Genomic DNA, 53,804 nt, shown 5'->3' on the forward strand with positions numbered 1-53,804 from the left:
AACTCCTGACCTCAAGTGATCCACCTGCATCAGCCTCCCAAAGTGCTGGGATTGATTACTGTATACTATTTGGTACTTTTTGAATTTTGAGCTCTAGGCATATATATATGTATCCACACATATTCCACTTAAAAAAGAAATTAAATTATTAAAAACGAAACAGAAACAATAATTAGGATAGGGAGAAATGCATTTCAAGCCTCCCGAGAGCCAAAATTTCCTCTGGATCAGAGCAGCTCAGCAGTATTTGGACTATTGGTCTGTTTAGGTACAGTTCTGAATTGTGCTTTGTGCTGTGTTGAGTCCATACTGAGGCCTCTGTACTAGACCCAGTTCTGTGCAACTGGTTGTCCTGTCTACTCAAAGATGTTGTTGAGGCCATTATTCATGATCTCACAGCAATGTCTCCTTTGTGAAGTCCCCAGGAGGCATTCTCATCTGTCATAACCCCAAGAACAGTTGGTTTGCGTTTTCTCTCAGGACAATTATGTAAATGAGTGGCTGCCAGAGGCTCGAGGCTGGTAGCAAGTTCACAGGGAGATCAAACGGCAACGTAATTCCTCACTCTTCCACTCCCCACTGTTGTTTCTCTTTCTTCTGCTTCTACATTTGATTCATGATTTCTCACTGTGTCCTATATATTCTTGCAAGCCTCCCTTAAAGAGTTTTCTTGAGGCCGGGCGCGGTGGCTCAAGCCTGTAATCCCAGCACTTTGGGAGGCCGAGGTGGGTGGATCACGAGGTCAAGAGATCAAGACCATCCTGGTCGACATGGTGAAACCCCGTCTCTACTAAAAATACAAAACATTAGCTGGGCGTGGTGGCGCGTGCCTGTAATCCCAGCTACTCAGGAGGCTGAGGCAGGAGAATTGCCTGAACCCAGGAGGCGGAGGTTGTGGTGAGCCGAGATCATGCCATTGCACTCCAGCCTGGGTAACAAGAGTGAAACTCTGTCTCAAAAAAAAAAAAAAAAGAGTTTTCTTTTCTGTCTTCTTTTTTTTTTAAGACGGGGTTTCACCATGTTGGTCAGGCTTGTCTTGAACTCCACCCGCCCTGGCCTCCAAAGTGCTTGGATTACAGGCGTGAGCCAGCACACCCAGCCTTTACTTCTTCTTCTTCTTCTTCTTTTTTTTTTTTGCCTCCCTTAAACTGTTTCAGGAAAAGGAAGGAGTATAAATAAATAAACTTCTACTGATAATAGAAATTTTAAAACCTCTGGCTGGGTGTAATGGTTCACACCTGTAATCCCAGCCAAGGAGGCTAAGGAGGGAGGATCACTTGAGATTAGAAGTTGAAGAGCAGCCTGGGTAACATAGTGAGATTCTGTCAGGAAGGAAGGAAGGAAGGGAGGGAGGGAGGGAGGGAAGAGAGGGAGGGAAGGAAGGAAGGACAGACGAAAGGAAGGAAGCAAGGAGAAGAGAAGGAAGGAGGAAGAAAGGAAAACAGAAAAGCAAGGAAGAAACGAAGAAGGAAAGAAAAGAAAGGAAGAAAGAAAAAAGAAAGAGAAAGGAAAGAAAGGAAGGGAAAGAGAAAGGAAGAAAGAAAGGAAAGAGAAAGAGAGAGGAAGGAAGGCAAGGGGAGGGAGGGAGGAGGGAGGGAGGGAAAGAAAGAAAAAAGAGAGAAAGAAAGAAAGCAAGAAAGAGAGAAAGGAAAGGAAGAAAGGAAGGTAGAAAAGGAAGGAAGAAAGAAATAGAAAGAAAAAAAGAAACAGAGAAAGAAAGAAGGCAGGCAGGCGTGGTGGCTCATTCCTGTAATCTCGGCACTTTGGGAGGCCGAGGTGGACAAATCACAAGGTCGGGAGTTCAAGACCACCCTGACCAACATGGCAAAACCCCGTTTCTACTAAAAATACAAAAAATTAGCTGTGCATGGTGGCACGTGCCTGTAATTCCAGGAAGCTGAGGCAGGAGAAGTGCTTGAAACTGGGAGGCAGAAGTTGCAGCGAGCTGAGATTGCGCCATTGCACTCCAGCCTAGGAGACAGAGCAAGAATCTGTCTCAAAAGAAAGAGAGACAGAGAGAAAGGGACTGAGGGAGGGAGTGAGGAAGGGAAGAAGGAAGGAAGGAAGGAAGGAAGGAAGGAAAGAAGGCAGCTTCCTGAAACTATTCATAAAATATCCACTTTGGTAGGACTTTCCTTTTTTCTGGACAATCAGAACAAGTAGAAAAACAAATTTTCACTTGATTGTATTTCACTGGGTTCTGGGCATTTGTAAGTCTAAATCTAAATCAATGGTTAGATTTCAGCTGAAGGGGAGGGGAGTGAGGACGGAAGGGTTTGTCTCTCAGGAGGCATTTGGCAATGTCTGGAGACATTTTTGGTTATAATGACTGGGCTAGTGTGTTGATTTTTGGCATCTAGAGGAGAGGGATGCTATTAAACATCCTGCAATGCACAGGACAGCCCCCACGACAAATAATTACCTGCGATGTCAATAGTGCCGATGTTGAGAAACTCTGGTCTAAGTTTAGCTCATGTGATCTTCTGTAAAACCTTAGCATATAAACCTTTTCCAAATTAATAAGGGCACTTTCAGCCTGGGAAGAGCACTGTAAATACTACTAACTGCACCTAGAATGCCTTTAGTTTTTATATTTTATTTACTTATTTATTTATTTGAGATGGAGTCTTGCTCTGTCACCAGGCTGGAGTGCAGTGGCATGATCTCGGCTCACTGCAACGCCTCCTGGGTTCAGGTGGTTCTCCTGTCTCGGCCTCCGGAGTAGCTGGGACTAAAGGCACCATGCCCAGCTAATTTTTGTATTTTTTAGTAGAGACAGGTTTCATCATGTTGGCCAAGACAATCTCCATCTCTTGACCTTATAATCCACCCACCACGGCCTCCCAAAGTTCTGGGATTTCAGGCGTGAGCCACTGTACCTGGCTTTTTTTCTTTTCTTTTCTTTTTTGAGATGGAGTCTTGCTCTGTTGCCCAGGCTGGAGTGCAGTGGCACCATCTCGGCTCACTGCAACCTCTGCCTCCTGGGTTCAAGTGATTCTTCCACCTCAGCCTCCCAAGTAGTTGGCATTACAGGCGCCCACCACCACACTCAGCTAATTTTTGTATTTTTTGGTAGAGATGGGGTTTCACTGTGTTGTCCAGGTTGGTGAACTCCTGACCTCAAGTGATCCGCCCATCTTGGCCTCCCAAAGTGCTGGGATTACAGGCGTGAGCAATCGTGCTGGAGACAGGAGAGAGCTATGTGGTTTTGCTTCAGGTTTCATTGATTTTTCTCCATTCTTTATTCATTTTTAATTTCATTGTTTTCTGCTCTGCTTTTTAGTATCTCCCCCTGTCTATTTATTTTAGATTTAATTAACTGTTGGCCAGGAGTGGTGGCTCATGCCTGTAATCCAAGCATTTTGGAGGCCAAGGTGGGCGGATCACCTGAGGTCAGGAGTTCAAGACCAGCCTGACCAATGTGGTGAAACCCCATGTTAAAAAAAAAAAAAAAAAAAAAAAAAAAAGATTTAATTCACTGTTTCAGCTTCTTTTTTCTTTTTATTTTTTAAATTATTTTTATTTAAAAAAATTTTTTTAAGAGGGGGTTTCACCATGTTGGTCAGGCTGGTCTTGAACTCTCTACCTCAGGTGATCCACCCGCCTTGACCTCCCAAGTGCTTGGATTACAGGCATGAGCCACCACAGCTGGCCCACTGTTTCAGCGTCTTAAGGTAAAGTTTAAATTTTAGTTTTTTTTTTTTTGAGACGGAGTTTTGCTCTTGTTACCCAGGCTGTAGTGCCATGGCGTGATCTCAGCTCACTGCAACCTCCGCCTCCTGGGTTCAGGCAATTCTCCGGCCTCAGCCTCCTGAGTAGCTGGGATTACAGGCACGCACCACCATGCCCAGCTAATGTTTTGTATTTTTAGTAGAGACGGGGTTTCACCATGTTGACCAGGATGGTCTCGATCTCTTGACTACATGATCCACCTGCCTTGGCCTCCCAAAGTGCTGGGATTACAGGCTTGAGCCACCGCGCCCGGCCAAAGTTTAAATTTTAAACATTTATTTTCTAGTATAAATACTTAAAGCTATAAATTTTTCTCTAAGTACTGCTTTAGCTGCCTCCCTCAATTTCTAATATATTGGTGTGTTTTTTTTTTTTTTAACTATCATTCAGTTCAAATTCTTTCAAATTTTCCTTATGATTTCTTTTGACTCACAGCGTATTTAGATGTATATTGCTTATTTATAAGTGTTTGGGAGATTTTCCAGGTATCTTTTTGTTATTGATCTATTTGTAAGTTCACTGAACCTTTCCTTTGCTGTCCAAACTGCTGTTAAACCATCCAGTGAATTTTCTATTGGACATATTGTACTTTTCAGTTTTGAAATTTCCATTCGCTTATTTTTACTTTTTCCATTCGTGAGATCCATTAACTCATGATGATCACTTTTTCCTTTCAGTCCTTGACTATATTTATATGACTGTTTCAAGTTTTTAATGCTGGTGCCAACCTTTGGGTCATCTCAGGTTTTGTTTCTATTGACTGCTTTTTCTTTTAGATATACATCACATTTTCTTGTGGGTTCTTTTTTTCTTTCACATGCCTGTTAATTTGTCATTGTATATTATTAGACATTCTAGATAGTAAACTTTAGAGACTGGGTTATTGTCCATTGAGAAGTGTTGATTTTTGTTACAATAGGCAGTTAACTTACCAGTTGATAACTTTGCTGAGGCTTGGTTTTATCCTTTGCTAGTATGAGTCAGCTTTGGTTTTGCCCTTAGTCTCAGAACAAATATTTAGTCCTGGGATATAGATTTTAGCTCTATGGTGTGGCCTTTTAGGAATTTTTTTTTTCTTTTTTTTTGAGACAGCGTCTCACTCTATCGCTAGGCTGGAGTGCAGTGGCGCGATCCTGGCTCACTGCAACTTCCGTTTTCTGGTTTCAAGCAATTCTTCTGCCTCGGCCTCCCTAGTAGCTGGGACTACAGGCACGCACCACCACGCCCGGCTAATTTTTTGTACTTTTAGTAGAGATGGGATTTCACCATGTTGGCCAGAACGGTCTCGATCTCTTGACCTCATGATCCACCCGCCTCGGCCTCCCAAAGTGCTGGGATTACAGGTGTGAGCCACTGCGCCCGGCCAGCCTTTTAGGATTTTTAAGTGGAAAGCCCTATATGTTTACTCAGGCCCTCTGACCTGGGATTCAAATTCAAACTCTTTCTCTGCTACAGTGGGCAACAGTAGAAATTTGCTTAGCTGTTTCAGATCTCCAGTGGTTGCTTTTTGCTGGGCTCCCTGGAAATTCCTCCATCCACAGTTTAGCAGTCAGCCTATTATTTGAGGGGAATTTATATGCAGATTTAAAGGCTTCACCTTTTGTGGCTTCCTTCATTCCAGGAAATCCACCTTCAGCCGCTCTGGGGTCCCAAACTGTCCTCCGTCCTCTGACTCTTCAAGCCAAAAAAGGCTGGAGCTTTCTACTCAAGTTCTAGCTATCCTGTGCCATTTATACTTGAGAATACACTCGGGGGAAAAAAAAAATCAATGCAGATGGTTCTTTTCATTGAAGAGCTGAGTTCCTTTCAGTTTCTACCTACTTTGGGTATTTTAGGTGCTTTCAAAAAGTTTTTTTCTCGTTGTGCCCAGTTTATTATACATTTTTTGCCTAAGGGGGCATTCATCTAATAAACTATTCTGCCATTACTGGGCCATCCTTTCACTTTCAACTTATTTATACCTAGTGTGTCACTTTTGACTCATCAATAGGTTTATGATCTGCTGAGGTGGAGAAGATTCATTCATAAAGCCTAAAGTGTAGTACTGAGTACAAGTGCAGGTGGGGCTTAGAGCAGAGTTGGTGTCACTGGTCGGGGGCGGGCTGCAAAGAAGTCTTTGCGAGGTAGGCTGTGAAGGCTACGTGAGACTTCGATGAACAGACAGGAGGAAGACTGTGGTGACTTGCTGAGCTAAGGGCAGGGGTAGTCGTGAACATGGTGTGAGGACAGTGAGCAGACTCGCCTCCCTGGCTGGAGGCCTAAGTAGGAAAGGAACACTCTTTGAGTAGATTCAACACAAAGAAATAGAGGCAGCGTGGCTCAGGGACGCCCTAGACCTCGAGGCATTGTCAAGTTGCCTGTGTCCTATTCCATCAAGGCTGTTTACTGACCTGCTTCCAGGGCACTCCCCACTCCCAGCCCCTTCCTGCAGCCCGAGGCTGCTTCCCAGCCTCTCAGGTGGTTTAAGATGGACACCTTCCACAAACGGGCAGACGAGGTGAGGAAAACTTTACAGACACAGTTGTGCCAGAAGCCAAAATCAGAGGGGTGCCCTATCTATAGCCCCATTATAAAAGGACAGCAAAAAGGTGGAAGCATCTTCAATGAACATGGGCTAGCACCTCCCAGACCTCAGGGAGTTCACTTCTGTTCATCCCAGCACCCAACATTGCATATCCAGATTATTTGAGCCCAATCTTTTATCCTCTGAAGAACACAATCGGCTTTGGGACCACAAAAGGTTTAGGTAGTGGTTTAGGGATTTCTAATCCCAAACTTTGTCCTTAGGAGGTTTAGGATTAGTGTTCATCATTCACAGAGCCCAAGTGCTTTTAAAGGAGGGGTTTTGTGGGGTGGATCATCTATAAGAGAACTCAGAGGGGTGTGGGGTACCCATGAGCAAGATGCCAGAGGAAGAGGAGTTTTATCTGTTCAAGAACATCTCCTCGGTGGGGCCGTGGGATGGGCCTCAGTACCACATTGCCCCTGTCTGGGCCTTCCAACTCCAGGCAGCTTTCATGGGCATTGTCTTCCTTGCAGGGTTACCCCTGAATTCCATGGTGCTGGTGGCCACAGTGCGCTACAAAAAGTTGCGGCATCCCCTCAACTACGTTCTGGTCAACGTGTCCGTGGGAGGCTTCCTTCTTTGCATCTTCTCTGTCCTCCCTGTGTTCGTCAACAGCTGTAATGGATACTTTGTCTTTGGCCGCCATGTTTGTGCTCTGGAGGGCTTCCTGGGCACCGTAGCAGGTACTGCCGGGGAAAGGGATTAGGGGAAGGCAAAGGTTGCTACTCCACTAGAGGGGGTCCCTAAAGAGGAGTCTTGGCAAAATAAGTCTGGTGCTTTTTAAAATACTGGGGTACAAAGCAACCCAGACTAGAAGTTTGGCCAAAACAGGATGTTTTGAGTCTTCACTCCAATGTCAGTCCATCCCTCTGTCTCCCTGTGCTTGCTCTACCCAATCTGTATGCCACACTGCCCCCAGGCTGGGTGGGGCTCTGTCTATCCCATTATCCTCACATTTCGCCACAGGTCTGGTGACAGGCTGGTCACTGGCCTTCCTGGCCTTTGAGCGCTACATTGTCATCTGTAAGCCCTTCGGCAACTTCCGCTTCAGCTCCAAGCACGCACTGATGGTGGTCCTGACTACCTGGACCATTGGTATTGGCGTCTCCATCCCACCCTTCTTTGGCTGGAGCCGGTGAGAGTGCAGGGCAGTGGTGCTGACTTAACTAGGAGCTCAGGTTGATGTGGGTGGAAAGAGAGCTTGGGTATGACCACTTAGTCTTTGACCTCTACTTTTTAAAGAGCTGCAATACGTGAGGCGAAAGGGCAGTGGGAGACCAATGCTAGTGTTTACTCTGCAGTTGGAATTGCTGTAGCTTCTCCCAGTCAGGACAGAAAACCCCCCTGCTTGAAGCCTTTGGGCCTTCTCTGGGTTCTAAGTGGAGAACACAGTCCAGGCCTCTCCGCTCCCACTGCACTAACTCTTGTGGAGAGCCCAGTGAGCAAGTGTTTGGTCCTTTGCAGGTACATTGCTGAGGGTCTGCAGTGTTCATGTGGCCCTGACTGGTACACCGTGGGCACCAAATATCGCAGCGAGTACTATACGTGGTTCCTCTTCATCTTCTGCTTCATCGTGCCTCTCTCCCTCATCTGCTTCTCCTATGCTCAGCTGCTGAGGGCCCTGAAAGCTGTGAGTGGCGTTTGAGTCAGGGAGAAATGGGTCGGGGCTCCACATGAGAAGAGAGTGCTCTGGAACGTAAGATGACTGGAAACGTCCATAGCCAGAGAGGGTATCTAAAAGCAGCAAAGCAGTGGGAGGGAGAATGATGGAGATAGAAAGGAACTAAGCCAGGAGATGCAACAGAAAAGAGGCAATCAGAGTGGATGGCCCCTCCCCCATTCCACAGAAAATCGTCCAGAGGCTGTGGGATGCAGTGGTTCACGCCTGTAATCCCAGCACTTTAGGAGGCCGAGGCGGGCGGATCACCTGAGGTCAGTAGTTCGAGACCTACCTGGCCTATATGGTGAAACCCCGTCTCTACTAAAAATGCAAATTAGCTGGGCATGGTGGTGGACAATTGTAATCCCAGCTACTCAGAAGGCTGAGGCAGGAGAATCACTTGAACCTGGGAAGCGGAGGTCCAGTGAGCCAAGATCGCACCACTGCACTCCAGCCTGGGCAACAGAGAGAGACTGTCAAAAAAAAAAAAAAAAAAAAAAATCTAGAGATCTGGGAGTTGAGGGCCAGGAAGAGGGATGTGATGCTCTCCGTGCTCCACCCCAGGTTGCAGCTCAGCAGCAGGAGTCAGCTACAACCCAGAAGGCTGAACGGGAGGTGAGCCGCATGGTGGTTGTGATGGTAGGATCCTTCTGTGTCTGCTACGTGCCCTATGCGGCCCTGGCCATGTACATGGTCAATAACCGTAACCATGGGCTAGACTTACGGCTTGTCAGCATTCCTGCGTTCTTCTCCAAGAGTTCTTGCATCTACAATCCCATCATCTACTGCTTCATGAATAAGCAGGTAAAGCTTTCTATTCACATTCCTATGGTCCAGAAGACCTGGGTTCTTTTCTCACCATTGACTTTTAAATCGGAGCACCCTCAACCCAATTCAGGTTTCTGGGAGTAGACAAGGGAAGCCACAAAAACCTCAGGTAGGTTGGGAAGCCCCTGGTAAACACAGGGAGCAAGGCACAGTTATCAAGACCAGAAAATAGAACCCTGGGAGGAAAGAACTTGAGTCAGGAAAATGAAGTTGCTCCAGAGAACAGGATGAGTGAAAACATTTTATTGAAAAACTCGTGCAGCAAACCACCATGGCACATGTTTACCTATGTAACAAACCTGCACATGTATCCCGGAACTTAAATAAAACTAAAACTCAAATTCCTCTGAATTTCCAGTCCTTGCATTTAATGAGTTCTTCATCATTTCCCTGCCAACTTTTAGCTTGCACGAGCATGTGTGAAGCACAGAAATCACACCACATGCATTAATCTCTAAAATGTCTTATCATCTGAAGGTACAGGGGTATTTCCTATCCCCTATCTGAAATCTGAGCTAATAAACCCCAAACCCTAAATGGCAAGAACCCTACTTTCAGATGGTGGTGTTTTGGCAATTCCAGAGGGAGACGAAACTACTTTTGAAACCTCCCAGGATAGAACAGAATTGGCAGTCCTTTCCAGCTGGAAGCACCTGCTAGTAATGCAGGGGCTCTGATGACAGTGCTTTTATGAATCAGGATGGTTTGTGAAGTTTACCAAGTGAGGTCTCAGACCTGACCGGAATGTTTAGGATTATTGTAGACCCAGGAGTCGTTCTAGACCGGAATCTAGCTAGTTTTCAGGATGGGGAAAGTATATTCAAAACCACCTAAGGACATTCTGGGTACAAAGCATCCTGTAAGGCTTTGATGATACAGAGAATGAGGGTTTTTTCCCCCATACTTTGTCTGCCAAGGTTATCTCCAAATGTGCCTCTCTCTCCAGTTCCGAGCTTGCATCATGGAGATGGTGTGTGGGAAGGCCATGACAGACGAATCCGACATAAGCAGCTCCCAGAAAACAGAAGTTTCTACTGTCTCATCCAGCCAAGTTGGCCCCAACTGAGGACCCAATATCGGCCTGTTTGCAGCAACCAGAATTAAATTTTATGTTTAATTAAGTTTCTATTGTCTCCATCAGAAACCAAACTACTAAAACCACAAAAAAGGTGGTAAGGAGTGATGGCAGTTTGGGGAGTCAATTTTTCATTTTCTTACTATTCCCTTCTTGCCTACAAAGCTACTGTTTCCACTGGGACTATTTCAGACCACTGAAAGGCCGTTTCAACAATTACCAGTTTCTACTCCTACGTGGCACCATTCACAGCACTTGGGGAACTGATTTCTACATACGAGGCAACTATAAAGAATATGGCTTTAAGTTTTCAGTGTATGGATACTTTCCTTTTTAGAAACTTTTTTTTTTCCTGCTGGGGATCCATTCTGAGATGATGTATGCTGAACTAGAACAAACTTAAGAAAACACCTTGGAAATGGGAGAGACAACTTTGGGAGGCTGAGGCAGGCAGATCATGAGATCAGGAGATCAAGACCTTCCTGGCCAACATAGTGAAACCCAGTCTCTACTAAAAATACAAAAATTAACTGGGTATAGTGGCACATGCCTATAATCCCAGCTATTTGGAAGGCTGAGGCAGGAGAATCGCCTAAACCAGGGAGTCGGAGGTTTTGGTGAGCCGAGATCGCGCCATTGCACTCCAGCCTGGCGACAGAGCAAGTCTCTGTCTCAAAAAAAAGAAAAAAGAAAAAAAAAACCTTAGTGGCCCCAAATGAGTTTGAAAGAACTTCTGGGCAACTGCTACAGCTTTGGCAGGAACAGCCACGTCCACAAGCCCCTGAGCAAGCACAAATTATTCCAGAGGCTTCCTCCCCCTTGCATTTGGCTAAACCTTTATATTTGTCTTAAACTGTGTATTTACTAAATAGTTTTAATTCTCTTGGGGTTCTCAAAATGAATTTGCATATCTTAATACCATTTGTAAACAATATAAAAACATTAAACAAAACTGTTTTACCTTATGCTCTACTCTTCCTCCAGGGCCCCCAAAAAGAGCCTTTTTGAAATAAAAATCAAGGTAAACGTGTGTACATTCAGAATCGCTTGTGCTTGGTATCAAATAATTATATAATGAGCAGCTGGTCTCTCCAGTTATACAGCCTAAGGGAAGTAAAAAAGGGTTGTGGCTGTGGTGAGAAGGATGCTAGAAAATATGGAGAAAATAACCATTTAGGAGAAGGTAGTGCTTTCTCTGAGTTTGGGAGAATTTCTAGCAGAGTTCCTTTTCCGACATGTTAGAGAATCCATAATTCTAAGCTAGAATTGTATTGCTTACAAAATGAAGGTCATACATACCCCATAATGAATGTAAACAGTTTTATTTAGAAACAGATAGGTAGGTACCTGTTTGCATTGTAGAATATAAAACTTGGTTTACACTCTATAAAAAATAACCAATATCCAAATTCAAGAGAGCTGGCATTCATAGAACACACAATATGGGTGTGTAGCTACTGTTCACCAGCCTCCGGCTTGATTTAAACCGAAAAAATAATCCAAGGGGATCATTCAAGATTAGCATACAATGCTTGCTGCTGAGTCCTCAGCATGCAGAAGTTGCTATCTTAGCAGATTAAGGTTTGCTTTTCAAGTGCGTGATTTTAACATAAGGCCTGGGCTCTCTGCACCTAGTGAGGTGTAAGGCTCTCTTGCCACACAGTTCACAAAACTAAGCCAGAGTTGGTGGCATTATTAAATTATCACTGGTCTTAACAGAAAAAATGGAAAATCCAGAGGGCAGGAAATTTCCATTACCCTATATTGGGGCTAAACTTAAAAGTATATCCACTATCAAGAGCTCAGTACAAAGGCTAGGGTGAAGTTACATGATACCTGGCTTTTTACTATACCAGGGAGCCTACCTCAACATGATTGTGGAAGACCAAAGGATATACCTAGGTTCAGATTATAATAAATCACCCAGCACCACCTGAATGTATTATCCACAAAGATATAGCAAATAATAAAGGTTATATATACATATATTTATCTTGGTAACCTGAGGGCTAAAAACATGGAATATAGTAATTCTTCTCAAGAGGTCCATCTGTAAGAAAGGGACCCAAAAGGACAGTGTTTGTGTTGCATAAAATATGGGTAAGTGGAGTTGGGAACAGAGGGTGGGTTTCTTTAGCTCTTTCCACATCTCTCTCTTTGATAAGGACTGAAAATCTGTTGATCCATGATAAACTTTTCTCCTTTTTTTTTTTTTTTTTTTTTGGCAGCGGGGAGAAGGAAAGAGGAAGGAATGGGGTGTGATGGGTCAAAGGCAGGAAAGGTGAGCTATGGTCCTCAAACCAAAGAGCCCTCTCTGTAGGTCCTCTCATCTTTGAGTGTGAGCTCAAGCTCTCCAGCGGACACAGAAAGAGGCCTGGTAGTAAGTGGTTTGCATTGTGAGGTATGAGGATCCCTAGTAAATTCAGCAGCATGTGGTTTTTGGAATCAGCCCACAAGATAAGAACACTGCAACCAAACTCAACTAATACTGCTAATTTAACTATTGTCCAAAAGAGAAAGGGAAGAAGAAAAAAATCTCCACTATATTGGGAGGTTCTAGGCTTTCCTGTAAGTTATTCCAATAATCTTTTTTTAATCTTAGGGTTTAAGAGAATTCCCAGTGACCATGTCTCTCGTTAAAGGCACTTTCAATGACATGATTGGAAAGGAGTGAATTTTAATTGTAGTGAAACCAAGATTAATTCCTTGGCATATCTGGGGAAGAACAGGAACTAGATGGGGGCATTTACAGTGATTTCAACAGGCAATTAATCAAGTCATGAGCATTTCAACAGATGCACACCCAGAAAAAAATGTATGCCCTGAAAACACTTGTATTTTTCCTTTAGTTTTCCAGCTGTTTCTATCTATAGCTCTGTAAAGAGACCACATTCACTACTTGATTTTCAAGACACTGGCCGTAACTCTTCCCACCACAGCTGTGCTTGACGAAATTAGCCAACAGCCAGTCCTATAGGGGGAAAAAGAAGAAAATCAATTTGGGCCAAGCTTTCTTACATCAAAGGGATCTTTCCTTGCCCAGTTAATGGCAGGATCAGTTGCTGGACCTGTAGCAACTGAATGTAATATGTGGCCCCTACTACCTGTGACATGTTGGACTTTTTGATAGGCAAGACTAGGTGTTCTCTCTCTAAATATAAATTGCGGGGTACATATTTTTTTCCCTTTCCTCTCTCCTGAACGTTTCTTATTGATCTCAGGCTTACAAAATTGGTTAAGTGAGAATTATAAAAATTATATAAGGGGTTGAGAAAGAGTAAAGAGCTGTTTGTCTACATGTGTGAGTTGAGGATCTTGATCCTTCATATCATACTCCCAGAGAACAAATACAAAAATAAACACGCCATGTTATACATAATACAAAGTATAAATCTACAAACACAAGTGTACTAATTAGAGTTGTTCCTCAGAAGCACGGCTTCCCTCCAGTTCCTCAGAGAGGAGGAGGAATGGGGACGGGATGGTTTTCATTACGCCTTTTCACGTCTTAAAAAGTTTGTAATAACAGTCTCAGTAGCGCAAACAATTTCATGTGAAACCAGAAGCTGTAAAAATAAATTACTTTTGAGGAAATGAGGGTTCCTCTGTAGATCAGAACTCATCATGCCGTACTAAGGCCTCCCCAAAATCTGTGGCCTGGCTGCCAACAAATAAGTCATACTTGTCAACAATCTCCTCCTTGGTAAGCTTGCCGTCCTGAAATTAGAGATAGCAATGAATTGAAGCAGAAGATATTTCCCAGTAAATATTCAGAAATAGTGTTATTGAAAAATAGGGGTTAATCAGGAGTTAAGATTCTCATTCCTACTAAATTGTGAACTCAGCTCTCATTCCCCCTACATATATACAAAGAGGGAAGAAAACAGCAATTACACATTTATTTATTTATTTTGAGATGGATTTTTGCTCGTTACCCAGGCTATAGCGCAATGGCGCAATCTTGGCTCACCACAACTTCTGCCTCCCGGGTTCAAGCAACTCTGCTGCCTCAGCCTCCCGAGTAGCTGGGATTACAGGCATGTGCCACCATGCCTGGCTAATTTTTGTATTTTTAGTACAGACAGGGTTTCACCATGTTGGCCAGGCTGGTCTCAAACTCCCAACCTCAGGTGATCTGCCCACCTTGGCCTCCCAAAATACTGGGATGACAGGTGTGAGCCACCATGCCGGGCCAATTACATATTTCTTTTATCAAGAAAGTTAAAAATGGAAGGTGGAAATAATATGACCTGACAACTCAATGCTAGAAGTAAAGGATTGTTTCATGAGAAGAAAACTCTCCTTTTAGAGGAAAATATAGAACATCTCCCAGATAGGGATGACTACATGCATCTTCTTTTCTCATACATCTCAGGACACAACACCTGGCTATTAAAGTGACTTTAAGCAAGAACTCAAAGCAGATCAACACTTTAAAAACTGAATTTGAAACTGAACATTAGCTTAAAGTATACTCAGAACACTAACAATCTCCATCTTTAGGCTGGTTTTCAGCTTACTCCAAGCAGGGCATTCAAATCTCTGAAACAGATGACTGGGCTTAGGGATAACGACACCAAAATACCTAAGATAATTGATCAAGGACAATTTGAACAGCCTCCAGAGAAAAGCTGATTTATAACCTACACAAAGGACCCAATTAAAAAAAAAAGCATATTTGCTTTAAGAAGGAAACAAATAGCTTTGAGTAGGCAGAATGGGCCTGTAATAGGTAAAGGAACAAATAAAGTAACAAAAAAAAAAAAAAAAAAAAAAAAAATTCCTGGGGATCTAAAAATACCAGATGATGCATGTTGGGCACAGGCTACACACAGAGGCTCTTTTCTGATGCCAAATTTCCTACAATGCTATGAGTACTGGGCAAAGGGATTTCTAAAATGAGATCAGATAGCTAGTGCTGCCCTGAAAGGTTTTAATCTCCAAATTCAGATGCTTAGCTTAGACGGATTAATACTTTAAATGCTCTATGCACCTTAACAGAAACTGTTTAGGTGATCCCCTAGAAGCAGACTTCAATCCAGGATAGATTGTGTGGGCCTGGCCAGACTTACCTTATTTTGGTCTGATTCATAGACCAGGTGCCTGGCTTCTGCTTCTGCATGATCATAGTCTGAGGGAAGGATCCAGTCTTTGGTCTCTTCCTTGTCCATCTTCCCATCATGGTTCTTATCCCGAAACTCAACAAACTGCTCTCGCTCTGTCTTTACCCATTCTGGCTCATCAGTATTCCCATCATGGCTGTACATGTCACCTGCATACGCAGACACATAAAAGAAGGGTTTGTCTTTTCCCAAAAACTGCCTCATGCTAATCTGGCCTAACCCTTTTTCCTCATCCATCTGTTTGGAACCCAACAGCAGCTGCAAGGGTATTTTAGGCCAGAGAGACCTCAGAAAGCAAGGTATTTTCCTGAGGCTTAATTACTGATCTAGGAAAAAAAAAATATCCAACTGCTGATTTTAAGTCACATGAGAGCAAAGAATCCCATACCTCAATAAATGCAGAAATAAGAGGAGATTACCACCATCAAGAAAGAATTAGACTTGTTCCCTACATTTCATTTCACCCTAAAGTAGCTAATTAAACTGGACCACTGGTTTTAGAAAGATGCAGTTTTACATTCTCAAGGAAATCTGGGAAGTGGATAAGCGCAAGCTGTCTACCAACCAATTACTACAGAGCGCATTATACCAGTGGCCTTCAGTTGGGACAAGCATGCCCCTGGGGGTTATGAACACTGTCAAGGAGTACACTGAGAAAGGTCAGTCAAGAGAGAATCAAATTCCAGATACTCAGTTCCACATATAGTTTTCCTAAAAATTGATGTTCGTAAGAATGTACCTCTGGCCATCAAGGCTTTTTTCCATCTCCCCCCTTTCACAACCGCCCTTGTCCCACTTTATAAAAGAAAGGCATATTTTCATCCATTTTGAAACTACAGTGTAAAAAGCTCCAAGATAATAAAAAAGAGACAACTAGAAATACTAGTGTCTGGCTGGGCATGGTGGCTCACGCCCAGCACTTTGGGAGGCCAAGGCAGGCAGATCACCTGAGGTCAGGAGTTCAAGACCAGCCTGGCCAAAACAGGGAAACCTCATCTCTACTAAAAATACAAAAATTAGCTGAGCATGGTGGTGTGTGGCTGTAATCCCAGCTACTCGGGAGGCTGAGGCAGGAGAATCATTTGAACTCAGGAGGCAGAGGTTGCAATAAGCTGAGATCACGTCAATAACACTCTAGCCTGGGTGACAGAGCAAGACTCAGTCTCAAAAAAAAAAAAAAAGAAAAAAGAAATACTTGTGTCAGTTTTGAGAATGCAGATTTCTGAAAAAAAAAAAATGAATAAATTCTTTTGGATGCCAATTTAAAAGGTTTTAAATTCTTTGTTTAAAAAAAAAAAAAAAAAGTCCTAAAAAAATGGCCTAATTGAGTTTTACCTGAGGGATCATTAAACATAATTTTTGGGTGAGGCACAGTGGCTCACTTGAGATCAGGAGTTCGAGACCAGCCTGGCCAACATGGTGAAACCCCAGCTCTACTTTAAAAAACAAAAAAAAATTAGCCAGGTTTGGTGGCCTGCACCTGTAAACCCAGCTACTGAGGCAGGAGAATCGCTTGAACCCGGGAGGCAGAGGCTGGACTGAGTCAAGGTCACGCCTCTGCACTCCAAACCGGGCAACAGACCAAGACTCCACCTCACACACAAAAAAGAGGAAAAACAAATAAAACATAATTTTTGATGACAGAATACATGATTTCTGGCATATAATTCAAAAGGAGTTCCCAAGAACTAAATGACATTGCTATGACAAATCTTCCATTCCCTTCAACTTATTTACTAATGTAAACAAAGTCTGTTAGTACTTCCTCTAAAAAAACAAAAATTAAGAATTGGTGCTGAATCTCATTTCACTCTAGCAATAAGTAATTGTCATCCATGGATATGAAACCATTTGAAAAAAGTTATCAAAGAAATGCATTTAAAAATACATTAACATAAAACGTTTGCAATAAATGTTATTTTGTTCAATTTTGTATTAATAATTGTAATAGTAACTTAACCCAGAAGACTCTAAAAACACTTAAGAGCCATATCACAGAAAACAACTTTACATATTTCAATTTACATACACAATGTTCTTGCAAATAAGAATGTCAAAGTGACTTAAGGCTTTCAAGATAAAATATGTCAGAATATAACTCTGTTGAGGAAGTAAACTGAAAATAAATCTAACAAATAGAAGGCTGACTCATGAGTTTGAGACAAGCCTGGACAACATGGTAAAACCTCTACAAGAAATACAAAAATTAGGCCAGGTATGGTAGTGGCTCACATCTATAATCCCAGCACTTTGGAAGGCCAAGGTGGGCGGATCACGAGGTCAGGAGATCGAGACCATTCTGGCCAACATGGTGAAACCCCGTATGTACTAAAAATACAAAAAAATTAGTTGGGTGTGGTGGCAACACGTCTGTAGTCCCTGCTACTCCGGAGGCTGAGGCAGGAGAATTGCTCGAACTCAGGAGGCGGAGATTGCAGTGAGCTGAGATCGTACCACTGCACTACAGCCTGAGCGACAGTGCAAGACTCTGCCTCAAAACAAAACAAAACAAAACAAAACAACAAAACAAAAATTAGCCAGGCATGGCGATGCACACCTATATCTTATATACTCCAGAGGCTGAGGTGGGAGGATGGCTTGAGCCCGGGAGGTCAAGGCTGCAGTGATCCATAATCATGCAACTGTACTCCAGCCTGGGTGACAGAGTTAGGACCTTTCTCAAAAAGAAAAAGAAAAAAAGAAGGTCATGTGGCTCACATCTGTTATCCCAGCACTTTGGGTGACCAAGGCAGGTAGAGCTCTTGAGCCCAGGATTTCCAGACCAGTCTGGTCAACATAGGGAGACCCATGTCTATAAGAATAGTAAAAAAATTAGCTGCTCTTCTGCAGTCCCAGCTGAGGTGAGAGGATCACTTGATCTCCCCACCTTGAAGGTCAAGGCTGCAGTAAGCTGTGATTGTGCCACTGCACTCCAGCATGGGCTAAAGGAGGAGACTCTATCTTAAAAAAAAAAAAAAAGGAGGAAAAATAAGAAGGAAGAAGAAAGAAGAAGAAGAAGAAGAAGGAGAAGAAGAAGAAATAGGAAGAGCGTAAAATTTCCAAGTTGGTGAACAATTTATTCATTTGTTTTTTCAAGACAATACCATATGGTGACTGGTAAGTGGTATAAATATCCCCAAATCTCTAAAATTTAAACAAAAAAAGGGCAAGTAAGCGATGGTCCCATTGTTGTTAATCACACACCATGACTAAAAAATAACAGTACCAAAAAAATTTCCTTAACTATTATGAAATGCAAAAATAGCAGCTAACATTGACTGCTTACTATATTCTAAGCATCATGATATAAATATTCTACTTATAAGAAATAACTTTCAAATACATACAAAAGTAGAAAACAGTCTAAAGAACTCCTATTAGCCATCATCAAACTCAATCAAATTTTTGACATACATGCTTCAGCTCTTTTTTCCCCCCCTCAATTATTTTAAGGCAAATCTCGACATCACTTCATCCCTATATATTTCAGAATGTATCTCTAAAAATTATAGGTATTTTTGTATATACCCATAATGCCATTTTCATATTACAAAATAAATCCCTTGGTATGATCTAATATCCAGCCTGAATTTTTTTTTTTTTTTTTGAGACGGAGTTTCGCTCTCGTTACCCAGGCTGGAGTGCAATGGCGCGATCTCGGCTCACCGCAACCTCTGCCTCCTGGGCTCAGGCAATTCTCCTGCCTCAGCCTCCTGAGTAGCTGGGATTACAGGCACGTGCCACCACGCCCAGCTAGTTTTTTGTATTTTTAGTAGAGACGGGGTTTCACTATGTTGACCAAGATGGTCTCTATCTCTCGACCTCGTGATCCACCCGCTTCGGCCTCCCAAAGTGCTGGGATTACAGGCTTGAGCCACCAAGCCCGGCCTATCCAGCCTGAATTTAAATTTCCTGATTATCTTTTTAAAGTTGGTGTGTCCAAATTATTCATATGAATGATGGCAGGTAAGAAATTATTATGACATTTTGTATTTAAATTGTATAGATTTCTTTCAGAATTACTTTCAAAATGTCAATGCTTATCACCAACAGAGACTATTCTTTTTTTTTTTTTTTTGAGACGGGGGCTTGCTCTGTTGCCCACACTGACTGGAGTGCAGTGGTACAATCACAGCGCACTGCAACCTCAAACTCTCAGGCTCGAGTCATCCTACTGATTTGCTTGGATTATAGGCACATGCCACCATGCCCGGCTAATTTTGTATTTTTTGTAGACAGGGTTGTGCCATGTTGTCCAGGATGGTCTCAAACTCCTGGGCTCAAGTGATCCACCTGCGTCGGCCTCCCAAAATTCTGGTATTACAGGCATGAGCCACGGCATCCGGCCGAACAGAGATTATTCTTTACAACTGTTTAAATTTCTTAATTAAATATTTTAGATGTCAACTTGAAAACACGTAAGGGAAAGCTGTATGTCAAATTCTTTCAGGAGTTATGTGAGTGAACAAGTTTGAAAATGCTTGAGTTATAAGACATCTAAGTTAAGTGTACCTGCATTGCATATAAGGTATGGGAACACACCTAAAGAGAAGTCTAAATGGTTCCTACAGGTTCTAAGCAAAGGTAGTTATTTAGTCAGTACTGCCATTTTCCTGACCTTGAGGGTTAAGGGTAGAAGTATTCCTCTGTCTTAAACTCACAAGAGAAATTCCTCAGAGCAGCATTTGCCAATTTTTTCCCATGCTACAGCACATCCAGAAAATGCAGTATTTGTATGGTCCATTGGACCAGGGCCCTGCCCAAGGTGTCCTGAGTGCCAAGAGGACTGATTTGCAATATGCAGGTTGGAAAGTTCTGAACTAGAATATAGATACATGCTTAAAAGATGGTTTTAAGGCCAGGCGAGGTGGCTCATGCCTGTAATCCCAGCACTTTGGGAGGCCAAGGCGGGTAGATCACGAGGTCAAGAGATCAAGACCATCCTGGCCAACATGGTGAAACCCCCTCTCTACTAAAAATACAAAAATTAGCTAGGCGTGGTGCTGCACGCCTGTAGTCCCAGGTACTCGGGAGGCTGAGGCAGGAGAACTGCTTGAACCTGGGAGGAGAAGGTTGCAGTGAGCCAAGATCACGCCACTGCACTCCAGCCTGGCACCTGGTGACAGAGTGACTGTGTCTCAATAAAAAAAGATATGGTTTTAAAATAAGATAGAATATACAATACAACATAAAGTGCATTTTAAAGCTAGATGAATAAAGATGATAAACTATTTGAATTTCTATTTTTATTTATTATTTATTTTTGAAACAGAGTCTTACTCTGTTACCCAGGCTGGAGTGCAGTGGTGTGATCTGTCTCAAATAAACCAACCAACCAACCAAACAAACAAGCAAACAAAAACACACACACACCAAAAATTAGCCATGCATGGTGGTGCATGATTGTAATCCCAACTACTCAGGAGGCTGAGGCACAAGAATCGCCTGAACCTGGGAGGTAGCGGTTGCAGTGAGTGGAGATCACACCACTGAACTCCATCCTGGGTGACACAGCATCCCAGATGTAAAAGTGTTTGCATTAGTTACTGACTTGCAAAAAAAAAAAAGCACACATGCACAAGACAGTTTTGGTAGTTTCAAAACATAACTCCTCTGCCCTTGAATCTATATGATACACAGGGAGACAGAAATATCTCCTTATTTGGCCTCAATGCTTGATAAGTGATGTAGTTAACAGTTATAAAAATTCTTCTCCTTGGGAGGTTCAAATGAGCTCCTCAGTTTTAGCAATGGCAATAAAATGGCAAGAGCCAAGAATAAAAAGATAAATTATTTAAAAGTAAATTAGCCGGGCGCGGTGGCTCAAGCCTGTAATCCCAGCACTTTGGGAGGCTGAGGGGGGTGGATCACAAGGTCAGGAGATCAAGACCATCTTTGGTCAACATGGTGAAACCCCATCTCTACTAAAAATACAAAAAATTAGCTGGGCATGGTGGTGCGTGCCTGTAATCCCAGCTACTCAGGAGGCTGAGGCAGGAGAATTGTCTGAACCCAGGAGACGGAGGATGCGGTGAGCCGAGATCGCGCCATTGCACTCCAGCCTGGGTAACAAGAGCGAAACTCTGTCTCAAAAAAAAAAGTAAATTATTTAAATCCTATTAACATCAACTTGGGATCAGTAAATGCACCTAGGCATTTGTCCACTGTCCTGATAAACTTCTCAAAAAAAAAAAAAAAAAAAAAAAAGGCCGGGCGCGGTGGCTCAAGCCTGTAATCCCAGCACTTTGGGAGGCCGAGGCGGGTGGATCACAACGTCAAGAGCTCGAGACCATCCTGGTCAACATAGTGAAACCCCGTCTCTACTAAAAATACAAAAAATTAGCTGGGCATGGTGGTCTGTGCCTGTAATCCCAGCTACTCAGGAGGCTGAGGCAGGAGAATTGCCTGAACCCGGGAGGCGGAGGTTGCAGTGAGCCGAGATCATGCCATTGCACTCCAGCCTGGGTAACAAGAGCGAAACTCCGTCTCAAAAAAAAAAAAAAATCAATTTAGGAAAACATTTTTCATCCTTTTTTAAAAAGTTTAAAGTATGCCGGGAGTGGTGGCTTACGCCTGTAATCCCAGCACTTTGGGAGGCCAAGGCCAGCAGATCACCTGAAGTTGAGAGTTCGAGACCAGCCTGACCAATATGGAGAAACCCCATCGCTACTAAAAATACAAAATTAGCTGGCTGTGGTGGTGCATGTCTGTAATCCCAGCTACTCAGGAGGCTGAGGCAGGAGAATTGCTTGAACCTGAAGGCGGAGGTTGCGGTGAGCCGAGATCACACCACTGCACTCCAGCCTGGGCAACAAGAGTGAAACAATGTGTTCCCCGCCCCCCCCCCCCCCCCCCGCCAAAAAAAAAAAAGAAAAATCACTGAGCCTTAGAAGAAAAGGGAGGTAACCAGTAAAGGAGTAATTCAATTGGAATAATTCTAGCATGTAAATAACATGTATAATTAGACGACACTTAAGTAAAGGAGCGACTTGCCCCACACAGCCACACAGTTTAATGACAGGTGAGAGAAGTAAAGATTAAGTCTTCCTTTCCGACTTACAAGATCTGAACACAAACAAGCTTATATGAAACACAAAGTCACTGGTGTGCTAGAGTAAGTTATTACAAATGAAAATAAGTATGTGAAATATTAAAATATCTAATATCTTTCTAAAGATAGTAACAGTCATACTTTCCATCTTTACTCATTTTTTTAAAGAGATGGGGTCTCATTATGTTGCTCAGGCTGGAGTAGAGTTGCTATACACGGCACAATCATTCATTAACAATCAGCACAGTTTTAACCAGTTCTAATTCTGTCCTGGGCCGGTTTAGCCCTCCTTACGCAACCTGGTGACCCACTGCTCCCAGGAGGTCACCATACTGATGATAAATTTGTGACTGACTACAGCCCAGAACTCTTGGACTCAAGTGATCCTTCTGCCTCAGCCTTCCAAGTAGCTGGGTATGCCACCACACCCAGCTCCTTTACTCATTTTAATTTCCATCACAGTAATTGGGAAACAATTTGCTCAATTACTTGGTAAGAAAGATAGCTCTTATTTTTTTTTAAGCAATGGGAAAATCTTAAAATTAGTCTGAGGGTAATAAAACAGAGCTTTACTTGGGAGAAGTAAGCCTTGAAGGTGTAACATCCAAAAGAATGTTTTTTTAAAAAAATTTAGACAACTAAAAAGAGAAATGTCAAAAGGGAGAAACTTAAAAAGCAAACGGAAAGTAGTCAGGGCAGAAAATATGAACAGAACACAGTAAAAAGGAATAGCTACAAGAGAGATCAACAACTCCCGGTCATTTATTCATCCATCTCTTAATCTATTCCTGATCTCCTTTCCCGGGATTTCCCAATGTCAGTCTGGGCTCCCTGCAACTCTACATCAGTTTTATACAGCATGCAGGACACACTGTATCTGTGCTATTCAGGATGGTAGCCACAGGTGCTTACTGAGCACTTGCAATGTGGCTGGGATGTGCTATCAGTATTTAAAAAAAAAACCCTCAGTTTATATTATTAAGTGGAAATTATAGTATTTTGGAATATTAGGTTAAGTAACATGCTGTTGAAATTAATTTCATCTGTTTCTTTTTACTTTTTTTTTTTTTTTTTTTTGAGACGGAGTTTTTGCTCTTGTTACCCAGGCTGGAGTGCAATGGCACGATCTCGGCTCATTGCAACCTCTGCCTCCTGGGTTCAGGCAATTCGCCTGCCTCAGCCTCCCGAGTAGCTGGGATTACAGGCACGCGCCACCATGCCCAGCTAATTTTTTGTATTTTTAGTAGAGATGGGGTTTCACTATGTTGACCAGGATGGTCTCGATCTCTTGACCTCGTGATCCACCCGCCTTGGCCTCCCAAAGTGCTGGGATTACAGGCTTGAGCCACCGCGCCCGGCTCTTTTTACTTTTTAATGTGGCTAAAAGTTAAAATTGCATACGTGGCTCACATATTTTGATTGGGGAGTGTGGCTTCTGACACTTTATCACAACCCACTATCACACTGGTCTGGTTAATGATCTGGTGACAGTTAATGATATAGGGAGAGTTCACTCATGGGGTAAATTGTTTCTACAGGCAAATACATCGTGTGTGTGTGTGTGTGTGTGTGTGTATGTGAGACACAGTTTCCCTCTGTCACCCAAGCTGAAGTGCAATGGTGTGATCTTGGCTCACTGCAACCACTGCCTCTTAGGTTCAAGGATTCTTCTGCCTCAGCCTCCCAAGTATCTGGGATTACAGATGCCCACCACCACACCTGACTAATTTTTGTATTTTTTGTAGAGATGGGGTTTCACCATGTTGGCCAGGCTGATCTTTAACTCCTGACCTCAGGTGATTCACCTGCCTCAGCCTCTCAAAGTGCTGGGATTACAGGTGTGAGCCACCGCACCCACCAGTAAATATGTCTTTCAAAGCTTCTCAGCTTCTTTTAAGAAAAACACTAGAAGCAGAGACTTACCAATATACTCTTCTAGATCAATGAAACCATCAGCATTCTTATCTATATCTTCCATTGTTTCCTAAACAGGAAAGAATAAGAAGAGACTATTAAGTTAGTCTCTGAATGAATATGCCAGAAGAAAGTATAGTATCTAGTTTAGGCAAACATTTATTATTCACTAAACACACACATATGCATGTATGTACGTACGTATGTGTGCCTGTATGGTTAAAACCATTTCTAGCCAGGAAATGGTAAAACATGAGCAATTTTTTTTTTTTTTTTTTTTGAGACGGAGTTTCGCTCTTGTTACCCAGGCTGGAGTGCAATGGCGCGATCTCTGGCTCACCGCAACCTCCGCCTCCTGGGTTCAGGCAATTCTCCTGCCTCAGCCTCCTGAGTAGCTGGGATTACAGGCACGCGCCACCATGCCCAGCTAATTTTTTGTATTTTTAGTAGAGACGGGGTTTCACCATGTTGACCAGGATGGTCTCGATCTCTTGACCTCGTGATCCGCCCGCCTCAGCCTCCCAAAGTGCTGGGATTACAGGCTTGAGCCACCGCGCCCGGCTCATGAGCAATTTCTTAATGCTTCAATCTAAAATATCTGAGTCTTCTTGGCAGACCACTGACACTGCTTAATGACAAACTATCTCAACAAGCCCATGATGATCTACCTGGTAGCCTTAGTCATGCTAAAGTCACACTAACAGGAGATGTGACCAGTGATTGTGTATATAGCTATAGATAGTCTATGTTATCAGTAACTGCCTTCTGTGAGAGTTCTTTTGCATCACTGTTATTACTCAATGTCTGACCACTGGTCATGGGATATTTTAAATAATGGGATTTCCTGCCATTCTTACAGTATGAAGCTACCAATGAAATGGCATATATTATATGACAGAAGGTATTATCATTCTAAACAGAATGCCTAAGGCACCTGAAAAATGACTTTATCAAGGTCACAGAAAAACAGTGACAGACCTTGGATTCTGAATCTGGCCAGTACTTATATAGCAAATCCCTCTGCCAAATACATGAAAAAAAGCTAAAGGGGAAAGATGGAATAAGCCACAAAAGGAGAAACCGAGTCCCTGTTCAGAATCCTCATCTCACCCACCTGTACTACTATATCTTTCATGTAGTCATACTCCTCAGGGTGCAGGAAAGCTGTGAACTCCTCCTTTGTGGCAATGAGATCTCCATCCTTGTCTGCCATTTTAAACCTCCGTTCATCTCTAACCATCATCTGTTTATAGTTAAATCCATCATCAGGGTCTGGATCATCTAGAAAACAAAAATTTAGGTCAAAACTTAAAAGGCTTTCAGAAAACAGAAAAATGTGGGGGGGGCGAGGCAATCAATTTCCAACAAAGATAAACAAAGCAATGAAGAAATAATTGATTACACAATTGACTACACAGGTAAAATTGCGGCAGTACAAAGACATTTAGTTTTGGGCTACAGCTCCAGTAATCAGATCTCAGCATCAAGTCCAAGTTCACATGGAACTCTGGCTCTTAAACTATGCAACTCACTGTTATGTTTCATTATTGGTATTAAGGCTACTAGAAGGCTTGAATTTCCCAGTCACATGTGGAAGGCAGTGGTGGCTCTAAAGTCCCATGTGGCCTGAGTTTGAACTCTACCATTTTCTAGCTGTTTGGTCTTGGGCAGGTAACTTAACTGTGTCTTGGTCTCTTTATCTGTAAAACAGACAGTAATGCTGCTGACCTCACAGAATTGCTATGAGGTTTAAATGAGGAAATATATCTAAGTGCTTAGAACAATGCTTAGAACATAGCTGCCTTTCAATACACGTCAGTTATTGCTATTTTTATTAAACATTAGGATCTCATTAAGAAGACAGATACCAAAGGCCTTCTACCTCATATAATGGACACTTGAATTAAAGCAATAAAATGCCACCACTTTGAAGATCACATTCTGCTATTTTTTTCTTCCGTCAACGCAGATATCTATTAAGAGTTACTGGTACTGTTCATCCCCATTTATGTAAAATTCTAGAAAATGCAAACTAATTTAGAGTCACAGAAAATAGATCAGTGATTGCTTAGGGACAGGGGAATGGGGAGGATGAGAAGGATTACCAAGGGACATGAGGAAAATAATGGATATGCTCATTATCGTGATTGCAGTGGTGGTTTCACTAGTAAATACGTATGTCAAAACTCATCAATTGTGCACTTAAATACATACAGTTCATTTTATTATGTCAGTAACATTTTATGTTTTTATTACCAAAAAAAAAAAAACCCCACCTTAGATTACAACCAAATTGAATTTGAAACTACCCATCTGTTATGACATCGAGCTACACAAGCAGCAGGTATCTAGACTCTATACAATAATCTAGAAAACTGAAATTTAGTTTTTAAGCTGAAAAATGTGGCATTAATTGCAGAAAATAAAAATTTTTTTCAATATGAGTTGCTGTACAAAACAAGTAAGATAACAGACGAAGATTTTGTGAAGATATTTTAAAAAGTAAAAGACACTACATTAATGATAAGAAATTACTGTTTCGGCAACATATTGATTACATAAAAAGGATATGGTAGCAGTTTCATAAAAAAGACCCATGGGGCCCCTTTAAGAATAACATTACTGCTGACCTTTGAGACTGTTCAATCTTTCCACACTTTAAGCACAGTTTAAAGAAACAAAAACAAAAACTACTGCACTATTTTGAGAGTTGAGCATCTTGAAGCTTCATTCTTTATTGAGTGTCAAAAATTCAGTAAAATAGCTTAATGAATCATAAGTCTTTGGGGTCCTGTATAGAGTGTGTGTGTGTGTGTGTGTGTGTGTGTGTGTGTGTGTGTACACACACATCCCTAAAGCCATAATAGGTTGAATATGGAGAACATAAGGAAAACAAGCCTTTCTCATGTATTAAAGTGTCTCTTCTAAACAAAGTTTAAGTACTATATAACATAAATAAAAAACATAACAGAAGACAACTTATACTTTAAAGACTAGATTCTTACATAAGCACTCTCCTCCCCACCTTGGGATAAAACATGGTGACTGGACTCAAATAGCCTAATAGCAACATGCACATATACACATAAGGATGGAAATAGAAAGATACAAAACTTTTTTTTTTTTTTTTTTTTAAATCTTTAGAGTCGGAGTCTTGTTCTGTGGCCCAGGCTAGAATGCACAATCATAGCTTGCTGTAGTCTTGGACTCCTGGGTTCAAGCAATCCTCTTGCCTCTGCCTCCCAAGTAGCTAGGACTACTGACAAATATCCATTCATGGCTAATTTTTAATTTTTTTTTTTTTTTTTTTTTTTGAGACGGAGTTTTTTGCTCTTGTTACCCAGGCTGGAGTGCAATGGCGCGATCTCGGCTCACGGCAACCTCCGCCTCCTGGGTTCAGGCAATTCTCCTGCCTCAGCCTCCTGAGTAGCTGGGATTACAGGCACGCACCACCATGCCCAGCTAACTTTTTGTATTTTTAGTAGAGACGGGGTTTCACCATGTTGACCAGGATGGTCTTGATCTCTTGACCTCATGATCCACCCGCCTCGGCCTCCCAAAGTGCTGGGATTATAGGCTTGAGCCACCGCGCCCGGCCAATTTTTTTTTTTTTTTTTTTTTAATAAAGATTAGGTCTGGCTTTGTTGCCCTAACTGGTCTCGAATTCCTGGGCTCAAGCAACCTTTCTGCCTCGGCCTCCCAAAGTCGTAGGATTAAGGCATAAGCCACTGTAATGCCTAGCCAAAACTTTATTTTTAAAGACAAAACCTATATGCCTATAACTCTGCTTGGAATGCTGTATTTATCTTAAGCACTAGGGTTGGCCCTAGTGCGCCTGTATACAGCTTTAGGTAAGCTCTTGATCTAGTTTTGCTATAGGCAGGGTAGATCTTAGTAGTTCATATTCTACTTGTGGCAGAGAGAGTGCTAACCTTTCTCTCATGGATAGTTTATGCCTGAACTCCCAATTGAATCAAGAACACACAATAACAAAAACTCCTCCTCACTTCTGTAAGCCGACTCATGACCCCCTCAGTGCTGTCCACCCGCATGCCTCTGGGGAAAGATGCCTTATAAAGACATTGCTTCTCCAGCCGGTGCTTCAGCTTATGTAGTCTCAGGCAGTAGAAATACCCATTACGTTGAATCATCTGCCCTGTGAGGCAACAGAGCTCTCAACAGATTTTTATGCACATAATCATACACAGTGTTGAAGAATCATTCTGGGCAGCAAGTGAGAGCCTAGGTCAGAGCTGAGATTTGTTTACACACCATTTTGTTTAGATCACTAATAGCCTACTCTTTGCTTTATAATTAATTCCAAATAAATCAGGAAGGTGCTGGGTCTCAGCCACAGCAAGAAGCAGGATGCCTCTCCATCTGTGCTGACTGTTTAATACATGTGTTCTAATTGGGTGAAGGATATGTTTGGTTCTTGGCTAAGTATCAAGCATTGAGAGAGAGTGCCTCTTTAGTCTTAGGAATGAGAACAAGCCTGACACCGAAATAAAAGTCTCTTCACCAGAAATGCATGCAATCCTGTAATTAACGCAGACAGCTGTCTGTCCAGTGGGGAAACAGATCTATTATACACTCACTGTCAGTCAGTGGTGGAGAATGCTTGCTTTTACCCAGAAAGTTGCCTAATTTCCAGGACAAAAATGCAGCAAGTACCATTTATATTAATATATAATTTTGTCTTAAACTGTAACCATGTACAATAGAGGAATTTCACAAATAAAAACACCTTGGGTCATCAACTCAGTAAGATCACTGCCTAGTATTTAGCAGCAGGCAAGTGTTACAAGTAAAAGAAAATGACTAACAAGTGGTCCAAGCATACAAGCTATCAAATGAACAAAAAGCAATCAAATCAACATTTATTTGCCTTGAAGCATTTGCAAAGCAGGCTGATAAACTCGTGTGCCAGAGAAAACAAATGGGAAATTTTCATTTCTAAACTTCATAAGCAGACATACTGAAATAAATTTTATCAAGGAAATCTATTTTATTAAGAAAGAATTCTCACCAGTTATAAAGAAATCTCAATTGGTTTGAATTTTAGGTCCAACACTTTATTGGGACCATGTCAACAGACATCTCAAAGCCCCTTGCTTTGCATTGTTGGAACTATGCAGCTTTATAAAAGCCTCCCCCCACCCCTTTTTTTTTTCTTGACAGGTCTCACTCTGTCCCCAAGGCTAAAGCACAGCAGTGCAATCATGGCTCACTGCTGCCTCAACTTCCTGGGCTCAAGTGATCTTCCCATCTCAACCTCCTGAGTAGCTGGGACTACGGGTGTGCGCCATCATGCCTGGCTAATTTAAAAAAAAATTTTTTTTTTTTTTTTTTTTGGGGGGGTAGAGACAGGGTTTCACTATGTTGCCCAGATCAAACTCCTTGGCTCAGGCAATCCTCCCACCTCAGCATCCCAAAGTGTCAGGATTACAGGTGTGAGCTATCAGCACTCGGCCCAATATATCCTTTTAAATGAAATCTACTCCAAAAACTGTTTCTATGAGGGATGACATACAGAAAAAATGGTAAAATATATGTAAAATGCTAAAGATGTAGAAGATACCAGACTTCAGAAAAACATAATTAAACAAATTTAAAAATACATAATATGTAAATTTAAAATTAATAAAGGGAAATCAGCTTAGCACTGAATTGAACTACTTAAGATAAGCTTTCTTTCCTTTATTGTGTGACCCATTTGTTTCTTTGACTCAAGACCACGGTCTCTACCAGGCTGACATCTTGCCCCTTACCCAGGTAAGTGCCATAAGTCACGTTTCTGTACTCATCCCAGGAGATTAAGCCGTCTTGATTCATATCAAACTCCTGCCATTGGTTTTCAACATTGTCATATATGTACTTCTTCTGGGCGTGCTTAATCCAGGATCTCAGCTCCCCCTCCGTCACAAACCCATCTTTATCCGCGTCTATTTTATCTACAATCATTCTACAAGACAAAACAGTTACGTTTCAAGGTGCCAGCTCCACAAGGCTTTTTCCCCCAGATAGTAGGGACCTACCTAAAACGTAGCCGTAGGTGGCATTTTTATACTCCTCCCAGGAAACGAGGCCGTCCTCATTGAGGTCATGCCCCTTCCACTGTCGCTCTACATCCTCGTAAATCCAGCGCTTTTGTGCAAATTTAATCCAGTCTTTGAGCTCATCCACAGTGACAAACCCGTCCTTGTCGCCATCTATTTTACTTACAATCTTTCTGTAGAAAATGCAGAGAAATCCAGCAAAAGGTTAAAAGGACACAGAACTCTGGACTTAGCCAGGTGTGTGCCCAGGACTAATGCACAGAAATAAAAAATTGTCTCCAAAACAAAACTGCCAGGCCAGCAACTGAAAAAAATGGTCCATTACTGGTCTGTAATGAGCCACGTGAATAAGGTCAACAGTCATGGCTGGTGCACTTGGATCCAAAAGCAAGCTGTCTTTTCCCAGTTTGTGTTCAGCCTATGGAGGTAGAAATCTCTTTACAAGTAGATTTCAGCCTATGATTAGAATTTAGGAGTGAATATCCACTCCTATCAGAGTTCTCCACTCTTTACATCAAACAGCATGTAAAGATTTGTTTTTCCTTTTTTTCATTTTTATTTTCTCTAGTGAAGATGTGGCTGAACTTTTTCTTCATTGCTTACAGAAGAGAAACTCCATTTTTTGGCAAATAATCATGGTTTTCTAAAAATTCAAAATATTTACATCAGACTTTTAAAAAATTAGCTGCTTTTAGAAAAAGTAACACTTTTGATAAAAATACAAAGATATCAAAAAAGTTCTGGATCATTGTCTCAAGGCAAGATTATTTTTAAAAAACAGGTAAAAAGATAGGGAGATGCTTATCTAAAAAATGGCTAGCAGCTTTTAAATACTACACTGAATTGGATTTTTACATGAGAACAGAAAACTGAGGAAATGATGTGGTAAAAATGTATATCTGATTATGAGAATGTTAATAAGCTGAGAGGGTTAGTACGTAAATTATAAAGGAAAACAACAAAGCTAAAGAATCAGCAGCTTTATGAATCTTCCTTTACAAGCTTTTTTCTTCCAGATCTGTCACCTTAAGGATTTAAAATAATGTGCATGATATGAAAACTTCTGTTTAAAGATGCGATCACTTAACTATAGAGGCAAAGTCAACCTATGTAATGTCACCCAAGTAAGCAGCCCGGTTTGAATATGAAGTTCAAGTCAAAACTTCCAACAGAAGTGAAATCTTGGCATAATCCTATGCTCTATTATTCGCAGGACTGAAAAAGATCGCCACTTGGTAGCAAATGATGTCTTTCCCCAGTTTGTGTTCATTTCATGAATACAACATAGGATAGAGATCAGAATTGCCGAGTAATAGAGACACTATGAAAAGAGACTCATCTTGATACTGATAGGGTGTTAGACACAACTATTACTTAAATCCTGTAACTAACATTTTCCTTCAGAGAATGTGTAATCTTGCTCTAAAATGTTAACAGGAAAGGTAAAGCAGTACGAAGTTGTCTCTGGCCAGGTGTGGTGGCTCACGCCTGTAATTCCAGAACTTTGGGAGGCCAAGGTAGGCAGATCACCTGAAGTCAGGAGTTCAAGACCAGCCTGGCCAACATGGTGAAATCCCATCTCTACTAAAAATACAAAAATTAGTTAGGCATGGTGGCGCATGCCTGTAATCTCAGCTATTCAGAGGGCTGAGGCAGGAGAATCTCTTGAACCTGGGAGGCAGAGGCTGTAGTGAGCTGAGATCCCGCCATGGCACACCAGGCTGGGCAACAAAGCGAGACTCCATCTCCAAAAAAAAAAAAAGTTACCACTTAAATATCTTCTCCTATCTACACAGACAGAAGGACAGTTATTGTTGTTGTAATTTTAGTCCTATAACATTTTAACACTATTCACAGATAAGCTATACAAATATTGAAAACTTCTACATTATTTATAATGGGATACAGTTTGGGCCCAAAAGATACTGGCTACCAGTAGTGTCACTGTACAGTTCAGAAATAAAGGCCAAGGAATAAAAGGGCAATCAGAGTCCCTCCAATCCCTGAAAGGTATTTTTAAACTATTATAAATAGCATGAAGAGAAGGATTGCCCAGATAAAAAAAGACATGTGACTATTCAAGCCGGGCTTTTCTTAATGAAGTTGGCTGAAGAGCATTCTATTCAATGCAAATATCTCAAGTGGTTTAATCTAGGGATTGGAAGACTTAAGAAAAACACTTATTATTATTTTTTTACTTAAACAGAAATACAGTTGTACAAGGCAAACTTCTTTTTTAAAAAAGGGATAGTAAATATTTCTGACTTTGTGGGCCACATATGGTCTAGAGAGTACACACGTGTGTGTGTGTGTGTGTGTGTGTGTGTGTGTGTGTATTTTTAGACAAGCCTCTAAGAAATGTAAAAGCCATAGCCGGGCATGGTGGCTTACACCTGTAATCCCCCAGCACTTTGGGAGGCCAAGGCAGGCAGATCACCTGAGGTTGGGAGTTCAAGACCAGCTGACCAACATGGAGAAACCCTGTCTCTACCAAAAATACAAAAAATTAGCCAGGTGTGGTGGCGCATGCCTGTAATCCCAGCTACTCTGGAGGCTAAGCCAGGAGAATTGCTTGAACTCAGGAGGTAGAGGTTGCAGTGAGCCTAGATCGCAACATTGCATTCTAGCCTGGGTAACAAGAGCGAAACTCCGTCTCAAAAAAAAAAAAAGTAAAAGCCATTCTTATCTTGCTGATCATCAATCCTGTAGGCAGTTGTGTAAGTACACTGGAAGTGGGCACATCTCATTTTAGGCATAAAGCTTTAAACTATCATCTTTAAATGCCTGTGTAAATTTATAAAGCTAATGGTGTCATAGTCCTCTGATAGTGAAGAACGCTATAGATGCCACCAAATAAGCCTTTATTCTAGGACAGACACAATGCATTAGTGCACTCCATGTTATTTCTTTTAGGAGGTAGTACATACCTCTACATTTCAAGGAGCATAAAGCAAACCCCTCAGTTGTTTAAGAATCTGGATCAATAAATCAGCTCCAGAAGGGTGAATAATATTCCTGAAATTTTCAGTATGCAAAATTTACTTCTATAGTAAATATATCAAGGATGAGATTTTTTTCTTCTTCTTTTTTTTTTTTTGAGACGGAGTCTCGCTCTATCACCAGGCTGGAGTGCAGTGGCACAATCTCGGTTCAATGCAAAATCTGCCTCCTGGGTTGAAGTGATTCTCCTGCCTCCATCTCCAGAGTAGCTGGGACTACAGGCTTATGCCACCACACCCAGCTAATTTTTGTATTTTTAGTAGAGACAGGGTTTCACCATGTTGGCCAGGATAGTCTCAATCTCTTGACCTTGTGATCCACCCTCCTCAGCCTCCCTGCTGGGATTGTGGGCATGAGCTACCACATCTGGCCAGAGAACTTTTTAAATATTAAGAACCACTATCTCAAAACAAATCTTCATTTGAAGGACAAATATAATGGTCTATTTGTCAACATTCTTATTAAGAAAAAAACCCTGAAACTTACATATTTAATTTTTTTAAAATGCTTCCTGTGTTCTTTTAGATATTACTAAAGATTTTAAAAACAGTAGTGAATTTTTGCAACTAAAGGTATAAACAATGACTTATCTCTTAATAATTACTTGCCTTATAGACAGATGGAAAAAAGGGGACACCTGTTGTTCCCAGCTCTGGTATATCGTACCCTACCAAATCAATGTTTGGAAATGCCATAGTAAATAAATTTTTAAAAAAAGGTTTGCATGGAATTCTTGCTCCCAACAGTATGTTACTGTATAAAGTAGGGATATTTGTCACTACTGACAAAATTTTGGAGAAGCAGTCTATTCATACATTCCACAAAAAACATGATTTTAGGCCGGGTGCGGTGGCTCAAGCCTGTAATCCCAGCACTTTGGGAGGCCGAGGTGGGTGGATCATGAGGTCAAGAGATCAAGACCATCCTGGTCAACATGGTGAAACCCCGTCTCTACTAAAAATACAAAAAATCAGCTGGGCATGGTGGCGCGTGCCTGTAATCCCAGCTACTCAGGAGGCTGAGGCAGGAGAATTGTCTGAACCCAGGAGGCGGAGGTTGCGGTGAGCCGAGATTGCGTCGTTGCACTCCAGCCTGGGTAACAAGAGCGAAACTCCGTCTCAAAAAAAAAAACAAAAACAAAAAAAACATGATTTTATCGTCTTATTCTAATCAAATACAGAATCTGTGCATGTGCTAAACTTTTAACATTCACTGATCACAAAAAGGAATACTTCCTACTGAAAACTGCCAGCAGAGCTTTATTCCTACCTGCAAGGAGCCAGAACATCTTCACTGAAGTATCAACTACCCTAAATGACACCAGACCTAAGGGCCTTACATTATTTAAGAGTAATTTTGTGAAAAAATATGTGCAGACCAAAACGTGGGTTGGACACGCAGAATATTAATGGGTGTGACATGAAGACTTACAATACCCTCTGCAGTTCTATTTTCAACCTGGAATGTTAGCACAGTTATTAGATTAAAACTGAAAGTGAGGATGGTCTCTCAAAAGAAAGCAGCCTAATAGAAAATTCTGTTATGCATATCTATCTATATCTACTTTCATATGGGATAGTGCTCATTCTACATAGCAGAATATTTTTATAATTTGTCAATGTTGAAGAATAAAACATTGTACCCTTCAGGTAGCAGATAACCCAGTGAAAAAATAAATTTATTCTGCAGCATCTTCCAAAGCAAATTCTACAACGGTGTCTTATGATCAAAACGCTACCAATCAAGACAAAGTATTTTTGAAAATTGCTACGTGTGGCACAACTTCCCACACAAATCTCTTGAATGCAATTCAGAAAGTTGCACCAACAGTGCTCACCGAGAAGAATATTTTTACAAAATTGACCTGCATTTTCTTAAAAAAGAAGGCTTTGGAAGGGCCGAAGAAGACATTCTCAGATCTCCAATTAGAAATAATCAACTGGGATTCTACCAAATCCATTTTTCAGGTCAAAAGCTGCCTACCAAGAGAGCCAAAGAACCTATGGCCCCGCTGTTACTGAAACAGTAACCCAGTATGAGTTAGTGTGGTGGCATACACCTGTAGTCCCAGCTACTCTGGAGGTTGAGGTAACAAGATCATCACTTGTCACGATTTTCTAAAAGACAAAGTTGATTTGATTTTTGTTTTTTCTTTTTTTTTCTTCTTTTTTTTTTTTTTTTTTTTTGAGACGGAGTTTCGCTCTTGTTACCCAGGCTGGAGTGCAATGGCACAATCTCGGCTCACCGCAACCTCCGCCTCCTGGGTTCAGGCAATTCTCCTACCTCAGCCTCCTGAGTAGCTGGGATTACAGGCACGAGCCACCATGCCCAGCTAATTTTTTGTATTTTAGTAGAGACGGGGTTTCACCATGTTGACCGGGATGGTCTGATTTCTCGACCTCGTGATCCACCTGCCTCGGCCTCCCAAAGTGCTGGGATTACAGGCTTGAGCCACCGCGCCCAGCCGATTTTTGTTTTTTAATTAAGCAAATATCTGAGAATGAAAATAAAGAGGGTGAAGGACACCTTGGGAAATCATAAACTTTATAGGGACTCAATATGCAGTTTATTAGCCCATCAGAGACCTGGCTTGTACAATAAGTCAACAGGTCACAGATAGTTTTTAAAACTTAAAATCAGCAGAGATGAGAAGTCTTCCCATGCAGTGTTCTTCTGGGAGCAAGATACTGCAGTTCAAGTTGGGTCCCGCAGTACTTGGTACTTTTATGCAAAAATGATGCTTTGTAGAATGAGGCACAAACTGTTACTTAATTAAAAATGTATGAAAGCAGGCACTTAATTAAATCTTAGAGGTAGCAATTCCGTGGTTAGCTTTCAGAAGATGTATTAATAGTTCAATACAACTTTACTCATGACTGAGCCAGAAAAGAAGAAAAGAGTAGTCTTTGTAAAGAATGTCATTACACATACTAGTCCCTTGAGAGCTGGCACCTTACCCAAGCCTTTCCTTGCTCTCTTCTGGTGTCAGCTGATCAAAGGTCTTTGCTTCTTCGGCACCCAAGAAGGCATCATGGTCATAATCAAAATTCTGAGCATCATTGTGAACTTTGTCGCTGAGTTGAGGCTCATGATGTACACGGTCCTTCTTTTCTGTGGGCTTGCTCAAGGCAAAGGCTGTGCACAGGGACAGGCACATAAGAAACTGTCGCAGGTCCATGATAATTAGATCTTAAAGAAAATGAAAAGCAGTTAATTCAGGAGGCAGTATGCTTAATAACTAAATAAGAAATTAAAAGCTCACATCCCGGTTAATTATTAATTTGATGTACACATCTATGCAAGTCTTTTATATTATCCCAAATATTACTTAATCCATAAAATAAGTATGGTGGAATATCAGACTCTTCAATTATTATGGTGAGAAATTTTTATCAGTTTCCTTCATCTGATTGTAGGCTAAGAAATTTATAGTTGTAATGTCCACTTTGTGCTTTCTTTCAAAAGATACCAAAGTAGAACTTTCATCCTTTTGCCCAAGTCCATAACCATTAAAAGTGAAAGAACCAAGATTTAAATGCTGATTCCAAATCTTTTACTTTTTGTAACGCATCAATGGGCTGGTCTTCAAACACAGCTGGTTATTAGAATCATCAAGGAAGCTTTAAGTTTCCCCTATTGATTTAGAATCTCTGAAGCTGAATGCAGACATTTGTAGCTTTAAATGTTTTTCAGGTGATTCTGATGGTCATCAGATTAGGAACTAATGAAATACTTGGCAGTTTCCTTGGTCTATAGCACCGAGTCTCCGACATCCAGGCTTAACCTTGAGTCACCTTCAAATGCCAAATCATGCAGATGGTCTGGTCATGGGTAATAATTTCTTTATCCTTCTGCACAGTTGTTTCTCATACTTGCCTAGGCATAAAGACCACCTGGAGAACTGTTCAAAGTACAGACTTCCAGGCCCTGCTTCAAATTTTCAGAATCTCTGTAGTCATAGGTGATTCTAATGAATAAGCACAAAGCTGGAACACTTGACTGAAAAATGTGACCAAAAAACCTGCAGAGAAGATGCAGTAGAAATCTGTTTAGCACACTCTAGTGATACCCTACAGTCCTGTCCAGAGTGGTTAAGGTCTTAGACAAAAAATAGAAAAAAATAAAAAATAAAGGAGAGGGTTTTCAGGCTTTTACATTTTTTCTTTCATCACCAGAAAAGCAACTCAGTGGGGGAGGGTAGAAGGTCCTGAAATGGCGGAGGAGGACACATCAGTGGAGAGTGGAAAGTGTTCTAGAGTAAATATGACAATGCACTAAGACAAACAGAAAGGTACCTAAGGAAATTATGGGGCAGGGCGGGGGGGAGAGAGTCTGTCCCATGTGCCTCACTCTCAAAAAAGGTACTGTTACTGATGATGTGAAGGTTAAGACTTATGAAAATTCACCAGAGGAAGCACTGTGAAAGCAAGATCATGAAACCCACAGAGAAAGGGGTAGAAGGTGGTAATTTTCTTACTCTGTTCCTATCAATGTTAGAACTTGGCTATGTTTCTCAACATTGTTTCCTTCAATCCCATCAAAATACCCACATTTACAGACAAAGATACTTGTATTAAGATGTTCAATGATGCCAGTTCACAATGATTAAAAAACTGGAAAACTGCAGGGCGCGGTGGCTCAAGCCTGTAATCCCAGCACTTTGGGAGGCCGAGGCGGATGGATCACGAGGTCAAGATATCGAGACCATCCTGGTCAACAATGTGAAACCCCGTCTCTACTAAAAATACAAAAAATTAGCTGGGCATGGTGGCACGTGCCTGTAATCCCAGCTACTCAGGAGGCTGAGACAGGAGAATTGCCTGAACCCAGGAGGCGGAGGTTGCGGTGAGCCGAGATCGCGCCATTGCACTCCAGCCTGGGTAACGAGCGAAACTCCGTATCAAAAAAAAAAAAGAAAAGAAAAAAAAAAACTGGAAAACAAGGCTGGGCACGGTGGCTCACGCCTGTAATCCCAGCCCTTTGGAAGGCCAAGGCGGGCAGATCATGAGGTCAGGAGTTCAAGACCAGCCTGGCCAATACGGTGAAAACCCGTCTCTACTAAAAATATAAAAAATTAGCCGTGAGTGGAGGTGTGCACCTGTATTCCCAGCTACTTGAAAGGCTGAGGCAGAAGAATCGCTTGAACCTGGGAGGAGGAGGTTGCAGTGAGCTGAGACTGCACCACTGCACTCCAGCCTAAGCGACAGAGCAAGACTGTCTGAAGAAAGAAACAAACAACAGTGGCCATTATAACTGACTACATGAAAAAACAAAACAAAACAACAAAAAAAAAAAAAACAGGAAAACAGATGAAAACAGAGAACTGGTAAAATATATTAAATCTCTATTATGGAAAAATACACAGAGATTAAAAAGAATGACGTGAGGCCGGGCGTGGTGGCTCACACCTGTAATCTCAGCACTTTGGGAGGCTGATGCAGGTGGGTCACTTGTGTTTGGGAATTGAAGACAAACCTGGGCAACACAGTGAAACCCTATCTCTACTAAAAATACAGAAATTAGCTGGGCATGGTGACACACACCTGTGTAGTCCCAGCTACTCAGGAGGCTGAGGTGGGAGGACAGCTTGGACCTGCCAGGTGGAGGTTGCAGTGAGCTGGGATTGTGCCACTGCACTCCAGCCTGGGCAACAGACAAAGATCTTGTCTCAGGGAAAAAAAAAATAATGCCAGACCATGATGACTCATGCCTGTAATCCCAGCACTTTGGGAGGCTGAGGTAGGCAGATCACTCGAGGTCAGGAGTTTGAGACCAGCCTAGGCAACATGGTAAAACCCTATCTCTACTAAAAATACAAAACTTAGCTGGGTATGGAGGTGCACGTCTGTAGTCCCAGCTACTCAGGAGGCTGAGGCACGATAAGTGCTTGAACCCAGGAGGCGGAGGCTGCAGTGAGCCAAGATTGCACCACTGCACTCCAATCTGGGTGGCAGAGCAAGATCCTGTCTCAAAAAAAAAAAAAAGAAAAGAAAAAAGAAAAAAAGAAAAAGAAAAAGAAAAGAATGAGATGGATTTATCTTCAGTGAAATGGATAACTCACTAAAATGTCAAGTGAACAAAAAAGCAAGGTGCAAAACAATGTCAAGATCTCATTTATGTAAAAAGCAAAGCAATTTAAACAATCTCCCGAGCCTTTTATTTGTATAAAACATAACATGCACAAAAATGGTGTGGAGAGATAAACACCCATGTGTAAACAGTAGTAACCTCAAGGCTCATGGGAGAAGAGACAGGATTGGAGCGGGTTGGTACACTTGTGTGTATCATCTAATTTTTATAAACAGCACACTCTCATGTTTATTAGCTTTCTGTGTGTATTACTTGTAAAATATTGCTCTAAATGAGTAACACTCTGGCTGACCCTCCAATAATTAAACTGATCAAATTAGTTAAGAGTGAACAGAAAATTAGAGATTTAGTGGTTCCTTAAATACAACACTAAAGTGAGTTTGCCTTTACTTTAGGGCAAAATGAAACTTCTACATCAAACTATAAACAATTCTTTTTTGAGACAGGGTCTCACTCCATTGCCCAGCCTAGATGCAGTGGTGTGATGATAGCTCACTGCAGTCTGGACCTCTGGGGCTCAAACCATCCTCCCACTTCAGCCTCCCAAGTAACTGGGAATACAGATGAGTACCACCATGCCCAACTAATTAAAAAATTTTTTTTGTAGAGTCTCACTATATTGCCCAGGCTGGTCTCAAACAATCCTCCTGCCCAAGCCTCCCAAAGTCCTGGGATTACAGGCGTGAGCCACCACACTCAGCCTATAAACAAATAATTCTTTAGATAAACAAAACTTTGGAAACAAAAAACAGGATATGTTGTTGATGTTTAGTGATATATTCCAACAATATATGACATATATTCCAACAACAATGACAGAGGCCTGCAGAATCAAGTAAAATCAAGAGTCACTGCAACAAAGCATTTTCCTTATGTCTAAGGGGGCCTTATGGCAAAATTTTATAAATGATTACATTCTCAAAATATAACATAATACCCTAAAACTCTGGCCAACCCCAAATATTACAATATGAATAAATGCTTACTCACTCTAACACTATCAGGGCCTGGAAAGGACACTGTACCAAGTTTTGAGACATGTAGCACATAGAAATGTAACAGATTGGTTCACTTTGTGATTTAGAGGGAAAACTACACTTATGTTTCAGGCTTAATATCTTGATACAAGGATACAAGAATTCCAAAGAGTAAAATGCAAGTGATTTAACTTTATCACTCACCCATTTCTCCTTCCTTCCCCTCTCTCAACTAAACTTTCAGTCTCACCCTTAAACAGTCTCTTCCCTTCTGTCAATCGGTGCTTCTCAGGTCTCCACAACCCAGTCTTTCCCAGGCTGGGCTACTCCTTCAAGCTTGCTCTTCTCTTTCCCTCACCCACACAGTTGTCTACCCTGCTGCCTCTGCTTCTTCTCCATCCAATACTAGCCTGAAACCTGGCTTCCTTACTATTGATGAAACTGCCTGCAAGGGTCATCAAGGACCACCTGATGGACAAAACCAGTGGTCCATCTTTACGTCTTTGTCTTTCTGCAGGGAGGAATGAAAAATCTGCACTTTAAGTTCTACTTAAAAAAAAACACAACAAAATGCCTTTTGTGCTCACATACACCAACTTCTGGCTATTAGAAAGTTTAACAAAGGGCCTCTTGTTTTATGAATATAGACACTAAAAACAAAAAACACCACCTATACCAAAAACTGTACTAGATTTATCTAAAACCATATGGTTTTTGATACGGAGTGTATATGTTCAAGCAGAACAAAGGATATCCAAGACAAAGGATATTTTTATGTGGGAAGATGTGAAAAAGAACAGTATAAAATAACTCCACACAAAGCATTTGAAAAACTACATTAGTGCACTTTGTTTTATTTTTTGAGACTGCGTCTCTCTCTGTTGCCCAGAATGGAGGGCAGTAGCACAATCTCGGCTCACCGCAACCTCCACCCTGGTTCAAGCGATTCTTCTGCCTCAGCCTCTTGAGTAGCTGGGATTACAGGCATGTGCCAACACACCTGAATAATTTTTGTATTTTTAGTAGATACAAGGTTTCACCATGTTGTCCTGAAACTTCTGATCTAAAGTAATCATCCCATACTGGCCTCCCAAAGTGTTGGGATTATAGGCATTAGCTACCATGACCAGCCGGTGTACTTCATTTCTGAAGCATCTTTGTCTTTCAACCAAATTGAAACCAAATGATACAAAGTTAATGACCCTTCTCATTTTCCTCATCCACTTTAACACTTTATAAAAGTTTAGGCCGGCTGTGGCTCATGCCTGTATTCCAGCACTTTGGGAGGCCGAGGCAGGTGGATAGCCTGAGGTCAGGAGTTCGAGATCAGCCTGACCAATGTGGTGAAACCTCATAGTGGCGTGTGCCTGTAGTCCCAGCTGCTCAGGAGGCTGAGGCAGGAGAATAGCTTGAACCTGAGAGGCGGAGGTGGCAGTGAGCCGAGATCACGCCACTGTACTCTAGTCTGGGCGACAGAGCGACACTCTGTCTCAAAAAAAAAAAAAAAAAGCCGGGCGCGGTGGCTCAAGCCTGTAATCCCAGCACTTTGGGAGGCCGAGGTGGGTGGATCACGAGGTCGAGAGATCGAGACCAACCTGGTCAACATGGTGAAACCCTGTCTCTACTAAAAATACAAAAAATTAGCTGGGCATGGTGGTGCGTGCCTGTAATCCCAGCTACTCAGGAGGCTGAGGCAGGAGAATTGCCTGAACCCAGGAGGTGGAGGTTGTGGTGAGCCGAGATTGCACCATTGCACTCCAGCCTGGGTAACAAGAGCGAAACTCCGCCTCAAAAAAACAAAACAAAACAAAACAAAACAAAACAAAAAATTAGATTGAGCTGTGAGCAGTGGCTCACAACTGTAATCCCAGTACTTTGGGGGACTGAGGTGGGTGGATGGCTTGAGTCTAGGAGTTCAAGGAAACCCTGTCTCCACCAAAAATACAAAAAATTAGCTAGGTGTGGTAGTGCGGCTGTAGTCCCAGCTACTTGGGAAGCTGAGGTGGGAGGATCGCCTGAGCCCAGGAGACAGAGGTAGTAGGGAGCCATGATCATGCCACCACACTCCAGCCTTGGTGAGGGTACAAGGCCCTGTCTCAAGAAAAAGAAAAAGTTTAAATTGGATACCTTTTCTGTTCAAAAAGTAAAAGAAAGTTTAGAGGAATAGGTATAGATCACAGATCACTTCCATCTGGAAAGATCTTTGTATATCCATTGGGCTATATATAATGATCGCAATACTGGTCCAATGGATATACTATGGACACAATGGACGACATAATATTAGGAAAAATATGATAGACGTAAACAAAAGACTTAGCTGTATGAGCTTTAATCATATGACCTAGAAAGTAAACCAATGGTTGTGAAAATTGAATATCCTCACCTCCCGTTTCTCAAATGAGTTTCTCTTTTCTAAAATTCTGTCCCTCTACCACCAAGGGTAACATCTAGTATTTTTTTTTTTTTGGAAAAAAGAAATCTAGACCTGTACTGCCCAGTACAGTAGCCACTAGCCATATGTGACTATTAAGCACTTCAAATGTGGCTAGTGTGAATTGAGGCCAGCATAAGTGTCACATTGTACATCAAAAGAATGGTATTGTATATGTATTAGATTAAATATTACTAAAACTACTTTCACCTATTGTAGATTTTCACCTGAAAATTTAAAAGTACATATGTGGCTTGTATTATTACTTTTTTTTTTTTTTTTTTTTTTTTTTTGAGATGGAGTTTCGCTCTTGTTACCCAGGCTGGAGTGCAATGGCGCGATCTCGGCTCACCGCAACCTCCGCCTCCTGGGTTCAAGCAATTCTCCTGCCTCCGCCTCCTGAGTAGCTAGGATTACAGGCACGTGCCACCATGCCCAGCTAATTTTTTGTATTTTTAGTAGAGATGGGGTTTCACCATGTTGACCAGGATGGTCTCGATCTCTTGACCTCGTGATCCACCCGCCTCGGCCTCCCAAAGTGCTGGGATTACAGGCTTGAGCCACCGCGCCCGGTTGTATTATTACATTTTTATTGGATATCATGTTAGACACAAACCAAAAGATTAGAACGGAAAAGCTATCCAGTAGCTATCATTCTTTTGTAGTACTAGTATGTCACCAAAAATGGTCTATGAAGTTGTTTTCATGAATCATTCCAGTAATTTATAAAAAGAAAAAATTAACAGGGTTAAGTGATTTTAATAACAATGAGACTTAAGAATTGATTTCTTCGATCCAACCAAAAATGTCCTTAAAAGCTCTAAATTCTTACCACTCCTCCCTTCAGGAAAGAACTTAGAGCTTTCAAGGAAATTTTTGTGCCCATTGTGTATCCATTGGACCAGTATTGCAATCAATACATGGCCCAAGTTTTCACTTTTGGTAAAGTGCCATTGGTCACAGAATACTTAAATCATTTCAGGGAAATTGAGATGTTTAAATTCAACTTCACAAGAATGTTAACACTGAGTGATCCAACAGTTATTCTGGTTGACCAAAGACCCATTGCTCAATGTTAACAATGGGGGAAATGGGTGTGGCAGTAAAATTCCAGTTCTCTGAGCTGGATGGATATTCAGCAGAAAAGGCATTTCTCCACAGTGCAGCAAAAGCAGGATCTCATTGTTTGACTGTCTACTTCAATTGGAGATTACGGGGAATAGCCTGATAGCAATTTAACTACAGTAAGGCCTAGGTTATGAGATCTAGAAAATGAAGTTATCTTGTTATCTGACATTCTTTACTTACAAACTTTAGTACAAGTACTACCAACGGACTATCACATAAAAGTGATGGCATCCTTCATGATTTGGTAAGTCATGATACCAACACATAATTTATTTAACGTCTAGCGATGACGTTACATCGGTTCATCAACATATTCTAACTATGTGATGGAGGGAATACATTTATAAGACAGCTGAGATATAAAAGTGTAAAATGTGGCTGCAGGAAAAAAAACTCTGAGAATGTCTGAAACTATTACTCAAGCTTCATTAGTTCTATAACCAAAGCAACCCAGCACAAACTTTAAATTTTTCTGGCTACAAAATAAAAAACTTTTTTTTAAGAAAAAATTCTAGAAATTCTGAGAGAAAACAAGTTTCCTTTTGGTCAACAAGCCTTAATACATAATCAATTGTGAGAGAAATGCTACTTGAAATGTAGGAAAGGAGCCTTGGTTTCTAGTTTTAATTTTGCTGTGCATGTGTAACATGCGTGACATTGTTGAGAATTTGGTAGTTATTTTAGCTCAACCTTCCTTCAGTGCCAGATGTCTATAAATAATTTTAAGATCCTAGCAGAAAAGACCTACCTACTATAATCACTCTAGCTGGAAGTGATCTGTGATATTTTTTTCTTTTTGGACAAAAACGGTATGATCCAATCTAAACTACAAAACTCGTTTGTACCACTCAAGAACAATGACCATAGGCTACTTTAAGTTGTCTCCTTAGCTCCTCTTTAGAATCTACATTTCCGGAAGAATGACTACATATTAGTTAGTACAAATTATTATCCCTGTATTTTCCCTTATACACGGTTTTGCACTTTTTTGATACCAATACATTTTACTAGATTAATACAACTTACTGAATTAATTGGGCAGTACTTGACAGCAGTGTGGTTCCTGCCTGCCTGTGCTCTCCAACCTCCAATTCCATTTACTGGACCTGGCTATCAGCCAGCAACAGGCAAAAGTATTACTTCAGCTGTCTTAACTTGAATACATAAATTACAGCATCACCAACATCCATACTTAAGAGTTCAGAGAGACAGAATCTAGGACCTTATGGCCTAGCTGGCATTTCCAGCGGCTATCCTTGGCTACCCCTCTTGTCCTTCCCATATCCCTGGCATATCTACGTTATATAACATCTGTTAACACCAACGTACTACGGTGTGGTGTTGTATACCTCTAGTCTCAGCTACTTGGGAGGCTGAGACAGGAGGACTGCTTGAGCACAGGAGTTCAAGGATCCACTTGGGGAACACAGTGAGATCCTCAACTCTAAATTTAAAAAAATAACACCAACATATAGATCACAATACTGCTCTAATGGATATAAAGCGCTATCAGTAAGTATCTCTTGATACATCACTGGATGAATGAAATCGATGAGTAGATTGAAAGGGACAATGAGTTGGTTTCAAAGCTATATTTAGTATTATTCACTCAGGCACACTCAATACATTTTTGTGAGCTTATGGCTCTCCTACTTGTGATTCTCAAAACAATCTTGTTGGAAACCCCGAATCACTGTAAAACCTCAGATTAGGCCTTGACAAACTTACTTTCTTGACAAATAACAATTCAGAGGTTATATCTGGTCCCTCATTTGGATACTATAGAAATTCTTTGGTGATGACTGTCGTTTGGTATTTGGTTAATTAAATCTGAGTGAGGTCAAACTTGCATTTGTCTTGTGTCAAGTTCCATTCTATGGCAAAGCCTAATTTAACAGAGATTCCAAGGTTCTTTGCCTCCAAACTGAATAAACTACCGGAACAAGAAACAACTTGAAGCCACCTTATTCTCAGTTCATTAACGTTGACTTTATGGTCCATGCCAGAAAATGACTGCAATTCAATTATCAAAGACACTATTCTAGAATTGTAGAATTCTAGGAATTCAGATCACAGGCTCAAAAGTTTTAGCAGGAGACCCAGGAAGCTTTTGCCTTGATGCAAAAGCAGCTTTCGAAACTGACTGCAAGGCACTCTACTATACGCTTAATCAGGGCAGCTGAAATGGAATTAAGTTTATTTCTGACCTCAGCACGCCAAAAATCAGTAGGATATGGGGCTAGAAGCAATAACAACAAAAAAATTAATTCCCCAATACAGCTTTAAAACCTATTTTCCGTCGCTAACTTTAGTACGTAGCCAAACATGGACGCTCTAAAGACTCAGCTTTTCTTTAAAACTGTACATATCACGTAGTGTCTTCACTAGTTCTTTCCTCCCTTGTTTTTGCACCATTTAGGTGAGTGACTACGACCTTCTTGGCAGATGCACCCAAGAGTCGGGATGTGGCCTTGGGGCGGGGCTGGCAGATACAAGCAGGCTGGTGAGTGGGAGGGGGCAGGGAGCTGTGACAATAACACTATCCAAATGCCCTCCGACCTTCCGGAGGCAAAAAGTGACCCTCTGGTTCCAGGGACTCTGTGAGTGGCACGACCCAGAGACGGACAAGGACGCGACAGGCCAGGCACAGAACAGTAGCCAACGGGACGGAGTTCGACCGGACTAGCCCCCCTTCCCAGAGCGCGCGGGAAGACGAGCGGCGGCCTCCATCCCATGCTGCACACCGAGGGCCCCGGGATCTCCAGCAAGCTCAGGCCTGGGACCCCTACGCCAGCAGAGACACGGGCCCCGAGTGAGGCAGGCACCTGCTGCGTCCAGAACAAGACCAGGGACAAAAAGAAAACGAATAAAGATGAGGTGGTGGTGAAGGGGCTGGTCATCACTGTACTTACCTTTCCTCGTAGCCCCCACAGCACAGGACGCCGTGGCCGCAGCTTATCCACCGGCTCAGCTCACGCGCGCTAGCACCGCCCAACCGGAAGCGGCTTTGCGCCCCACCCTCATCCGGCTCGTCAGCGGCCTCCCGACCAATCATCAGCAAACCCGCCGCTGACGCATAGCTTCCCCGAGCTACCATTGGCCCAGCAATCTCATAGCCAGGATTGGCTCGAAAGCGCCACGTCCCCGCGACTGCGCTGAGTTGCGTGGACCGGATTCCCGCCCAACTCTAGTCCCCGGGCTCTTTGGGACGGCGGGCCCCAGCCTCAGCCCCAGCCCCAGCCCCAGCCTCAGCCCCAGCCCCAGCCCCCTATTGCGGATGGCGTGGGCGCGGCCGTGTGGCCGCCACGTCCCCATTCACAGCTCATGACTCTGCCTCCACAGTGCTTCTTAGACTATCCTGCTAGTTAATCTTCATTCCCACAAGACCCCCAGGGCGGAACTAATCCGACTGCATCAGTCACCAACTTTATTGAACAATCCCAACTTTTTATTTTCCTTCAGCGCTGCGCCCTGTACTATCTACAGGAGGCTCTTCAGTCTTTGGCATCAGTGTATCTTTCAGCTCCATCTCTCAACACTCCCCCTCATCCTGCGCTCTGGCCACCATCATCCGTGTTTCCTGACAGCCGGTCCTTTTTCATCTCTAAGATTTTTGATCAAGAGGCTTCCTCTGCCAGGAATAAGTGCGTTTTCCTGATTCTCTGCGTTGCCAATAGAAGTCCCAGTTCTGATGCTAGCTCTAGAAGCCTTCCCTGACCCCACTAGGCATAATTCTTACCTTATTTACCATCATAGCTGTATATAACTTCAGTACACTTTGCCAAATTCTGCTTTAAAATGTTGCTTTTCCATCTGTCGTCTTCTAGGGTAAGCTTCTGGGTAGGGATGTGCCTATTCATCTTTATATCTGCAGCTCTGAGCTTACTGCCCAGCTTAGTAATGTTAAGTGAATGGAATTTTCGGAACCCGTTGCATGTCCCTGGTTTAAGAGGAACACAGGAAATCTTCCCTTTATTCGTTTTGTGTCATGAAATTAAAACAAGTGTCAAATAAAGGCTACTATAGCTTCAACAAAAATGGAATATAAACCCGTGGAGTTCTTAGCACATAAAGCTTGCATAGTTTAAAATCAAGTTGAGGCAAGTAGTAAGCTCATGAAACAGTTAAGCTCATGAAAGCAAGTTAGTTACTGTCAGGGTGAAAGGTTTACAACTAATGCTTCCGGCATTCAGACAAAAGAGTGTCAGTGACCCTTGGTGGTAGTCAGAGAAGGCTTCAGAGGAAGATATGACTAAGGCTATACTAAGGAAGTCCCAAATAAACTATTCAGCAAGAAGAGTAATAGGAAGAAGGACAAGTGGAGGGGCAGAGTGGGAGGTAACTTCTCAGGCCAGGTAGCAAATGAGGGAGGTTAAAAAAAAAGCGGGGGTTGGAAGGCTGGGCGCACGCCTGTAATCGCAGCAGGCGGATCATGAGGTCAAGAAACCGAGACCATCCTGGCCAAGGTGGTGAAACCCCGTCTCTACTAAAAATACAAAAAAGTAGCCGGGCTTGGTGGCAAGCGCCTGTAATCCCAGCTACTCGGGAGGCTGAGGAAGGTGGAGGTTGCAGTGAGCCAAGATCGTGTCACTGTACTCCAGAGTGAGACTGTCTAAAAAAAAAAAAAAAAAAAAAAAAAAAGGGCGGGCGGCGGGTTGGAGAGAAGCGATGAAAGGGAAGCATGGATGGTAAGTTTGTGGAAGATCTTGTCAATCTGAGGAGCCTGAACTGAAGGCAGTGGGAATTGTTCTTCCTGGGAAAGTTTCTAAGCTTGTACCTACATGGGGAAAATGAAACTGAAACTGTTTCTTTCAGGGAAGCATATGTAATGGGTATCAACAATAGAAACAGACTGCATCAGGAGGCATTATTTGAAAAACAGTTTTAAAAATACCTCCTTAAGGATCATTTGAGGCCAGGAGTTCAAGCCTGGACAATATAATGAGACCCTCCCTCCCCCATATCTACAAAGAAAATATTAAAAAATTAGCTGGGCGTGGTGGCGGCACACGCCTATCGTTCCAGCTAGTTCCTTGAGCCCAGGAGGTTGAGGCTGCAGTGAGCTATGATTGTGCTACTTCACTCCAGCCTGGGCAACGGAGAAAGACCCTATCTCTTTAAAAAATAAATAAATAAAATAATAACGACTTAAAGTCAGGCACTGGTGTTAGGTGCTGGTGAACCTAAAATTAATAGAACATCATCTCTGTCCTTAAGGAACTCAACCTAATGGCAAAGCCATCCATCCTGGAATTGTCCTAGTAAAGTCTAAACAGGTGCGAGAGTGCCAGAGTGAGGCCCTCCAACCCTGAGATTCCCTATGGAAAAGGGCCTGGCCTAGCAAGGGCAAGGGAAATGGAAAGGGACCCTTATATACAAGAGAATTTTGAAAGTGGAAATAAGCCCTGAGCTTAGTGATCACTTGAAGGAAAAAATGAAGAAGGAGCACTCAAAAATTAAAAGGTTTAATCATGGAAAACTGGGAGAATGAGCTAGATTCATGGACTGAGGAAAGTGAATGATTTCAAAACATGGGAAGTCTACATGATGGCAGAACATCTAAAGAGAAAGACCAAGAGCCCGGAGGAGATACTTGGGAGGGGTCGTTAGTCAGGAGACGGCTGATGGAGCCAAGAGAACAGATGCACTTTTTGAGGAGACGAAGCCTCGTGGGAGCCCTAGAGTTAGAAAGTAGTGGAAAGAAGGAAGAAAATAACTTGAGGGACAACATGCATTAGAGATGCTGCCATCAGCTGCACCTAAGTCCATCTAGTGAAAGCAGCACTGAAAGACTGCGTGTGGCCAGCATGATGGTGTCAACACAAAAGGCTGACGTTTGTCTCCAGGTGTCCCAGCTCTGTGCATAGGTGCTACTGAACGTTCAGTGTTTCCTGTGTGCAGACACTGTTCTAGGAACTGGGGATACAGCAGTGAATAAAATGAAGTCTATCCTAGTGCTTATATTCTGGTATGTAGAAGTAAGTGAGACAGCCCATAAACAAGATAAAAAAAGCAAAATACATAGAATGAGAGGTGGTGAGAGATGCTGTTACCCAAAAAAACCAGGGTTTGTTCTCTTGGCAAATAATGAACAATGCAAAACTCAGTGTTCGATCAATAGGAGTTTTAGTCCTTGGCATACGTAAGGATACTGGGGGTTTTCTATAAAGCACTGTCTTTCCCAAAGGAAAGTGACAGGAGGGTTTTACGAGGCAATGGAGAGAGAAGAGGGTGCAAAATCACATGCAGAGGAGGGGTCCCAGTGGCACAGATGAGTGAGTCATTATGCCAGCACATAGGTGGCATGTTACGGTAATGAAGCTATAGCTCCTCCCAGGGTGAAGACTTTGGCGTGGTCAGGAGAAAAGTTGACTTAGCTCATCTGTAAATTGCCAGGATCTGTCAGGAGCTGGTTCAGACCAATAAGGTGACCACATTCCATGCAGGGTTTGGGGAAAAACAGGCTGCAGGGCAGGAGGCTATAAAACAGACTGATTGCTCAAGTTCACTGAATTCTTTTCATCCTTGGAGACCCTGATATGGGGTGGATCTGATCTCCATGTCAAATTTTAAACCCCAGTGTTGGAGGAGGGCCCTGGTTGGGGTGATTGGATCATGGGGTGGCGTTCTCATGAATGGTTTAACACCATCCCTCCTTGGGACTGTATAGTGAGTGAGTTCTCACAAGATCTGTTCATTTAAAGTGTGTGGCACCTCCTCCCCGCTTCCTCCTGGTCCAGCCATGTAAGACGTATCTGCTTCACCTGTGCCTTCTGCCATAATTGGGAGTTCCCTGAGGCCTCCCAAGAAGCAGAAGCTGCTATGCTTCCTGTACAGCTGCAGAACCATGAGCCAGTTGAATCTCTTTTCTTTACAAACTACCCAGTCTCTGGTATTTCTTTTTTTTTTTTTTTTTTTTTTTTGAGACGGAGTTTCGCTCTTGTTACCCAGGCTGGAGTGCAATGGCGCCATCTCGGCTCACCACAACCTCCGCCTCCTGGGTTCAGGCAATTCTCCTGCCTCAGCCTCCTGAGTAGCTGGGATTACAGGCACGCGCCACCATGCCCAGCTGATTTTTTGTATTTTTAGTAGAGACGGGGTTTCACCGTGTTGACCAGGATGGTCTCGATCTCTTGACCTCGTGATCCACCCACCTCGGCCTCCCGAAGTGCTGGGATTACAGGCTTGAGCCACCGCGCCCGGCCTGGTATTTCTTTATAACGATACAGGAATGGACTAATGCAGACCCTCTCTGTCTGCTTACATAAGGAGAAAAATAAGGCAGGAAAGGAAAACAGTGAGTGTTGGGACTCTCAGGAGTGGTGTTGGCATCTCAGAAGAGGTGGGCAGGGAAGCTCATGAGAGCGTGACACATGAGTGAACATCTGAAGGTGGTGAACATTCCAGGAAAAGGAACACCAAGGCAAGGTCCTGAGTTGGGAGTATGTTTGCAGTGTTTTAGGAGCAACTGGAAGCCAGTGTGGCTGGAGTACAGTAGCACGGAGAGTAGAGGACATGAGGTCAGAGAGGGAGTAGCAGGGATGGGGGAGGGGGAGAGGGACACCAGGTAGGGACTTTAGGCTATTGCAAGGACTTTCGCTTTTGCTATGATGAGTGAGAGGATATGGAAGACTGATATTTGCTAAATTGTTTCTTCTTCTTTCTGTGAACCCAGCTAGACCACATTTCCCAGCCTCTCTTGCAGTGTGGCCATGTAGCTGAGCTCTGACCAAAGGAAGGAGGGTGGAGATGTTGTACACTACTTCCAGTACTGGCCATGCAGACCTACCATGTGCAGTTCTCCAAGCTCATTCTCTTTCTGTGGCTAGAAGCTGTGTATTGCAGATGGCAGAGGCCAGGTTCCTGTGAAACTACCACTCAGTTTTTGAAGCAGCAACACCATTTTTGGACTCTTTGTGACTGAGAGGTAGAACTTCTATTAGCTATTTTATACCTTTACATATTAGGATTTATCTCTTTCAGAGATATCATTGCCTTAACTAATATAGAAGGGAAGACATTGGAAGGTTTTGAGCAGAGAAGTAACATGATCTAAGATTATGAAAGGATCACATTAGACTGAAAGGGAGTAAAGTTAAGGAACAGAGAGAGTGCATTTAGGAGGTGGTTTGCAGCAATCTAGGCGAGTGATGATAATGGTTTGGTTGAGGTGGGTAGCAGTGGAAGTAGTAAGAATATAAAATTCTGAGTATGATAACCACTCTTGAAAGTGGTTTGAAAGGATTTCCTAATGGGTTGGAAATTGAGTGGAGAGAAAAAGAGTCAAGGATGACTCCAAGAGTTTGAGCAAGTAGAAAAATTAAGCTTCCACTTATTTGGATAGAGAAAACTTTAGAGAGAACAAAGTTTTGAGGGTTAATTGTTTTGTTGTTGTCGTTGTTGTTGTTATTGTTGTTGTTGTTTGAGATGGAGTCTTGCTTTGTCGCCCAGGCTGGAGTGCAGTGGCATGATCTCTGCTCATTGCAAGCTCCGCCTCCTGAGTGCAAGTGATTCTTATGCCTCAGCCTCCAGAGTAGCTGGGATTATAGGCATGCATCACTACATCTGGCTAATTTAACGGATAATACTGAGAGATTTGTTTTGGGCATATTGAGATACATATTAGGCATTCAAGTACAGATCTCAACTAGGCAGTTGGATATGTATCTCTAGAGTTCATAGCGGTCTGGACTAAATATATAAATTTAGGAGTATATTGGTGGAATGAAATCCATGTGTTTTGATTACAAGAGACTCAAGGACTGAATCCTGGGAATTTCTGATGTTCAGCTATGATTGGGGGTGTTGATGAAAATGAATCAGCAAAGGAACTGAGAAAAAGGCTAATGAGAGAGGAGGAAAGGCAGGAGAGTGTCCTGGCGAAAAGGTTCAGGGAGAAAGCATACTCCTGACTGTGAGGTGGGGCCTGGTTGGCCATGGGCTTTAGCAGTGTGGGAATCTTTGACAGGTTTGTCAAGGTAGTGGATGCAAAACCCTGATTGAAGGGCTTCAAGAGGCAATGGAGATTTCAAAAAGCTGGATCCTTTTCACAGAGTTTGCCGTAAAGGGGTGGAGAAAACTGGAGCAAGAAGGCAGAGGGGCCAAGAGAGGTTTTGTTTTATTTCGTTCTGTTTTTAATGGAAGAAATAAGTATGTTTAGGAGGCATACCAGTATATTTGTTGCTGATGGGAGGGATCTAGAAGTACAGATCAAACTGATGACATAAGAAAAAGGAAGAGTTGCTGGTGCAACATCCTTGAGGGGGATGGGATGGGATCTAGTACAAAAGGGGAAGGGCTGGACTTTGCTTGGAGAAAAGTTTCTCCATAGTAACAAGGAGAGAAGCCAGAGTCAGTGGGTCCGGATCTAGGTAACTGGTAGATATGAAAGCCTGAAATTCTCTTTCAATTGTGACTATGTTCTCAGTGAAACAGGAAGCCTGGTCATTCGGGGCATTGGCAGTTAGAGGAGAGGGAAGGTGTGAAATAGCCGTTCAGCAGAGTGAGCAGACTTGGGGGAATGTAGGATGATTTCCAGGCAACATCAACGACCCTCTTGAGTCTACGATGATGACTTTGCAGTGAGACTGGTTAGTATGTCATGTGATCTTCTCCAGGGGGGTTCAGTGGCAAGTTCAGCAGCATCACACAGGCATGGAGTTGGTAGAGAGCTGGATTTTGCCAAGGGAAGAAAGAGAGACACAAAGATGTTGAGAGTGCATGCCAGGAAGTGATAATAATAATGACTGATCACAGGTAATCTCAGTTACAGGGGAAGGGAATGAGAACATGAAGAGAGTGAGGGACAGTGAAAACCTGTTAGAAGCAATAACTTGTAGGATTGGTGGGTCAATGGATTATTGGACTCAGGAAAAAAGAGGAAATGGATATAGCTAGGGAGTGGGACTAATGGAGTTATGTACAGCTATTAATGACAAATACTAGGGTAAAATCAAGGGAGACTGTGGTTGAGGAGGGTGGAAAAAGTAATATTGGAAGGCAGGAGTTCAGGAAACAGAGATCAAAGTATGGGAAGGATCATCGATGTGGATGTTGAAATCACTAAGAATCAGGACGTAACTACCTAACTCAGCCCTAGAGTAATGATGATCCAGGAGCTTATTTTTTAGCCCTCCAACCATTTCAGTCTGAAAACTACTTTAGTGA

At 42.3% G+C, this 53,804-nt stretch overlaps 2 protein-coding genes across 5 annotated transcripts; one reads left to right on the forward strand and one right to left on the reverse strand.

The window, feature by feature from the left end:
- The first annotated feature begins 6,626 nt into the window (after window positions 1-6,626).
- Window positions 6,627-9,868, forward strand: OPN1SW (opsin 1, short wave sensitive). The gene is made up of 5 exons (XM_003921010.4): window positions 6,627-6,981; window positions 7,265-7,433; window positions 7,763-7,928; window positions 8,523-8,762; window positions 9,733-9,868. The coding sequence occupies exons 1-5, from the start codon at window positions 6,627-6,629 to the stop codon at window positions 9,850-9,852; spliced, it is 1,050 nt and encodes a 349-aa protein (XP_003921059.1). The 3' UTR covers window positions 9,853-9,868.
- A 1,299-nt stretch (window positions 9,869-11,167) lies between these two features.
- On the reverse strand, window positions 11,168-46,651 carry CALU (calumenin). Of its 4 annotated transcripts, none has more exons than XM_074379098.1 (8): window positions 46,550-46,651; window positions 35,966-36,197; window positions 29,721-29,914; window positions 25,064-25,230; window positions 23,959-24,019; window positions 14,934-15,133; window positions 13,445-13,578; window positions 11,168-12,832 (listed from the first exon to the last, which is right to left on the reverse strand). In XM_074379098.1, exons 2-7 carry the CDS (start codon window positions 36,184-36,186, stop codon window positions 13,474-13,476), a joined length of 948 nt encoding a protein of 315 aa, XP_074235199.1. In that variant the 5' UTR covers window positions 36,187-36,197; window positions 46,550-46,651; the 3' UTR covers window positions 11,168-12,832; window positions 13,445-13,473. The 4 variants fall into 4 exon arrangements, with proteins under 4 accessions (XP_074235199.1, XP_074235198.1, XP_039328676.1 ...); XM_074379097.1 differs by adding an exon at window positions 36,885-37,029 and having other exon boundaries at window positions 11,168-13,578; window positions 46,550-46,622; XM_039472742.2 differs by having other exon boundaries at window positions 11,168-13,578.
- Window positions 46,652-53,804: the final 7,153 nt, after the last annotated feature.

The sequence above is a fragment of the Saimiri boliviensis genome, chromosome 10 (genome assembly GCF_048565385.1).
Source record: "Saimiri boliviensis isolate mSaiBol1 chromosome 10, mSaiBol1.pri, whole genome shotgun sequence".
Taxonomy (NCBI): Eukaryota; Metazoa; Chordata; class Mammalia; order Primates; family Cebidae; genus Saimiri; species Saimiri boliviensis.

Bases quoted from the DNA above. Each gene is read 5' to 3' on its own strand.
- OPN1SW (XM_003921010.4), top strand. From the start codon at position 6,627: ATGAGCAAGATGCCAGAGGAAGAGGAGTTTTATCTGTTCAAGAACATC. The intron at 7,434-7,762 runs GTGAGAGTGCAG...GGTCCTTTGCAG, and splicing joins CCCTTCTTTGGCTGGAGCCG to GTACATTGCTGAGGGTCTGC. The intron at 8,763-9,732 runs GTAAAGCTTTCT...CTCTCTCTCCAG, and splicing joins ACTGCTTCATGAATAAGCAG to TTCCGAGCTTGCATCATGGA.
- CALU (XM_074379098.1), bottom strand. From the start codon at position 36,186: ATGGACCTGCGACAGTTTCTTATGTGCCTGTCCCTGTGCACAGCCTTT. The intron at 25,231-29,720 runs GTAAGGGGCAAG...TTTGTTTTCTAG, and splicing joins GACTTATGGCACTTACCTGG to ATGATCCAGACCCTGATGAT. The intron at 15,134-23,958 runs GTAAGTCTCTGC...CTGCGTATGCAG, and splicing joins TGATCTAGAAGAGTATATTG to GTGACATGTACAGCCATGAT.